Source organism: Coturnix japonica, chromosome 16 (genome assembly GCF_054131305.1).
Source record: "Coturnix japonica strain WE chromosome 16, WE-NBRP24, whole genome shotgun sequence".
In the NCBI taxonomy this organism is placed as follows: Eukaryota; Metazoa; Chordata; class Aves; order Galliformes; family Phasianidae; genus Coturnix; species Coturnix japonica.
Genome location: NC_140678.1, coordinates 134,529 through 205,317, shown reverse-complemented (window position 1 = coordinate 205,317; position 70,789 = coordinate 134,529). Strand labels below are relative to the sequence as shown.

General features: G+C 43.2%; 2 protein-coding genes and 1 long non-coding RNA gene across 25 annotated transcripts in view; 1 reads left to right on the top strand and 2 right to left on the bottom strand.

Annotated features, from left to right (window-relative positions):
• Positions 1-5,773, bottom strand: part of LOC107325586 (fibrillin-2) — a 61,735-nt gene extending 55,962 nt beyond the window's left edge. Inside the window, exons 1-2 of the mRNA XM_015886618.3 lie at positions 5,594-5,773; positions 3,059-3,359 (exon numbers count right to left, since the gene is read on the bottom strand). Coding sequence (XP_015742104.3) covers positions 3,059-3,228 — 170 coding nt within the window. The 5' untranslated portion in view covers positions 3,229-3,359; positions 5,594-5,773. The remainder of the gene's footprint in view (positions 1-3,058; positions 3,360-5,593) is intronic.
• A 3,265-nt stretch (positions 5,774-9,038) lies between these two features.
• LOC107325365 (uncharacterized) lies at positions 9,039-11,603 on the bottom strand. Its single transcript, XR_001559668.3, has 3 exons — positions 11,144-11,603; positions 9,948-10,112; positions 9,039-9,181 (listed from the first exon to the last, which is right to left on the bottom strand). It is a non-coding gene; the product is annotated as an uncharacterized LOC107325365 (long non-coding RNA).
• Positions 11,604-35,509: 23,906 nt separating this feature from the next.
• On the top strand, positions 35,510-61,042 carry CERS4 (ceramide synthase 4). 23 transcript variants are annotated; one of them, XR_014934919.1, is made up of 12 exons: positions 36,573-36,699; positions 47,268-47,441; positions 51,677-51,794; positions 52,813-52,931; positions 54,908-54,965; positions 55,746-55,796; positions 57,100-57,192; positions 57,768-57,896; positions 58,160-58,266; positions 58,671-58,827; positions 60,302-60,457; positions 60,609-61,042. XR_014934919.1 is itself a non-coding variant. In XM_085517308.1 (11 exons), exons 2-11 carry the CDS (start codon positions 47,269-47,271, stop codon positions 60,798-60,800), a joined length of 1,197 nt encoding a protein of 398 aa, XP_085373434.1. In that variant the 5' UTR covers positions 35,510-35,635; position 47,268; the 3' UTR covers positions 60,801-61,042. The 23 variants fall into 23 exon arrangements, 21 of the variants coding, with proteins under 21 accessions (XP_085373434.1, XP_015742203.1, XP_085373438.1 ...); XM_085517308.1 differs by lacking the exons at positions 36,573-36,699; positions 60,302-60,457 and adding an exon at positions 35,510-35,635; XM_015886717.2 differs by lacking the exon at positions 60,302-60,457.
• Positions 61,043-70,789: the final 9,747 nt, after the last annotated feature.

Sequence of the window (70,789 nt, the reverse complement as noted above, 5' to 3'; positions counted from 1 at the left end):
GCAGCTCTTGTTCATCACTGGTGAAAATGCACAGCTAATGGTGCTGACTACACTGAAAAAAACAGCATTTTGTAGCTGAGAATTTGCTCTGTCAAGTAGTGTTTTTGTGCTCTCTGTATCTTGTTTCGATGGAAATAAATGGGAGGCATTACTTTTGAAGTGACCTACATACTAATTGACTATGGCTTCATATAAAGCCTCTGGGCACCAAAGCAGAGTAGATATGCAGCGTTGTTTGGATTTACGCAAGGTTTTCCTGGGAAACCCATGGGGAATTACTCATACAGTAGGTATGTGTGTTACATGCAGCAGTAGGAAGGAACACCAAAGACATGCTTGCATATTTGATTCCTCTAGAGCTGCTAAACATTTCCCCGTATGGCAAGCTGGAAAGAAGTGGAAGACACCTGGGTCACATTTCTTTGTCCAGTTCAGGAGAGATCCTAATTTCCTGCCCAAATTTAAATCAAACAAAATGTTTGAGGTGTCGATTTGTAGGATAGATGATTCCAGAAGTCAAGATATGCCACCTACATACCTACAATATAAAATAATATCAAACTAAGATTTAAAAAAAGAAAAGAAAAAAAAAAAAGAGAAAAACTACCATTTCCAGTAATAAAATGTAATGTTCATTCATTTATTTTGCTACTACAGCATTAGCCTGCGAGTAAACCAAACCTTAGATTATGACTTCTCTGACTGTCCCAAAGAAGGGTAATAAATGTGGTTAGACAGATCAGGGAAGATGCTCAAACATTTGTTTCTAGACAGAACTGGATCAGGGAATCTACAAAAGCAACGAGTCTGTAAGTCTATAGGGGATGACTTTCACTGGTTGACAGCCCCACCTATACCAGCACAGTTGGTGACATCTGTTGCTGTATTCTCAGACCAGGAGAACACTACTTGAAACATCATTCTTCAATAGATTTCTCATCTCAGGTTGTTTGTATGATTGTAAAAAAAAAAGGAGACTTTAAACAGATAGATAACTGATGGGCTGGAAATCCTGAAGGAGAGATTTGGACACAGAACACGGGAGACTTTCAGGGTCACTTGGCACAGAGCATGGCAAGTGCCTAAGGCACAAGCCCAGCCACTGTGCTCTGGCAGTGCTCCCTGCATTGCCCACCATCATTCTCTCCCTAACAACAGACTGCCCTCCCAGGAGCCAAGAAACAATGAATCTTCAGCTACCTTAATTTATATTTGCTGAGATGTCTTTAAAAAGATCTTGCACATATCCCAGTGGAGCTTTTTCTCTTCCTACAGCAATTGCTTCAGAGGGCATTAGGAAAGCAGAGGAAAAACCAAAGAGCCAGTGGTGTGGTCCTTAACTCTCAGCAGGGGATTTGGAGCCAGACACTTCGGACCTGGTCCTGATCCTGCCTCAAACTTACTGTGTGGCCTTCGGTTGCTTACATAACAGATAATTTAGTATTGCTTTACTGCAGTGTTGGCCAACCAATGTCTGAGGCTTCAGAGAAAAGTTTTCAGAAGTCACTTATAACTTGGGACCTCAGGCTCTATTTTTTAATGTGTATGGCATTTGAATGCTTCAGGCCCACCAAAAATCAGGAAAATTTAAGCTCTAAGTCATTTTTGAAAACAGTGTCTGGTTTCCTAAGTCCCTGAGTTTCATAAGATCACTGGTGTCTAGTGACCTTCCCTCAGATGGAAATACCATTTCTATGCTTTGCCCTTCCTTCTTCTTCACAGGGCTACATAAGACAGGATAATCAATGAACACATGAACTAACTCCATTTCTTTCTATCTGCATTACGAAAATTGTGATCAATCTCCTCTAGCCCTGGGCAGCCACAGCATCTGGTCTGGCAGACTGTCATGCTATCTTTTGCAAGAAATGTCCTTCAGCCCTTTAATCATGAAGATTTAGAATATTTTATCTGAATGCACTCAAAGATACCTGAAAGGATCACAGTATAATTCCTTTTAGATTTTATTGGAAGATACGCAGGGTAGCCCTTCTCTGTGAGTGAGCTAATGACCACTTTAGGTAGCTGGTTTTGAGAAGACCAAACCCCTAGGACAGCTGTTGTCCATCATTTCCAAATCCACCATAACAGAAACAAGCAGCTACACACTTTTGAATTCCATGAGCAAATGTTGCAAGCACTGTGACCCTGCCTGCTGCAGCTCTACTGCCAAGCTCTGGGTCCCAGCCTTAGCCCAAACATGCACATTTGACTGTCTGGACTGAGAGCATGGCACTTCATCCCATTCAAGAAGCATTCCCGAGCAAGTTCTGGAGGACTCTGGCACACTCCAAACTTCGCGCGTGTATCACGTTCTGCTCAGTTTCTGCCCACTAACATAGGAACACTTTCCAAGAACTACAGCCAGGCAGACTTAAAATAACCCAGAATCAATTCTAGGCCAGGAACCATCTTGAGAGCTCCAGCACAAGCTTCAGTATTCTTTAACTGAGCCCTGTCTCCCTGCTCAAGTAGAAAATCCTCACTGATTCAGCTCTCATACCAATTTTTCTACAGATGAGGCCACAAGCCCCAGCTTTACTTCACAACAGATGACTTAGCGTGTACACTCACCCATTAGCAATAGCAGAGAGAACAACTATCAGTGTAAAAGCAGCCAACAGCATAAGCCACAACATCAACTGGCAGCATGACAGAGGGTGACTCCTGGGTTGCAACCCCAGTCAACAACATCCTCACTGATGATGGAAAGACCAGCCAGAGACATCCTTCAAGTAGATGCCCAGAATTCCTTCCACCTGCAGGCAAGATGTTGATGACTCCTCACAGTACTCTTGCATGAGCCCCAAATTGCTGTGATCCACTGATCAAAGCAGAGTAGCTCAGTGCACAGCACTCTGTTCACATAGCAGTCTGGGTTCTTTGCCTGCTTTGCTGTTCCCCTTGGCAAGAGCTGTCCTCCTACCTTATGTCTGCAAAGCAGATTCCCTCCCAAGCTCAAGGAAAAGGCAGAAAGCACTTCTGTAGGCATGTTACTATGTGCTATAATAATAAACCAAATTCTGCTTTATAAAATAGAAATGAACATTAAACATACCCTCGTAAAGTGTCTTGGCCTCTTCTTCTCACTCTGTGTGCTGGCTGTCTTTCCTCATAGCCTGCAAATCTGTCTGTCTGCAAGTCCCCTTCATATTGACCCCGGGCTTGTTTCAAATACAAAATTGCTGTACATCCCAGTATGAACCTGGCCAGCCACAATACCCCCATGATGGCACAGATTCCACGATTCCTGGCTGCTCTGAAATCTTCTTCCAGCTGGAGGGTCCCTGCTGCCTTGGTGGAAGATGGATTTTCACAATAGCCCTTAAATGCCAAGGTGTCTTCCTGCTGTTTTCTTTCTAGAAGAAAAGACAGAAGAAAGAGAAACAAAAAAGTATTCTCAAGGGCTTTCACATTTTTAAAATTACTGTCTACCCCAGGCTGCCTCTCCCCAGAGTTAATACAGTGAGGTCATACAGTCATACTGAGTGTGGCTCCTTGTACCTGCAGAAAACATGCTCACAATGTCATTCCCCACCGTATCATTGCCGAAGTCCTCCTTTCCCAAGAGCTAGGAACCAAATGGTCTCCAAGATTCAAGATTCTGGATTAAGCTAAGCCTGATTTCCATGATGGTGAAGGGACAGAGAAAAAAGTGGAGGGCTGGGCATGATGGGAGGTATGTAGGAGCAGAGCCTGCAGCTGCCAACACACCTTGGGGTGAACACAGCCGGGCCAGCTGTCATGGGCTACATGCCTGCACCTGAGCATACACATCAAGGAGAGCCCACCATCAGGGTTTTGCCCTGAATCACACCAAGGCAGCCCCAAGAGGTTTTCTGCCCCATACAAGCCTGTATAGACCAGTCCCAATGACGAGAGCCATGCTTCCTCCCCGGGGATGCAGAGATGTGGAGAGACACAGGGAGACACGAGGTCCTGCGAGCACGCTGAGGACTCTGCCCTGGACCAACAGGGCAGCTCTGCACAACCTGAGGGGTGGGTGTCACCTCCTGCCATGGAGCACTGAGATTATGAGGCACAACTGTCTCGGGAGAAGCTGTTTCAGTGTTTACCATCACCTGTGTAGGATGCAGCACTGAGAGCACAGGAGAAAGCCCTGGGGCACAACTCCCTGCTCCACCCAGCCCCAGGAGAAGCGCTTTCGGTCCTCGGGGCCGCGCCAGCACCGGGAGCACGACCCGGGACGAGGGTGCAAGGAGCGAGCAAAGAGAAGACCGGGGCTGTGCGGAACGCACCGCAGAGAGCCCCAGACTGCACCCCCCGATCCTACGCCTTCGTATTCCTCGGCCAGCCCGCGCTGCCCCTCCCATTCCCCACATCTCCCGGCCCCGCGCTGGCACGTCGAAATGAGCGCTCAGCTCTTCTGCTTCCCACCCCCGCGCTCCGGGGCAGGGGTCCCTTCCTTCCTCCTCCCAGCCGGGGGAGGGCCAGCAGGCAGCTCTCCCCTCCGAACTCCGACGAGTGCTCCTCCAGGGAGGGGTCCCACCGGCCTCCCCTCTCCACCCAGAGTGGAAATATCTGGGACAGACAGGGCCCCTCAACTACCCCTGCCCTTCCCCCCAGCTGTCCCACAGCAGCACGTTCCTGCTCTATCCCGGTCCCACAGCAATCAACCCAGACAAGGCAAAGAGCGAGCCTGAACCAAAACCAGACAAACAAAAGAACAACCAAAAAGAAACAAAGAAACAAAGCAACTAACAAAGGAACACCCAAAATAATGATAATAATAATATAATACGCCCTCCCTGCTTCAGAGCAGTGTCCTAGGTGGGAATCTCAGCTCTTGAGGGCATGCATTTTTCAGGCTTTTAATATATGAAACGCAGTGAATGAGAACGACGGAGTGGGAAGGAAAAGGCAGTGCAGGGAGCAAAGGCAGAGACAAAGAAACGGCCCTTCCTGCAGCAGCCCTGCTAGCTCTGCTGCTGCCTTGCTGCACATGCCTGTGCCGAAGCCTGGGATGTGATTATCTTCAGCAGGACAAAAGGGAGAGCATTTACTTTTCTCCCAGAGCTTCATAGGTGGCACACATAAGGAAAAGAAGTCATACTAAAATATATATACACATTATTTTTTACACTTCGAGAGGTTTCCAGGTTTCATGCAGAAACTTAAACTGAAGGAACTTCATTTCCTCACAGAGAACCGAGAAGCATGACAAATGATCAATGCAAAGACACATACTGTGAGAGCGTTAACACAGTTCTTACTGAGAGTAAGGAAAAGTCATTTTACACCATCGAAAGAGAATTTTAAGAAAGGCTCAAAAACTACTTCGAGCTCTGAGAAATTCCATCAAGCACCACTTGTAAGAATTACACTCACAAAGCAAAGAGAGAGTCAACCACTAAATCAAATTTAAAACTTAGCTGCAAGTTTGGAAGGAATCAGGAAAGACATCTCAAAAACCATGTCTCTGAGTGTGCAAATTAAATTAACACCCCCAAAAACGTGCAAAACACAACAAAATACAGTTAGGCAAACAAAGAATTGCAAAGTCAATTACAGATAGAAAGAAATCAGATCTTAGCTACGCAGGTCTGGATTTAGTCTGAAACTGTTTAAATACCTTTACGTCCTGGAACTGGTGATGTGCCCAGAGCTCCTTTGTTTAGTGGAGATCTGGGCAGAAAAGAAGGGAATAAAACCCTCACCCTTGAAGGAGTGAAGAAAAGGTACAGCCTAATCCAAATTGAGCAGGGGGAGGGCCTTGCGGCGGAGGAAGGGGTGCAGGAGGAGTGGGAGTAGCAGGAGGACAACCCTACCGCATTCTTGAGCCAAAAGTTTTTAACTTCAAGGAGGGGCTGAGGCGGGGAGGGGGGAGGTTGGATTTAGCTTTTGCATGCAGACGTGGTTATCACCTAGCCGTTCCTCGTGAGCGCAGGGCTCCTTGGCTCACTTAATTAGTGAGCACATTCAGTTCAGCTGGATGCAGTGACTCCTTGTCCCAAATTTAGGCTGGAGCTGCAGGAGGCAGAAGGGCATTAGTAACAGTGACTTCACATCAAAACGTTTGATAAAAAATAAATATATATATATATATAATAAATAGAATTAAAAAATCATTTTCAACTTGGAACTGATTCGTCATCACTTTTTTGAAAAGCAATCTTGTGCTGAGATGAGTAGAAAAAGGTTTCAAGTAAAACAATTTCCTTGCTGATCGTTCTCTTGTACGGTTAGTATAAAACAAGGCAAGACAGAGGACTTGAAGGGTAGATGACACAGCCTAGGACCTTCACACTCAAAATATACCATGGCTCCAAAAGAGAAATTCTTAGAAGTTACAAACACTTCCTCAAGGTTAATAAATAATAAATGTACAACAACCTTTGTTTGAATGTCAGATCTGAGTCTAATTCTGCTCTTTGGCTCTGTGCAGAGAACATTTCTCTTTCTCTTGCTTAGGAACCATTTCTGTTGTCTTTTCTTTATACAGAAAATACAATGCACATGTTACTCCTCCTCTTTGAACTGTCTCTGCTCTGTGCCGCTGCACACCATCAGAAGGAAGTACAATCCCCACGCGAGGATGGATGACATGCCAAAGTCTCCCTGGAAACCTCAAATCAAGCTGTTTGTCAGGTCAAAGGTGTTCAGATAAGTCTGCACCAAATGGACCCCAAAACACACAGCATGCACATGAGGATGCTTCCAAATTGTTCTGCCATGTGGCTCAGCTCAGTTACCTTTCTACAAGCAGCAGGTGAGGTCTCAAACACAGCTCATTTCACAGGGGTGCAGAAATTCCAAAGCAAACCCAAGCTGACAGGGAGTTTCATCTCTTCTCCTCACTGCCGTCTTTGTTCTTTTCAATTTTCCTAATCAACCCCCTGCTAGCTTTATAGAAGTCAGAATGATGCTCAGCCTAATTAACAACAAACTTGTGGAGACTAACAGTGAAAAGGCAGACTTCATTTTCACAAGCAGCCAATAATGGAGCATTTCAAGGAATGCGGCTCTACCACCAAGTCTGCAGCGTCTTGTAGAGATCAATAAGATACAAAAACTATTTCCTGGGCCTAATCCTATGATGCTTTCTCCTGTTAAAATAAATGTGAACTTTACCTGATTGAGCAGAGTGGAAGTGGGCCCTCAAACTGAGCAGCACAGCAGTGGGAACAAAAGAAAAGACATTTCTCTCACTAAAGGACAGCAAGATGGTGACAACTGCTGATGCAAAATATTCTTTTTGTCGTTCCAGTCTAGTCTAAGGCTTCCTAACTCCTGCATTGTCTTCATGACAATGTTTACATGAGTATTGGATATTTAAAGGTATTTTGGCACAAAAAGTACACACAGCGTCTTTTTTATATTCACAGAAGTTTCCAGAAATATATCTGTGACTTTTGACCATGGAATATTTTAAAAAGTAGGCTTTCAAGTGCCCAAAGCAGGAGATCCTAAGCTGGAGGAATTTTCTTATTTCTTTTGTAGATGAAAACTCAACCACAGATCTTTGTTTGTTTGTTTGTTTGTTGTTTGAAATGCATTTGTAATTCCAGTTAGGTTTTAGTTGGACGCACAGTCTAGCTTATCTGGGCTAGTGAGGACTGTTCTTTGTCCTTGGAATAGATGCTGTGTTGTGTTTCACCTCTGCCACGATCCTTCTCAATCCATTTCCTCTGTTAACTCAGATGTAACATGAATCTGAGTGAGCACATTTAATTAACATTTCCCAGGTTCATTTGCTCTCCTTTCTATCAAGTCTCTCTCTCAGGGTTGCAGCTGGACACAGCCCTGCAAATGACCGACATGCAAGGGAAATAAACTTTTTCTTTCTACATTCCACAATGAATGGTTAAGAAGCATTTTATCCATTCAGTGTGTTCAGATCCCTATGAACACGATGCTTTTAGCTCTGTCTCTGATTTTCTAGACTGAGGCTTTTCAGCACAGCTGCATCTGATTAAGACACAGCAAGTTCCAGGATTCAGACATAGCAGCAAGATCTCCTTCAAAGTCTCATTCAAGCCTCCAACAGTTCTTTATTTCCCTGCCATCAAATGGTTGTTGCTGGCCACATGAAGTTACAAACACTTGTGTATGTTTTGTCTGGCTCCCCATCAGTTTTCCCTCTGGGTAGCTGACTGTTTCTGCACAACAGTGTGTTCACCCAAACCATTCTTGGATCTACCTGGTCCAAGGCATAGCAAGTATCTAAGCATGTAATCTTCCTCTAGAGTTTGTGCCCAGTATAAATTTATAGCAAGCCTCAAGCTGGGGATGGGAGGGGAGACAGCACTGGAGGAATGTCATCTTTCAGTTAGGCAGCTTTGGGTTGTGTTCCAGCCCCCTGGGAAACAAGAGCTGGGGCTGTGGCCATGGTGAAACTGCTGGCTTTTCTCCACTGAATTGTTTCACGGTCCACTAAACTGCCAGGGAGAAACTGCAGTGTGAGGGGAAGTAAGATAGTAAAATGTACCCCCAACCAACCCACAGAAAGCTACTCTTAGCAATTAAACAAGAATCAGCTGTCCTGTGTAGTTTCAAACAGCCACATGGAGCATCTCTGTTTGAATGAAGATCAGCAGACAGATAAGTATCAATTGCATAGCATGTCTATCTGTAGCAATGTTTCTATAGGGTAAGTACAGAAGAAGCTGTTTTAACTACAGCTGTCTGCCTGACTAAAATAATTTAGATATCTATAATAATAATAATTTAGATATCTATAGATATATAGTTTGGCCTTTTTGATTTCCAAATCAAACCCACAGAAAACTTTTTTAATTAATTAAGTATTTTTAAGTATTTTTAAAGTATTAAGTATTTTTTAATACTTGACAGCTGTCTGGTGGCTCCTCCTCTGAGCAGTGCATGGCATTGGGATGTTAGGAATAAACATGTAATGAGAGGAAGGGAACTGGCTTTTTCTTTCTCTCACCAGTGTCAGTTCTGCTGTCACACATTATCACACTCCTTTCCTGTATTTCTGCATAAACATGCAGGAGATTATGTATTCAGTCATTATTAGTGGATGTCAAAAATACATAACATACAACAAGGCTGAGTTATGGGAGCTTTAACATTTTTTATTTCATGGAGGGTAATCTAAAATTAGTGTATGTTGCTTCTTGTACGATGACACAATTGCTGTCAGGATAGCAACTGCAGGTGCTGGAAGCAGTGAGAGAAGGTAGGAGAGGATTCAAACCTGTGGAGAAATATGCAGGACAGTAATGTCAGCCATCCACCTTACCATTACCCCACAGTTCCCACACAGCATTTGCAAAATCCTGCTGCAGTTCATGCAATTAAAAACAAAAACCAAAAGTGTTTTAATAGTTAAAGCAGTACTTTGTTTCACTGATTTCCAAAAGCAGGACGCGCACTTACTTTGCCTATTGGGTTACTGTATGGGAAATTGGTATTCACAGCCTGAACCTCTGATTAATCAGCTGAGGTGAGTGTCAGATCAGCTGTGGGAGCATAGGTGAGAGTAATTTAGCTGTGCTCCTGGAAGGAATGGAGCTTGAGATAGCCCTAGTGCAGCTGAGCTGTGACCCACCACATAAGTGCTAGCTATATGCATCCCTGGTTCTATCAGCGTTACAAGAGTTAAATTTGGATTAACTGTCTACCTGCAAACCTGAGACTTTTAGGTTCAAAGACATATGGATGGCGTTGGGTCAGGTTCAGGTTGTGATGGGGTTGCCATTGGCAGTCACAGGAATTTTAGAACTGACCGTGGAAGGGCTGAGAGATATTGGCAGTGGAGCTGGGGACGGAGTGGGCAAAAGACAGTCAGATCATTGCTGCTTTCTGCCTTTCCCAGGGCTGTACAAATATTCCTTAGTTTTGCATGAAGCATTATGTAACAGGACAGTGATGTTCCTGTGGAAATTAGGATGCATATTGATCTGAACAGACTCATCTACTTTGCTGGAGCCAACAGTAAGACTCAAATGAAAGGTACCCACCTGAGATAAGCCGCTATCAGCATTCTGCTCAGAGCACGGCTCCCATCTGTGTGTAAGATCTGCAGTCTTGGACCTTGTGATCACAGTTGCAACATTCCTTTTGTTTTCTAGGAATTTGACTCCACCAAGGAGAGAAACCACAGGGAAATTGTTTCAGTGTGCACTCTGGATTGAGAGAGAAGGGATGGGACTAAGGCATGATGTATCACACACAACTCAACAGCCAAGGTATTTTAGAAAAACACACTTTTATTTAAACCTAAGGAAAGTAACTTTTTTCTCTTTAGCTTGGCAGGCAGCAGCAGCCATGCTGAGCCTAGGCAAGTGTAGATCAAAGCCAGGCAAGTCTGCTGTGAAAAATCAAGCACTGGACATTTATTAAGGTTTTATTCATAAAAAGCCATGCAGTGAGTGCAGTGGGATTTCACTGTGGAACTTTTGACATGGGAGCTGCCTGATTTAGAATGAAAATTGCATCTTTCTCCTGCCAGGAGTAAGGTGATCCTTCCATTTCCTGTGAAATTCAAATTGGGGATACAGGCACCTTTCTTGTTGCCCTCAGGTGGGCTGGAGCCTGCATTCAGCCCCCACTTGTGGGGTGGGGGATTTGCAGACTTGGAGGGGTCATCTCTCCACACTCTCCTAGCGGATGTTTGAATGTAGAGACGTGTCCCCACTGCAGCTGTCTGTACTAGCCCCAAAGAGGCCCACCTTTCCCTTGTCTGAATTCCAAGTCCCTCGCTTTCAAACCTTTTCATTTGTAGTTCTTTTCTCTCTTTTGTGCAATCTGTAGCACAGAAGTTTAACTTGGCAACAGTATCAGAACAGATGGGGAACACTGGACCAACCCCCCAGATCAGAACAGATGGGGAACACTGGACCAACCCCCCAGATCCCAGGAACTACTGCTCAGTGCTGTATGAAGGATTTCCAGACACTCAGTACTTGAATCTGCCAGACAAAGCCTAAAAACAATTTTCAGATAAAGAAAGGGGGATTTTCTCTGGGACATCAGCAATCAGTGAGTCACTGCATGAGTGTACTTCCCCAGTGGTGCAGCCAACATCTGCACATTTCACATGAATTAATTTCAAGTGAAATAAAACCACAACGATAGTTTTAGGGAAACCTATTATATCTATTCATATGACTCACTTTATAGAAGTATCAATGTGATAAATCAATAGTTGGCTTACCTTGAAGATGAAGCAGAGCTCTGTGCTTGCCTCTCAAGCTCACTCACAGAGTTTTGAGCTGAGGCATAAGCAAAGCACAGTTTGGAGTCATTCCTCATGGGAGAGAACATCCTTTTATTTCCTTTCAGGAAAAAAGAAAAAGGGGGGGAAAAAAAGAGAGCAAAAAACATTCTCATTAACATTGTGCGCAGTCCAAGCCCAAAGTAGGCAGTTGGCTCAAGGAGACATAGCAAATGAATGAACCCACGGGGACTGGAGAGGTTCAGGAGGGGAACAGAGGGCAAGAGTTCCCACTTTCAATTGTAAGAGGGTTGAAGTACATGATGTATGAGGAGAGACTGAGTAAAATGAGTTTGTTCAGTGAGAAGAGTAGAAAGCAAAGGGAGGAGGATCACGTTACTGCCTACATCTGTCTAATAGGAGAATAACAGGTTTTCTCAGAGTTGCACAATGAAAGGCCAATATGCAATGGATGCAAGTAGAACAAGAGTGAAGACTTGGCATTTTTCCATAACCCTCCAATGAGGACTCAGTGATTAAGCAAAAATTGTGCTCAAGTGTCCATGCTTTCAAAGCCAGATGAATTGGTTTGGTATCTCATTGATTCAAGCAGGAAGGTGAACACTGAAACATTGTTATGGAAAGGCAAGAGGTTATGGACCCTGCATCTGAACAAAGTGCTAGCTTTTTAAGTAGGGAGTGAAATAGTAGTGATAGCTCAGGACATCAAACAATTCTGCAGTCCCAAAGACACCAAATTGTTGGAACTGGAATGGAGATAACCACAGACTCAGAAGGTATCTTGTGCATATCATGGGTATCCTATGTATATCATATCATCTCACATCTCATACCAATATTATTTATGTGAAGTTTTGGCCCTGGGCATTAGGAAAAAGGACAGTCTAGATTTTTATGTTAGAACTTATTGAGCCTTAAATAAAGAAAATAATAGGAAGTTGGTCTTTGTGATTGGAAAGAGTGGTGACAGCTAAGGGGTGGCAGAGATACCACAGACCTTTTGAATCTCCTGTGGGTCCAAACTCAGCAACAAGGTAATGTGCTTAAGCCATGCATATGTAGCCATGGAATCATACATAGCCTCACTGGATGAGTTGAAGATTGCTCCAGAATCACATGAGCCTTGGAGCACATCTCCAAGGAAGACTCTTAGTCCAGAACTTGAATTCTCTGTAATGAGACAGAGGACAATTTTCTCCTCTCTTTTTTACTGTGAAATCTTTTCTTTCACCATCCTCTTTCAGTCCAGTCTCTTGTGTTTCTTTGGCCTTTTCCATAGATACACCAGCATGGTCATTCTGAAGAATGGTCTCTTTTGCAGCTGCATATCACCCAGAGTGTACAGAGTTTCCTGGTCCTACTCACTGGAGACATGATTTCATTCAGACACCCTCTATATAATCATTAACAGGCACAGGGATGGAAAAAACCCCTCACACACCAGAGGAGAACATAAACATCAGTGTGATGTTCACAACCTTATGAAGACAGGACTGTGTGAAACACATGGTTCTATTTTAATAAATATTCTTACATTTCCAGTGCCTTTTTTTATGGCTTGTCACTGTGCTGTGAATAGCAATACTTGTTTTGTTGTTATTGTTGTATTTTATGAGGACAATACCATGTCCATAGCCACAGACATCATACATTTTGGTGGGGAAGATAAGCTTCCAGCAAGAGCTCTTGGCTCCTTTCCAGGTTTCCATAACTACTTTTGGGGTTGCTAGGGTTTTTACAGGCATGGATGGATGATGATGTAGCACTCAAAAAAAACCCATATGTTCTGAAATGTTTTGTCTCATCTTTCTCTTAAAAAAATTTCAGCCTCTATGGTTGGATTCCTCAAAGTCCTTCATGTATTCTCTGTGCTCACAGCCTGTTTGCTGACAGCCTTTGGTGCGCAGGGAAGAGGTCTGTCTGCCTTGCTGAGAAACAAGGCAGACATCTGGAGCATCTCCCTCACTGAAACAGGACTTGATCAAACATGGTCAAACAAGAGTGTTGGTAGGCGCGTTTGCTGACCTCCTCCATCACAGCAACATTGTTTTCAGTTCCAAAGCCCCACTAAATACAATCCAGCCTGCATGGGCCCTTGTCTGCAACAAAATGTAAACAGGGAGACCTCCTTCCAGGATAGGCAGACCCCCTGGAGAGGGCCAGGAGGACAACTTGTGAAGATATCCCAAGGATAAGGAATTCTGAAGGCTAAATCAACAATGGCTGGAGGGGTGGAACCCCGGAAGAGTCATGTTCTCAAAATGCTTCATGAATTGTTGCTGCTTTTAACATGGAAGGTGTGAAATGCTGTCCTTTGGGGTTACAGTTAGGCAAGAGTCTGCATGCAAAAACCTAACGGATAAAGCAGCTATATGCAGTGAAGTAAAACCATGGGTCAGTAGCTTTACAAAGGTAAAAAGGCAATCAGACAGACAAGTCACCAGTACAGCAGAAGAATGCATATGTAGGGGGCATAGGGCTTCACATATGCCTGTTAGATTATAGATTCAGAAATATCCCTCATTACAGATTCTTAGTTAGCAGCCAGCCTCTCCCTTTATGGCTGAGATTCCAGCTGCTTGGTGAAGTGGATGAGCATGGGCATTCAACAGGAAGAAAGAATGTAAAGAAGCAAAGGTAACAGCATTAGTTTAATCTTTCTGAAACCTGGACTAACATGGAGAGAAAATTCATTCATCCAAGCTATTCTTGGAGATTTCTGCTCTTGTATCTCCTGAAAAACCTTTCATCCTCACCATCCTCTATTTCTTCCTTTTTGTTTTATTCCTTCTACAGAATTAGGTTCATAAAGAGGGAAATGGCTCTGCTGTAATTGCTCATAGTTTCCCCATCACTACAATGAAATGTGGTGGAACAAGCACTGAATGAATGTTCAGCAATGACTGTATAGTTCAACTGCCCAAGTAAAAAGGGAGAGAATTCCCTCAACAAACACTCCTAATAATGCAGAAGCTAGGAAAGGACTCGAGTCCCATCCCAGCCCTGCTGGCTTATTCGGAGTTTTAGCACACTCTGGACCAGGATTGGCAGCCCTCTCCTACTGCACTCCTTTTACAACTGAGCCCCATGCTCTCCCCCTTCTTTCTTCCCTCTCACGTTGGACAGAACAGTGTTTATTTTGGTTGAAATGAGAAAAGTCTGTTTTCTGCTGGCTGAAGGGAAAGATTCTTGGTTGGATGGGAGAGAGGTGGATAAAGAGTGGAAAGCACACAGGTTAAACTGGAGAAAGTGGGGCTCCTAGCTCTCAACATCATCCAGACACCAAGGGCTGCTGTGACACACTGATGTTGTGTGAGACCACATGGACTCTCAGGGGAATATGGACTTCTCCAGCTTTTGCCAAAATCAGAAGGATTCTGCCCACTTCCTAGAACATTCCTGGAACTGAGTGCTTGCAAAGGTGCAGTTCTACAAAGCCATCATGTTCCATGTGGACAGATGCCATGGCGCTGAGCTCAGGGCTGCTCTGCACTCTGGAGCCTAGGACTGCTTCCAAGATCTTGGCCACTTCCTCACCCTGTTTGCTTGGATCTGACGGATCTCAGTGCTGGGGACAAAACACAGAGATGCTGCTTTTTGTTCAGTGCAGCACTGTGACATGGCAAAATGGCTTGCTAGTGATGAACTCACATCCCTTTGCAGCTCAGCTAAAGATCAGTCTATTGTGGCTGCAGGAGAAGCAGCTGCACGTATTGTGGCTTTGCATGATCTCTGCAGCAGTGTGTGCACAGCTTGGATGTCTGTCACTGATGCATCTTTAAAAATATCTTCAATAATTAGGAGAGAATAATAAGATAACATTTGGTTGCTTACACTGAAAATTTGAGAAATATGATGAACTATGAACTGCAGTCTGATGTGTTCTGAGTTTTAACTACAGTACAGTCTGTGAGTGAGTAGGCAGTACCCCTGAGGCTGGAAACTAGGCACAGAGGAAATAGGGAATTCATTTTCTTTCAGCATGGGGTACTCCAAAATGTTGTAAGCTGGGAAAGAAAGAAAGAAAAAAAAAGTTACAGGCCAAAACTCTGATTACCTTTGCCATTTCCAGATGTCTGTTATTACTCTTCCATATTTCAGCTTCTGATTGAGTAGGCCCTGGCAGGCAGTTCATGCTCAGCCTCTGCACTGTCTCCTTGGGGCAGAGCTATGTTGTCCTGGCAGCTCTTGTGCTGGGGGTGAGCCAGTCTGGCTGACAGCTTCCACACCTGCAGATACTGTGTGGCCGATCCACTGGGTCACTTACTGAACAGCTTTGCCAGGGTGTTAGCAAAGGGAAATTCAGCCTTTCCACCTTTTTTTTTTTTTTTTTTTGTAATGGTTTTAAATAATCTACCTTCCTCCCCATCCCCTCCCCACGTCAGCTGATAGAAAATTTCGAGTGTTGACTCTGGATAACTCTGCCATCCCTATCTATAACGCAATAACATTGTTCAACAGACATCTATGACTGCAGCTTGGGCAGGAGCAGAGTGTTACAGAAAATTTGATGACTGTATATCATAATGATGTAATAGGGGTCCATGAAGACCATCTCATCAAAGCAGATGAATTGCCCTGATTCCAAGCAAAAGCATAGAGGAGACAAAATACTTTGGGTGTCATATCTCTCCATGTTATTAGAACATTTGATATGGTTTGCAGTTTTGGAAATAAACCAGAGAAATGTCTAGCTACTGTAAGGTTGATACAAATGAAATTAAAGGAATGAACACAGAGCAATTGAGAATGGATTAGAGTGATGTAGGAGGAGGAGTCTGGACACCCACTGCTGGAGGAGTCGAGAGTTTCAGGTTCACAAGCAATAGAGCAACAAAATCCACTTGGGTTTAACGACTGCCTTGGAAATCTCCCAGGAGTCTCTGGTTTCCGGTGAGTTGGAAATAAAACAAACCATTCTCACGGTATTTCAACCTCTGTATTCAGACTAAACTAAGCAGCAAGGAAGCCTGAATTTACTATTTGCACAGCAAGTGAGCAGAAGTTTTCCACAGACCAAGAAGACGGCATTTCAAGTCAAGGCTTATGCCAGCTTTTGGACTCTTTCTCCTGATGCAAATTCCAGCTCCCATGGTAATAGACTCAGTTATTCCCCAGAAGGAAGGGCAAGAACCAAACACAGGCTGACCCATGGAGGAGGTACTGAGAACACAAGAAGAGCAACAATCAAACAAAAAAACAAATAAAAATACTGTACTCAGTACAGTTGGGGCATGCCAGAGAAATGTGAGAAGTTGAATCCAGAAAAGCTAGGCTGGTCATGACAACTGACCAGGAATATCCCTATGAAAACAAACCTGAAAGCAGCTGCTAGCCACATAGAATTGCCGGTTAACTGCAGTGTAGATAGATGGGAAATGAGGAACCTTGAAAGTTGGCTGAAAGTTGACTCTCTCCCTCTCTGACTCATGAGTACCTGCATTCCCACATCTCCTCTCCTCCAAGACTGATACCAGAAATGAGGTCTAGGAAGACTGAACCTGTGAAGATTCTAGGGAGGTCTCTGTGAGGAACAACCATCTCATTAACTACAAGGCACAGTCTCCCCAAATTTCAGCCCAAACCATAAGTTGGAGCATGATACAGTTCAAGTAAACATTCAGTGCAACTTGTCAGTCAATTAGAACAAAATGTGACACTGGGAGGTGTGAGCTACTCTGTCCAGCTTAAAATATGTCCAAATTGAATCTGAGCATGGAGAGTGCTGTAAACCATTTCTCTGCAGAGACATCTGTGTACCATGTGTTGTTTCACCCCTGCTGGTGCTAGACACCCATCTAACCTCGTGGAGCTGTCCATGTGTTGAGAAGACATCAACTGTGGACTCAGGTTCTTCTCAAACTATCACAACTAGGTTAAACAAACTGAATGTGACAACACCCATAGTCTTAACCCCATGAGACCTGCAGTTCTGCTGGTGCCCCAAGCAAGGGACTTGCTCCAGGTCTGACAAGCTCAGCTGCTATTGAAAACGCACGCCGCAACAATCTGAGCTGTGAGACTTTCTTTCTCCATTAAGCCTGGGGCAATGTCGGCTTTATGTTTCCATGTGCTGAGTTCACTTCAGAGAGGAAAGTATGCTACAAAAGACACAAAACCTTTATGCTTCTTTTGGGATTGAACCAAAAATGTACCTCCCCTCCCCCTGCATTTCCCCCTGACACACCTTTCCTTCCACTGGAACATAACCCCACATAAGATGTTGGCCTGACATTAAAGCAAAATGTATAAATATTTTTTAAAGGAGAAGAATTCCTGCCTCTCCAACAGTTTGCTCCAAGTAATAGGTTTCAGATGTCTCACATACTTCATTCATTCAGCTCCATTCAGTCTCCTAGGAGCCCCTGCTGTATTTATTAAACACAGCAATTGCGGAATGTTCAGCACTTACAGAATAAAACACACAATTTTTTGCACCTCCCCTTGCCCCCCCCCCAAAAAAAAAAAAAATTGTGATTATGATTAATTAGAAAATATTATGAGTAACTTAAACCTGTCTTTCTGATTGCAGTCTCAGTGCCACTCCAGCATTCTTCAGCTGTACTGGATGCTGTGCCACAGCTTAACCAGCTGTTGTGCCAGACCCCAAGAATACATTTGTTCATCCTTTGCAGGATTGCTTAGTGCCTTTCATTGAGCACCTACTCTTCACTGTGTTATTACAAAACATTTTGGATAACTGGCTCTCCAGTACGTCTTGTCTCTGCAGCCTCAGTAACTCTTCCCACTGCTAGATGCTAGAATCAAGCCTTGACATTTCTGCAGAATGCAGAGCTAATTTCAGCAGCAAAGAGCTGGAGAGCACGAGATCTTTCCTAGAGGTTCTCAAATGGAAGCAGACATAATAGAAAAGCAATTTTTCATTTCAATGCTGGCAGCAAGACCAGAGGAGGATGTCTGGGATAGAAGGACTGTAGAGAGGCAATAGATGGAGTTTGTTCCAGCGAAAGTAACCTGCCAGCCCTTTGTGACTGCTCGGGGCAGTTTGCTGGAGTCTGGCACTGTCTCAGTGCCTTCTCTGGGGAGACACGTTTGAAAAGCAGATTTTAATGGGGATGAGGCCCTGAGTCTGGCCTGGGAAGACCTGGCAGGAGACAGCAGCAGAGTAATGGACATTGTTGAAAGTCACATTTTATTGTGTATTACTGTGCATACATTCAGCTCAGCTCTGCCTGAGTTACGAACAAGGTGAGCATGTCTTCAGTTGTGTCACTGGTGTTCTGGATGGTGGGCTGACCTTGGCTGGGCCTTGGTTGGATGATGACTGCTTAGATCCCTGCCCCAGTGGCTGTGTCGTCCTCACCTGCCAGCCCTTTCTTCCTTAGGGATCAGCCTACTCTCTCCCTGGAAGTTTTGAGGCATAGAGCAAGCAGCCCAAACAGGCAGTTCATGTACCAGCCCTTGGAAAATCTGGGACTGAGCACAGCTGGGATGGAGTAGAGAACCTGTCTGAGACTCACTAAACTCAGGAAGGTGTCAGCAGTGACAAGGGATCTTCAGTCACTGCAGTAACACCATGGGAACAGATCGCAAACACATCATAGGGGGACTGACCTTTCCCAAAAGGTGTTATAATTCATTTTTCACCCTTTTTTGGTTGAAGAGCTTCACACCCATGCCCAGATGGGCACTTTACTTTGTGGGAGTGACACTGGTGTCACTGTTTCCGCATTACTGCCTGCTTCAAAGGCTGTGGAGCCCCAGACATATTCCCAAGGGAGTCATTGGTCTAGAGGCATGATCCTTGTTTATTAGTCCCATTGCAGAAGGTTATACAGGAATAATTTAATACTAATATGTTATAAAATGCTCCAAATGTTCTGAGAGTCACTGCGGAGAAATGCTGATGTTACTGCTTTGCTACAACATTCTCAACAGAGAGCACATCTGTCCCAGCTTTCTTGGGTGTCAGAATCTCTGGGTTCAGCAGAATCTAAGCCAGCAGCGTCATGAGTCTCAGAAGAAAGGCAGGATAATAGTGTTAGGGCTCAGCATGCTCAAGGCAGAGCAGGAGAGATGCAAAGGCCTTCTTATTTCAGCAGCCTCCCCAATTGCCCTGATGTAACAGCGGTGTGCAGGGAGAACTTGGATATGGCTTGTCAGGTAGTTGGTTCACTGATAGCTGGGATGCACAGACAGGACTTGGAGTAGACACCAGCTTCCTGCTATAGGCAGGGACACCTCCCCCTAGTCTGGGTTGCCGGCCCCATCCAGCCTGTGTTGTCACAGCCCCATCCAGCCTGGCCTTGAGTGCTTCCATAGTGGGAGCATCCCTGGGCAACCTGTGCCAGCATTTCACCACCATCACAGTAAAGAATTTCTTTCTAAAATCTAGCTTAAATCTATCTCATCCAATTTAAAGACAATTCCCCTTGTCCCGTTGCTACATGACCTCATAAAAAGTCCCTCTCCAGCTTTCCTGTAGGGCCCTTCAGGTAATTGAAAGCTGCTATGAAGTTGCCCTGGAGCCTTCTCTTTTGCAGTCTGAAGAGCCCCAGCTCCCTCAGCCTATCCTTATAGAGGAGGCACTTCAGCTTCTGCACTTGCAGAAGAAGAGAGCAGTGGCTCAGACATTCCTGGCCTGGTGTTTACTATGCGTGGGTTATAGCTGGCAACATGGTGGGAAAGGTGCTTTTGGACACCTGCTGGAAAAGACTTCTTTCATCCAACTTGAATTCTCCGTGCACCTGTATCTGTCCCTAACATAGACAATATAGCTAATGCCTGAAAGAGAGATAAGGTCCATCAAGACTAAACCCAGTGCTATGTCTATAAAGCATCAAATGACCATGCAGGTTTACTACATATTGACCCACTCATGAATGCACAGACTTATCCTTTCATCCGCAGAACTCCTAAAGGGAATTTCCAGCATGCTGGAGAAATTCCAAAAGCAATTTTTTCATTGAAGTTTCCATGTCAAAATTACTAGCTGTCTCAGGTGCAAGATAGCAAAGGATACCTCATTCCTGTTTTTCCACACAGGCTTCTTATCCCCACATCCCTGGCTGCTTTTAGGCAGGCTTTTGCCAGTCCTATCTAAAGAGAAGATTCCTTTGAAAACAAGATAAATTTGTGTATACCCCAAAATGGAACACAATCTCAGTTAATTAGAAAGTCAAAGTGGTACGAGCACAACTGGAAAATATGCTGCAGTGAAAGGCCAGTAAATTCCTTCTCTCTAATTACATGTGATTGCTTTTTGGCAAGCACTCAACCTGCCGGAGCAATGAGGTTTTACAAACATTCATATAGGCATTAGATCATTGTTTGAATGAGTTATTGTCAACCCAAATCTGAAGTAAAAACATAGTTTAAGGAAGACCATATTGAAGAGGGTGAAGCTGTCTGCTGTCATATCTCCTGATTGTCTCAGGACAACAAGATCCCCTCTAATTGCATTTCTTTCATAACACAAAGACATTCATGAGCAGAGATGTCACACTTCTGTGGTCTTCTAACACAAACTTGTAACTCCTACATACAACAGGACATAGAAGGATTCCTTTACATAATTGCAGACTGAAAGTGGTAAGTTTGAAATGGATATGGGAGGAGTTGAGAAAAGTCTGTGTACTCACTCAAAACTGGAGCTAGCTCATATCACAGGTGGCTGTGAGCAGAGAGTAGAAGCACACAGTAATGCAGATCAGCTCATATACACTTGCATTATACAAGTGGTAGAACCATAACTACAGTTAATCTTCTCCACAGCCTTCATCCATGTATCCACTGGAACAGTTTGAAAACAAAGGGTTCAAATATTTGAGCTCCAGATCCCTGTGCCATCTTCTCATAAAGCATTTGTGTAACAGCCTTGTGGTAATATTGGCTAGGACGAACTGAAGCGAACACAGAATCCCTGAGCTGTTGGGTCAATACCGATTCCTTGTGAAAGCCATCTAAGGCAAGAGGGTAGATGATCCACAGAGAAAAGAGACCACAGTGTCTGACACAGATCCAGTGGGCCAAACTGAGTAGGGTAAGCTGACACAGTACAAGAGTTTTGTAGCACAAGATTTTGGCTAGAGTCTTCCTGACTGCAGTGTGCAGCTCTTTTTGTTCCAGCACAAGTCTTTGCTGCTGGCTGCTGCCATCAGGAAGCCTTCAAACCACTCAGGAAGAAATAATGCATGCTGTAGATGCAAGCTGCCCTCCACAATGCTCAGGTGGTGTGGAGTTTGAGGAGAGCCTCTGGTACTTTGGCTGGCGAACTGGATTGTGAATAACAATACTCTGAGCTCTGGCAGCCAAGCAGCCTGCGGTATCGCCAGGTGCTGCTCCCACATCAGACACACTTGTAGGACAGACTTGCCTTACACGTGCTTCCTAAATTAGATCTCCTGAGACTGATGTCGGCTTTTTAAGAGGCAAGTGAGCTTGTTAGTAACCAAAGTTATCCATTAAACAGGAATCAGCAGATTTTATCAGACTTAGAGGTGCTGTAAAGGGAAATGAGGAAATGTACAACATCATGAGTCCATTCAGCAACGTAGACACTTTACCTGGCACAGAGGGTTTCTCAGTCTTGCATTCTTTCAGGTTATCGTAATTATTAGGTTACCTAGTGCTGCTTAGTTACAGCAAGCCCCAGACTAAACACAAGGAGCCTTGTGGAGGTGCAAGAAGAAAGAGACAAGGTTTATCAAGGGTAGCTTTCCAGTGGCTTCCTTCTCCTGAGGCTGAAGTGAAGGAAACTCAAGCTGGAACAGAATTATATGATGACTGCCAAGCTCTTCACCCAGGAAAGTCAGAGTATGTAGGATCCTTTCTCAACGAATCATAGTCTTAGTTACAAATGCCATTTGCCACCTGCTGTGTTTCTGGCATACAAAAACCACAGATAAAGCACATAATGACATAGCAGCACATGCACTTCCATAGTGATTGCAAGGCTTTCCCTTCATGCAGCTCCCTTCTAGAGCATGCTTGGAGATAATCAATACTCATTGTATTTTGCCCAAATTTTGGAAATGGTCATGAGCAGAGATCCCCAATCACTCTGGAGACCAAGCCTGTACCACCCTCCTTGGAAAAAGTGTTTTTCCTCATATCTAAGTGGAATCTCCCAAGACAAATCTGTGGCTAACAACAGCATTTTCTGTCATTTATGCTAGTTTTGATTTTGTGCTTTTTTGTGTTTTTGTTTTTTGCTTTGTTTTGTTTCCCTCCTACCCCAGTAAAGCTTGTAAAATAAGATACATTCCCATAATAAGATAGGACCAGAGAGCTGCCATTTCAGCTATGGAGATGCCATAACTGAGCAAACAGCTGTCACTGTCTGCTGCTTTGTTTTCAAAAAAAGTCAGATTCAACAAAGAAATAAATGTTGGCACAATTTTGTTACAGAGAAAAAATGCAGGAATAAAAATTGAATGTAAAAAAAATGATGAAATCTGTGAAAGTTTTGAGAGCTGCCAGGCAACAGTAATAAACTGCCCTGCCATGGATGTATTTCAATAATAATCCAAATTTAAAGTTTTCTTATTAAGGGAGAATGAAGAGAAAACAAACAAAAGCTCCACACAATGTTCAGATGACACGAACCACCCTGGAAAAGCTCTCAACCATTTGCTGTTGCATTTTGGAAAGAATGTGGAATTTATGCCCTGTTTTGAATTGATTTCAGAATGCAAACTTTGTGTTGCAAGCAATGCTTTATTAAGATCTAAGCCAACAAAAAGCTTCAGGGTTTTTTTGAATGTTAATTAATTCTACTCCAGAATCCAGTGAGATATTATCTTCATCCTAATAGTATGGAAATTTCACAGCAAAGCTGATGACCTCCCTCAGACGATACTCTGATGCAAGCGACAGAGACAGGAAGAAAAATAATCAGTTCTGTATTTTAAGCATTAAGCAACTCTGCCTCCCTGAAAAAAGTTATGCAAACAAATTGTTTTCTTGCTTAAGCAGCAGAATCCACAAAATGAAAATAAACTCAAAATGTGGATTTTTGTCCCCATATATGTAAAATCATTGCTACTGCAAGACATTTACAATATTCTGTCCTAAATCTGCATGTCACTGAGCCTTGAGTGCTTGCTTCAAGCTGAAGAGACTTCCCTTTGCAGAGACCTACTTTCACTTCATACACTTCAGTTTTAACTCAGAAGCTGTTTGGCTTATGGAATTGCACTAGCAAAGCCCAGGTGTCTGCAGTTTTTTTTTTTAAAATGGTTTGGATTGGTGAATGGGCACACAACGGCTGATTGTCAGTGTGTGGCCAAAGGAGCTGACACGTTCCCAGAGAATAATGTCTTTGCTTTGTGTTTGAAAGGTTACACAGCTGAAAGTCAGACACAGAAGGAGCAGAAACCCTGGAGGGATCATTCCCTTAAACACACGTGTTATGGAAGGAAGCTCTCCTGTAGATTGACATACCATTGACTCTTGCCAGTGGGAGCCCATTCCAATGGCTGGAAATCCTTTGCAACCTCAAACAGCTGGTTGCTTGTCCTGCAGATAACTCTTGTCTCATCTGTGACCTAGTGATTTGGCCTGGCTTGTATTTATTTTTTCATTTGATAAGAAACAGGCTCTTCTCTGAACTCACTGTTGGTAGGAATGCTGTAGCGAAGTAACACTGAGACCTGCATTATACAAAATCACATATTCAAGCAGGAGAACTGGAATTTTGTCCAATAGACATTTATCTTGTTTAGAAAATCTCTGCTCTGCCAGCTCCTAGGCATACCATCAGCTAGAGCTAGACAGAATTGCACTACATGAGCTGAATGAGGCCTTCTCCCAAATGTACTTTAAGGATCTTCTTTACCATCCTCATGATGGAAAATGATATTTATCAGAGAGGGTTAGGCTAGAAAACAAACATCTTTGATCTGCTACACTTACACTTGTTTCCTTATGTTTTTAAGTGCACCGAACTCTCACATAATAAACACAATTACAAAATAAGTCAATGAGATTTTATGGTTTGTCATAGAAACCCATAAGGGCAATCCACTGTCAAACTTAGAAATTATCCTCCACTTCCTTGTCACAACAGCTTACACATATTAAAAGCAGAGACCAGGAAAAAGGAGACCATGAAAAGGAGAAAAAATAGATAAGACTGAAGAAGATGGAACCTCAAATGAGAGATGAATGTCGGGAAAACATTGCATGTCACTGCTCTGTACTAAGATGTACAGCGGCTTCAGGCTTTAACAACATTTTCAGCAGGATCCAGAGATTTGGGAGGTGTTTTCCATTTGCAGCAGCTTTGTTTGTTTGTTGGTTTCCCTTGCTATAGCCATTCTTGTTTTCCACCCCATAAGCAGAGGTGGAAAGCCCTGGGGAGTGTGGGAATAACAGAGTAGAAGCAGTCGGAAAGGACAAGGATTCTAGCAATTCTTCTGAAAAACAGATTTACACTTGTGATTTGGCATCTGCTTGGAAAATTTTACTATTTTTGTCTTTGAAATGAGATGAGAGCAGCTTTGGCAAGGGCCATAGGAATGATACAGGCAGCGCTGGGAAATGAATGTTCACGACAGCATTGGCTCTGGTTATAGTGGAAAAAAAGGAAAAAAGAAGAGAGAAAGAGAGAGAGAGAAGGAGAGACAGAGGGAGAGAGAGAGGAAGAAAGAAAAAGAGCAAAGACTATGAAGGGTGAGGGATCTGAGGCCAGACCAAGTTGCTCACACACTGTGGGACTCCCTGGAGAGGCATATGGTTTCCTCTTGTTTGACTCAAGCCCAGCTGGGGACCTAGATAAACAATAGTTGGGCTCAGCAGTCCTGGGTAAATACAGAATGGAGACAGTTGTGGTTAAGCAAATAATTCAGAATGGCTTTATTATGGGCTCTCTACCAATCTCAACAAACCCCCTTCTGTTCCCCCCACCTCCTTAACTCTTGGTTACTGGGTTTCTCAGGCTGGGTGCAGCTGAGCATAAATGACTGATTCCACCAGTATCAGCAGAACAGAGGCACCACACTGAAGTGGTGTCTTCAGCCCTGGAAAAAAGAAACAGGAATATCAGTCTTGTTTGTGAGCAGGTGTGTAGTCATCCATGCAGGTGACTGCAATGTACTCTGCAAGACTTCAGAAGTATATGGATGTGTTATTGAACCTACTCCTTCACAACCTAAGGGTGATGAAGGGAAATTATAAGAGCTTCTGCAAAATGTGTAACCTCTGCAGACCAGGACATTCAGGTAATGAATCTGGAAGTGAAGATGCTTCCACTTAAGGCAGAAAACAAGAGCATAATCTCTTCTGCACTGTTGATTGCTGCAAGGATTGCAGTCTCCCAGTGGCTTCTTCTCCCTGAATGACCCTGTATCCCCTTCTCCAACCTCACAAAACCATAATCCAAACAACACCAGGAAAGTTCTGTGCAGGCTTTCAAATATACAGGCAGCCCAGGCTGTGACTTTCTCAAGGCTGATACATGTCTCAAAGCTGATGTTTATCTCCAGTGTAGAGGTTGTAACATTTGGCACTGGGAGTGGTTTCAGAGCCCCAGGCTTTTCCCCAGGTTTTATGAAAAAAAAATAAAAAATAAAAAAAATGGTGCACCCTAATGGATAGGAGAGATTCCCTCATGCTGAACATCATAAGAAAATGTTCTGCCAGAGAAATTAAGACATTTCTCTCTTCCATCTTTGATTTCAAATGTTGGTGGAGGTGATGAATTTTTGTTGACAAATATACTATTCATGGGAAATCTTTGCATATCTCTTTTAGCAAAAATTTCGGTCACTACTTCTCCCACAAGAACAGTAATTATTCTAATATCAGACTCTTAAATCCCGACCTATTTTTTTTCACTAATTGCTTTTCCTCATCTCTTTCATCAGAAAACCTTGGTTTTTTATTTTTATTATGGGTAGTTTTATTTTTATTCAAATCTGTGCTCATAATTTCCTAAAATAGTACCCAAGCTTTCCACTGATAATACACAAGCAAACTTAAGATGAAGGGTTATGTTAACTGCCACTTCAGCGTATGATCTGAAAACATTTTGCTTTTAAAATCAGACTTTCAATTGTTATCTGCTTGAAATCCTGGGAATCAGCCAGATTTCCAAGGAAATGAGCACTAACTGATGCAAGATGTTGTAAACATATGGAAAAAATAGTGCAGTGCAACATACACTTTCAAAAAAACTGACCTGGAGTTCAGAGCAGTCTCTAGGGTGAGGTCTAAAGGGCTAATAGTTTTCAAGATATGTACAGCTATACTTTCCTTCATCAGAACTCTCAAATAGCTGGCTGCTTTGATGTTACTTATGCATTTCAGTCCCTTGGCTTTCTCCTTTTGTTTTTACAAATGTACTTGCTGCATCTATAGAAAGGAGCCAGATCAACAGTGAGGCCAGTCTGGCGCAGAAGAGATTCACCCTTTCTACTCTACTCTTCTGCTTTTAGATAAAAAACTGCTTTCTTCCATGACATCATTTCTGGGGACTGGAGCCACCTGCTGTGTGATGCTCCGCTCTGTATCAGTCTGAATTAAGCTTTAGATAAACAGCAGAGAGACAGTTTATTTGTGTGCCAGGGAGACAAGTAGAGCAATGCAATCAGCTATGTTCAGTGATAATGAGTCTGTGTCTCCTTCTGAGATCACTCCAGTTGTTTTTCTGTGTTTGCTAACAACACATTGTATCCTATAAATCCTCATGGAGAAAGAGCTTCAGCTGCATTTAGCATGGAAAATGAGATACAGACAGAGGGTTGATATTTATTCCTTTATTGATTTGATACATATCTGGCCTCTGCTTTAGATATCCACAAAAAATTCCTGCAAAAGCACTGCAAGATAAGGGCAGCATTACAGCTCTTGTATCACTCATAAAAAAAAACAAAAACAAAAAAACAGACAGGTAGATTTTCTCTCCCCCAATCATATTGAACAAGACAGTACCTGAGGTGGTGTTAAAATTCTGCTTTGTTACTACATGGCTCTCCATGCTAATGGCCTTTCTAAATGCACACATGCACAAAAATCTCTTAAAACCAACACATTTAATCTTCTAATCCCCACTCCTAGTTCCTGTCATGAGAGAATAACACCAGGCTCTGAAATCTAGCCCAACTAGAGTGTGATAGAAAACAATCATCTTAATCAGAGAAAAGGCAGATCATTTCTCCAATGGCTGTTACTCCGAAGTGTGCTGGGGAGCCCACAGAGATCCCAAGATTGGGTGCAGCAAACCCATCCTGGCAACTGTACTTATCATCTTTTCCCAACCCTTCAATGACAGCCCAAGAAGTATTTCAGCTTGGACTTGATGGGGTCAGGATCCAAGCTGGTAGAGCTATAACCTCAGAAGGGACCTCTGAAGATCATCTTGCACATTTACCACTGCTCAGAGCAGGGTCAACATCTGGTCAGATTTTTACCAGGTGTGGAGGCTCCACAGCTTCTGCAGACAACCTGTTCCATATTTCATACACTCTCATGGTACAAAAAAAGGTTGCACCTCAAATGGGTTCAGTTTTGGGTCCCTCACTACAAGAAAGACATTGAGGCCCTGGAGTGTGTTCAAAGAAGGGCAATGAAACTGGTGCAGGGTCTGGAGCACAGGCCTTATGAGGAGCAGCTGAAAGAGCTGGGATTGTTCAGTCTGGAGAAGAGACTGCAGATATGCAAGCATGGATTATGAAAGTCATTAATTTTACTGTCAACATCGATTTATTTATGATCTCCCTTTTGGATCAGCTTCCAAGTCTAATTTTATGGAGCAGTAATAGAAAACTGAGCTGGAGCTTGTATTATACATAATTGGAGTCTTTCTGTAGTTTTAGGGATTCTGGATGTCCCAGTAGAAGAAAAATAGAATTTCTCTCTTTTTTAACCAGGAAGTAGAGCAAGAGCCAAGCCTCATCTGCTAACTTTAGGAAATATTAAAAACATTAACAGAACTATTAAAGAAACAAGAAAGCAGAAGAATTGAATGGAATGCTTCACATACTTAAGTACAATAATAATATCCATATCTTAGCTAATGCCACAGGGGCAAAGGTAGAGGATTTTCATAGGCCTAGGTCAGGATGAGAGATTCAAGTTTTGACTTCTAACAGAACTTGGATGCTTGACAGGGCTCTTATTTCCTAAAAAGTAAAAATTCCAGACATTCCTTTGAAGACGACATGTCTCTCCTTTGCCCCACATATGGTCTTTGATTGTCAGATCAGATTTGCTCCCCCACAGTGCTGAGATTTATTTACATTTTTATTCTTGTCACATTCTGGACAGAGGAACAAGTTTCTCCAGTCTGTCTCATAAAGGAATTCTGGGATGAGAAACAACACCTTATCAATGTCCCACCACTGTTCACAGAGCCATATGTTAGTGCCAATCCAACTTCAGGAAGATATTCCCAATTTTCCCAACAAATGGCTTATACTAGAAGAATGGATTTGTATCTGTGACAAAACAGTTTGAATCCATCTGGCACCAGAGATTCCTTTGCCAAAATCAAGGATCAAAGATAAGGACTTCTAGAATTTTTTTGGCGGAGATACAAAACCCTAGCATGATCACAGCATTGACCAAACAGTGAGGCCAGGTGCTATGGAGCACAGCATTGCAGAGCACTTCACCTTCATGAGGTTCACAAGAACCCCAAGGAAATTCAATTTAATTTCCCAAAATTTGGGTGAAGTTCTTGTACCACCTTCCACTACTTCTGCACTATCCATACTCAGCTGGCACACAATGTGCCTAAATCCCTTATTTTTCATGTCTGTTGCAGTCCACTCCATGCTCCCTCTTGCCCTGGCCACTAGTCCAGACCTGGCCATTATCACTCCATGACCTCTTTTGGTGTTTTGCCTATATCCTGTGTAATCCCTCTCTTCCCCCTAAAATTCCCCCTGCCTGTTACATTCTGTTCCTCCCCCACACCTCACTGCTGACAGCTGCTTCCCACTGCACTAGCACCAGACACCTCCTCTCTTAGTTGGTCCTTCATATGCACTGCTGCTAACACCAGCACAAGACTGAGTGTGCATGAGAGAAAGATATTTATACTGACAGAATACCCTTTTTCCCACGCCAGACTCCTTGTTCCAGCTGTGCTCATTTAATCTAATTGTTGTCCTGCCGTCATTAACTGTGGATTGCATATGTACAGCAAAACCACAGTGTGACAGCCCCTACAAGGAATGGTCAACAAGGCTTTAGCACTCCCTGTTTGAAGACACTGAGTATGTAATGGGAATGAAAGGCAGGGGAATGAAGTATCTCTCTAAGGGGCAGGTTTCTGAGCACATAAAGTACCAAACAAAGGATATCAGGGCACAGGCAGTATGTGCATGGGCTCCTGGACACAAACATCCTTAGAGGAAGTGTTCTTGAACAGACACCCCATGTAGGTGGGTGTCCTTGGGTGTAAATGTCATATGCTTCACAGAGCACGTTACAGAGGAGATAAAACTGAACTGTGCTTGTGGTGTCCTGGCTTATGGGGAGTAATGAATGGAGGAGGCTGCAAATCCTGTCATTACAGATCCATGCAAATGAAGGAGACAGTTTTCCTTGTGGCAAAGTAGCACTTGTGTCCCGTGACATCTAAATACCCATATGTTGGAAGGAGCAGGAAAACGGAAGACATTTCTGATGTAGAGGATTGTATTGGACTGCATTTTGTGTTATATGCTGTCCAGCACAGGAAGATACAAGGAAATGAAAGCCTGAATATGCAGTATGAAGTTATTCTGTCCTGACATAGCTGCCTCACCTTCCTGGTTTTGAGAGCTGGCTGGAGGAGGGGAGGTCTCAAACTGTACTCCTTTGCTAGCTTCTCTACACCATCCACTGTACAGCTTTCTCCCAGCTAAGCCCCAGGCTCTGGCTCATTCCTTCGAGACCCACTGTGCAGTTGTTGTACTGCACGTCTATTTGGAGGCCAGATGAACTGCAAAAGCCTGTTTCTAGGGGAGTTTGGGACATTATGTTTCCATAAATCCTAGCAGCTAGAGACAAGCTTCAAATCAGTCTCTCCTTTCATTTACAGCAATGTTAAGAGACCAGACAGGAAGTGATGTCATCTTTCTCCATCCACCCACACCTCCCTTGGCATATGACATCATTCTCACTATTTCCAACTCTGTCTGTATTTTTAAAGTAGTCCTCTAAAACTCTCATTCTAAAGTATATTCAGCTTTATCTACACAAGACACTTATTAGTATTTTCCAAAGAAATTTTTTTTGCTGAAAAGCTTGAGATCTTCCTATCTCAAGTTCATGGCACCAGCATTCCTGAGGTGCTGATTAATGAATGGCTCTATGCTGATGCAGGAAATGCAGCCAGCTGTTCTCTGGCACTAACAACTAGTTAAGGCAAACAGGGCTCTAGGAAACAATTAACACAATCCCACATGCTCCTATAGTATCAGCAAAAAATATTCTTTTCTTGCTTAGACCATACGAAAACAGGAACCTTCTAGTGCAGTGTAACTGTAGAGTGAAGTCACACACCCCAATCGTTGATTATAAGGGAAAGGCCCTAATGGGTAATTCAGTTCATTCTATCGCCACTTCACCTTTCTTCTCTGCAAATCAGATACAAGGGAAAAAAACAAAACAAAACAAAACCAAACCAAAAAAGCAACAAAAAAGCATGAAATTAGAATGGGATTGGATGGAATCAGAGCTGTCATAATGTCCAAATAGTAGCCAGGTTACAGTGCAGGAAAGAAAGCTTTCCAGCCTGCATATGCTCAGATAGAGTCTATATGTTGAGAGATTACAAAGTTAGAAGAAGTAAACTAATGAATAGTAGACATATCCCATCCCTGCAGAAGTGATTTTTTCACTCATGGTTGCTCTGGGCTCTGTACAAGAGAACTTAGGAAGAATTTTTAGCTATTTGAACTTATGGAGGCTGTTCTCTAGCTCTGGTTCATGTGCAAGCACAGAGGTGTAACAAGTGTTCCACCTATACAGTGTGAGACCAGATAATTTTTCGGATGAAATGGACTTGACTTGATATTGGAAAATTGCCTTTCTTCTTTCTCCTCTACCACCCAGTTAGAAGTTGCCATCATAGTTATCTAAGGCTTGTGTTAAAAAGAAACTTCACTCTGTGAAGCTCAGCCCTTTGTGGCTGGGAATAAACATATTTTTAAGAAGACATCTAGTCATGGTGTCAAGATCCTCTGGTTTATAAAGCTTATTCCATAGTTTCTCCTGTTTTATTTTGTCCCTCCACTGTGCAGTATTAGTAGAACTTACTTTCTAGGAAGTGGACTAGTTAGAAGCAGCCAAGAATATTTCCCAGCATGTGAACTTTACTTATCAGATGGAATTCTGCACTCTTTTTTTTTTTTTTTTTTTTTTTTTTTAAGCTGTATAATTCAGCAAAAATTAAGGCCAAATGAGGGTGCTTTAATCAGAGAAAGGTTTGGTTTTGTGAAAGAGCATCACAAGTTCACCCTCTGCTGGCCACTGCTGCTCCACAGTTCCACTATCTGCAACATGGCCAGAATGCTCCAGCAGCACTTAGAATATTGTGTGAAAATAGCAGGGATGAGAGGCTGCAGATTTGACAGTTCACTCCCAAAAGTAACAAGATGCTGCAAAGAGAGGACAATGTGCTCAGCTGGGAATATCAATATGGGTCTGTCTGTCTGTTCTTGCAGCACTAGGATCTTCCTAGTCAAAAGTGCAGGTTCAGCACAGCTCCTCCCTTGGACTCTCCTAATGCACAAAAGAGTTCTTTGTTTTGGAGCAGGGGATAACCTGGGAAGGAAAATTGCAAACAGTTCTTTTTTTGGAACAAGCCAGGAACGAAATCATATTAAGTTTTACCAAATAAAGCAGAGCTGGAAAACTCAGGCCTCCCTGTCTGCTTACAGGGCTGAGCAAAACAGGGACTCATTGTAATGTCGTGTGCCAGTGACATCTGCTCAGCTCTTCCAGTGACTGTTTGAGGTTTGAGGTGCTCTGATGAGCTGCCAGAAAATGTGCTCTTCTTCCCCACCCCACGTCTCCTCCATCTGATGGCTGCACATACTGCTGGTGGCCATGGCACTTTAGGATGGACATTCGCAGGTAGCAGAGGCATAGTGACTGCCATATCTCAATTGGGTATGGGTGATGGCCTCATTCTGTGCAGGGAGGAGGCAAAAGCTCTTACCTGTATGAAAAACCACAGGGGATGTGTTATCACTGCTACCTGAATGTGCAGCTTGGTCCAGATGTGCAAAACTGAGATTATGGGAGGGTTAAGGATAAACAATGCACTGGCTAGTGGGGGATAGAGATCTCCCAATTGCTCAGCCTGAACTCACAGAACCAGAACCACTCATTACACAATAAAGAGGTCTTATATGCACACAGAAATAGAGGAGTCTTAAAACTGTCAAGAGTCTAGCTGAGACCCTTAAGTATCTCTAAGATCTTGGCCTGAATTTTAACAAATGACCATGATCTGATATAACAAGGGCTGAGCAAGAAGTGTGGTGCCCACTCTATGGAAAACTGCAACAGAATGCTTGCACAGTGACTTTCAGTTCAGGTTTTCTGCTTAATGCTACTCACAGTGGTGGTTCTCCATTCAGCTGGGAACCATAAAGAAACAAAGGATTAAAATAAAATTCAGGAATTCTTCTTTACAAAGTAATTTGGAGTCATGCAAGAGTTAATGTCTCTAGCTCTTGCCTTGATGGAGTGCAGCCCAGCACTGTCTGAGCTGGCATGAACTACTGCTTATTGCTCTAAATGGTTTCAAGCACATTCCAGCCAGGCCCCCAGAGCAGGGCTGTGTCCTGGCCAGACCAAACATCACAGTCTGTTTAGCAACTGCAGTGCAAGGCACAGATCAAAGGCAACAGCCAGAATGCCTGCTGCATGCTCACTGACTTTTATCTCCCTGCCTGGGAAGCGCATCTTCCAGCTATGCCAAGAAGAGGGTAGAAGTTAAACACTCCTCTCAGTCTATTTCTTGCCCTAGTGACCACAAGTGCATTAGGAATTTGGGTTGTTGGTCTCACTCGTGTCTGAGAGGAAGAATTCCTAAGGTAAGCAAGATCTGATAAAGATCAACACTGCATCAGTGCCAGTGTTGGTGTAAGGAAAATGAGGACCATGAATCTTGGTGCAGGTATATAAGACACTGAGACAGACCAGTGTCATTTGCTGTTGCACTCATGTGTCCAGCTTAGCCAGTCCAAACAGCTAAAGTACAAGACAACTAACCCTGTAAAAAGGTCTTTCTTCAACTGTGTTAGTTAAAATTAATGAATACATAAGATTAATGATGGTTTTCTGGTTGTTTAGCTCCTCTTACTGGCCCATCGTAAGGTAGAGAGAATGGCAAAACTAGGCCTGAGGGAATGCAAATGGCTGGAAGAGTCAGGGCACCCTCTTTATGCAGTGGTTAGCGTTCAGGTAGCTGAGCTGTAATATAACTGCCCACTGAAGAAGCCAACGTGGAGTGTCTGAGATGGGATAACTCACAGCCATGATTCAGACCTCAGTCCTTTCCAGGTGCAGCAGCCCTGAGCTTTCTTCACAAGGGTGTATTCTCTCAGTCACAGTTTCAGTTTCAGAGAGACACAAAATAATATGACTTCTTCTGTCCTCCCTCCTGAAACATGACCTACCCACAGGCAGAGCAGGATGCAGAGGCAGTGGGTTCATGCGCTTCTCAAGCACCCTAAGAAGGGATTTTTCTGCTTTTCTGAAACAGGACAGAGTCAGGACCTTATCATCCAGCCCCGGTCTTCCTTAAAATGGGATTGAGGAGGAACAACTGCATCCATATCTACTGAGGGGAACAGGAGAAACTTCCCAGCAAGTACCCCACTGCGTGAGCAGTGTTTCACACCTTGGGTCACCTCTCACTACCCTGACTTCCATAGTACCACAGACATTATCAACACTTGAACTGCTGAAACAACCTCCCTCTTAGGTCTGTGAAAAGGTCATCGCAATGTGCAGTGAGGTAAACAGAGTGAAATGTAATAAAAGGCAAAAGAATTCAGTTTTGTTCCAAAGCAGTCTAACATCACTGCAAGCTGCGAAGTTTGGGTTCATTGCAGAAGATTATGGCACTTCTATTAGAGCATTTGGGAGTTGGCCATTATATGTGTATAAATTTATATGTGTATAAATGGAGTTTGGCCATACGAAGAGATGGGCGTGCATGTGCTTTGGTTTTCCAAAGATTATGGCACTTCTATTAGAGCATTTGGGAATTGGCCATTATATGTGTATAAATTTATATGTGTATAAATGGAGTTTGGCCATACGAAGAGATGGGCGTGCATGTGCTTTGGTTTTCCACACGAGGGTGCTGTCAACACTGACACAGACACATTCGGATTTTCCAGCACATCCTAACCAAAGTGATCGCAGGCAAAGTGACCTTTGGGTCTGTCAGAGCCTTAGGAGGATGTGTTGAACAGAATTTCAAAGGATGACTCTTTCAGAGACTGTAACTTCGGGAACATCCAACCCACACTGGGCTGTTGGTGGATAATTACATTCAAAATACCAGTTGATTTTAAGTCAAAGATATATAAGTAAAAACCTGGAATGAGTTCAGCAGCCTATGTTCTAAAGTTATTTTTGAGTACCTCAAACCCTAATTGTTTCATGAAACAAAGACACCTGATATTTAGAGATGGTGCTTGTTTCCTTGCATTAGACCCCTCCGGATGTCTCAACATACATCTCCCAAAAAGAACTGATACCTTTTAATGCTTTAAGGGACCGTTCTCTTCCATCTGAATGAGAGGCACTCATAGCCACAGTTCAAAGCTCACTGTGATTTATATAAACAAGATATGCATGGATCATGTCTCTGTGCTCTAGGTCAGGGCTCCTCGACGAGGCTTTGTGTCCTGAATTGCTTTGCTGCATGGAAATTTTCAGGTTTACGATGTGCTTTGCTGCTTCTGTGCTGGTTACTGTGGCGATTACGCAGAAACTGCTGCTCCTGATGGTATGACTCATATTACACCTCTGTAACTGAGAAAGTCGCCACTATCTGGGGGGGAGGGATGGTTGCAGGGGAGGAAACAGGCTGAGCAAAGCTCTTTCCTTTGCTCCAGTGGTTTTAGATACTTTTGTTTCTCACACTGCACACACTGAAACGAGCAGATTTATGCTCATGGAAGGCCCAGTCCATATTCATTCAAAGCCAGTGGGAGTTTTTCACTGACGTCAGTGGGCTTTGGATTAGATCCAGAGAAGTTGGATTTATAAATACAGACACTGCAGGATGAGCACTGTATTAAACTGGTTTTGGTGATGCCACATGTATGGGAAATCACAGCTGGAACCTCTGATTAATCAGCTGAGGCAAGTTTTGGGTCAGCTGTGGGAGCACAGGTGAGAGTAATGGAGCTGTGCTCCTGGAAGGGGTAGAGCTCGACTCCACCTCCTCTAAGACTTCATTTAAGGGCTGACCACCACTGAGGCAGCAACTCTTGGAGATTGCTTCCCAGTGGAGACTGCCTCAGCTTTTTGGTCAAGGCATTGACATTGGTGAGTTTTCCTTTGCTAATAACCTTTGACTATCTACCATCATCCTTGTTAACATCTTTATATTAGCCACCCTTACACCACACAATCAGCTACAGTAAAACTAATGCATATAAGAGCATTGGGGTTCCACCAAGGGAATATGATACAGCCAAAGATTCCTAAATTTGTTATAACTTTAGGGCTGTAACTCTTTGTGTAAATATTAACTAATATATTTGCCCAGATGCTAAAGCATTAATGGCAACCAGTTACTGCAGCTATTTTCAAGCCATTAGTCTGATACAAGCATGATTCTATCTTGTGTGATTGGAACTGAGCACGTGAAATACAGTGTGTAAGAGAAAAAACAGTAAGAAGTGATTATATTTGTTTTAAAATTGTTAACATTGCTATCAAGACAGGTATTTATAACTATGCTTATCATATCCATCCTGGCTATGGCTTCAGAAAAGCCTGGAAATAATGAGCTGATGGAAAGCATCTTAGTAAGATGAGGGAATAGTGCTAAGTGCTCCAAGAATGCATTATAGCACGCTGGCAAACAATAATAGTACACATGATCTGTACTCCCAAGACGTGAAAGCGAGAATGACAGGGAGGAATTTTTTTGCCTATGTAATACAGGAAGACAGAATAGATGATCCTTGCTTTTTTTTTCTTCTACTTTTTTTTTTTTTTTTTTCTTTTCTGGCCTTAAAATCTACACAGCTGTGCTGTAGTGATTCCAAAGCATTCCCCCTTGTCCTGTCACTATCAAACAGCATAAAAAGTAGCTCTTCCCCCTGTTCCTATGCTCTCTTTGGGCGCTAGAAGGTCACAGTGAGGTTTTCCCTGTTCTCAGTGGCCACCAAAGCCCTCCAGCCTGAAGGAGACTCTTCCTCAGCCCCGGGGTCCTCCCAGCAGCTCAGGGATCAGTGCCGGCCCCGCCCCTCCTCGCGGACACCGCCTCCTCATCACGCCCGGGGTGCGCGCAGCCCGGACGCCGAGCGGGTCTCCGAGGAGACCGGGTCGGCGACGCCCCTGGAGAGAAAGGGATTTGGGGCAGCGGCCCGGGGGAGGTGGAGGTGAGGGGCCGGGGGAGAGCGTGTGAGTGTTGTCGGGGACGAAGCGGAGATGCGCGGGGACGCGGCGGGCCGGGGGCTGCGCGGAGATATCGAGGTCGGGGAGTGGAGGGGCGGAGGCAGCGGGGAGGGAGGCGGTGCCCGTAGAGGGGCTGCGGGGTCCCGCCGGGCCGGGCCGGGCTGGGCTGTGGTGTGGAGCAGCCGGACGGTCCGCGTCCTACTTGCTGCCGCGCGATGGAGCGGGACCGGCAAAGGGGCGACCCGTCACACCGCTCTTCTGCACCGGCAGTTTTCCGCGCTTCTGATTGAGCGCGGCGAGACAGAATGAGATCAGTACAGAAGGAAGGGGTGACTTTGAGCTGCGTTTGTGGTGAAGGCAAAAGCCCTTCGGGTGGGCATCTGTGGCGCTACGCTCCAAGAGCTCAGCATGGAAGAAAAGTGAAATTAAGGAACCTTTCTTTGCTTTTTTTTTTTTTTCTTTTTTTTTTTTTTTTTAATTAATTATTATTATTATTAAATTTTTCTTGCAAGCAATGAAATTGCTATATTGCAGTTTCCACTTCTGGAATTGTTTGAAGGTGTGGATTTTAGGAGGCATTGGCAATTGAATGAGAAAAAAAAGGTGCGTGAGGTGGACATTTTACAGATTAGGTATTGATGAAAAATATGAGTTTGGGCTTCTGAATTTTAGCTAGTGAGGTTTGAAAACGTTTGCTGAGTGACTTATACCACTAATCAGTATCTGAAGGTAAAACGTTCTCATTTTGCAAGCTGATGGTGAAGTTGTATTTGTAAGTTTTGTGAAAGTCAGATTGAAGATCTGTTTGAGGAGACAAACATAGGACTTTGGTCCTCCAGAGGAGCCAGGCTGCCTCTGACTGACCGGGGACAACTGCAGGATGCGAAAATGTGCTGATGACTCATCTGCCTGCAAGCTCAGGTTTATCAAGGTATTCAGGAGAGTTACAGAGCCTTGCCATCACAGAGGAGCCTTTTTTCCATGCTAGAAGATTACAGATGGAACAGGCAGTCAGGCGCTCATGCCAGTGAAGGAACTGGTAAAAGTGAACCATGCATCTGATATTAAGCCAGACTTTCTCAGTGTCTGAAATCAAGATGACTTGTTGAGGAATACTTGTTCAGAATGATTAACTGTTGCAAACTAGTGAAATTCATATGAAATGTTAATTTTATTAATCTAATGTGTTGATTGTAATGTAATTGAGGAGATAGAAGAGAGGGATTTGTCTGCTTGATTGTTGTTTCCAGGCAGGAAGGAGAGTAAACATATACAGTGAAAAGTGATTATTATGTTATTGCATTGTAGTCCTCCTAAGCCCACAGAAACTAGGTTTATTTTGGCAGTCTGTCAGCTTGGTAATTGAGAGGGACTCAGCTTCTCTGTTCACTTAAGTCAAGGACTGAGTTCCTGCTAAAAACTCCACAGGCTGTGATTGGGAAACTATTGCTATATTTTATCTCTAAGCAAAGTAAAAAAAAAAAAAAAAAAGTTTCTTCTGGGTGGATGCCCTTTCCCCTTCTCTTTAGAGAGTGTCTAAGGAGACTAACCCATGAAGAAATAAAGACAAATGGTGGTGCTTAGGGATATCTAAGCTATCCACTCTTTCTTCCCAAGTTTACCTGGGGACACTCACTAACGTGTCTGAACTGCTTCCTTACTGTGCATCTGTCTTTGTACATATGTAAAAGATAAACTAATTCTGGGGGATCTGAAAGATGATACATCAGATATAACATTTAATACTTTCAAAGAAAAGATAAGATTTCATCTGTTTAGAGATGATACTGAAGTGAAATGATAAATTCAGAATTCCTGAAATAGTGATTGTTACAGGAATTTTCTTGTAAAGTTGTTTTCCCCAGTAATGACATCGATTTGTGGTGAACTGAAGAAAGAAGAAAATGACCCTGAGGATCTGTGTTTTAAAAATAAACCCTGACCTCAGCCAGCATGGATTAGGGCAGTGCTCTGACAGCCGAAGACGTTTGCTCTGTGCAGGGAGGCCAGAATGTCTGTGGCTGTCACTCTGGCTGCTCCATTCACTTCTTCAGCTTCTGTATCTGGTACAGGTGTGATTGTCCCAGATCAGGCAGGGCTAAAGTGATGGCTACAGGGAAGGCAGATTGATATTTATTGTAGAGCGAATGCGGAGGGGAAGAAATGTGGCATCGGAGTCATCTATCACTGTCCCATCACATCTGAAATGTAGTACAGGGACTACTAATTAGCAGAGCAGAGGCAGAAGCTGTTGCTTATGGAGGAACTGTTAATAATAGAGAGAAGGCCACAGAGGCTAAATAGTCTGAAAGTGCCTCTGTGTGCATTTGTTCGGATTTCTCATGAAAATGATCCCATCATACATCAGACTCAGAAAGCTGAAATTGCTGGATACATAGCGCAATGCAGCTGCAACATGAAGTAATGTAAATAATTGACTGGCCCATAATGATATTTTGATGTAGCAGGTAATGCACAATGGGGTGCAGGTTCTTGTGATGTTGGGTACTTTTCCAAAAAAAAAAAAAAGAAGGAGAATCACGGTTGAAAGAACTTGAGAGTTTTACATTCTGCAATTGGGTTGTCACTGCACTGATAGATATTCAAATATATATACATATTTTTAATAGGCATCATCACATGGTAGATTGCATTACCAATTAAGAAGTGTTCACAGAACGATCACTGGGAATGTGAGCATTGTTCTCAGATAAGATTGCAAGTTTTGTGTTTTGAAATTTAAAAAAAAAAAAAGGCATTAAAAGCTTATCAATTAAAGAATCTTAATTTTAGAGTAATTATGTGTCGTTCCTCTCTCTTCAGCTTTGAAGCTGCCTGGGGAGTTTGTGGGAACAAATAACCTGGGAAACTGATGGAACTGTTGATACTGAAATTCAGTCAGCTGGTAGAAAGTAATTAAAGCCTGTGTGTTCTCTGCATGAGGGAAGAGAATGAAGATTATGTGAAAAGTCATGATCTGCATCTGTAGATGTGCCAAGCTGTTATGTTGGATGCTTCCCTCAGCCTCATGCAAACAAACTCATCTAGTGTGGAATGATTGATAAACGCTTTTCTAGTCTATTTTGGCATTCAAGACAATCCAATTCCACCCTGATGTTTTATCTTCATTCCTTTGTCTTTCTATTTTCTTATTTATAGCAACAGATTCTCTCATTTTGACCTAAGATTAGCAGTTCAGGAGTTTGGTGGGCCCTCCTGGAACAGAACAGAAAGCCTTGCCGAGGGTGATTCCAAGAGGGGAAACTAGAAAGGGCTGTCAAACCTGAACCATATGACTAATAAGGCATATTTATGCTTTGAAAGGGCTGAAAATCAGGTGACACTGCAGAAGCACTGTGCTGTTACATGAGCTTATGTGAGAAAGACTTTATTGAGAGTTGCACAGTATTTTAATTCTGCCTTTCCCATCCTGACTTAGAAATAGTATTATAATTTCAGTTTGTACAGCAAGAACATTTCCTAGCAGTTATGATTGCATCATAAAGTTTGAAGATCTGATTTAAGTATGGAAGCTTGAACCTACCCCCCACAGGTTTATCACTTTACTAGTTGGAATTAAACATCTTGAGTCCCAGAAACAGTGATATTGATAATTGATGAGAAACAGCTGCAATATTTCGATTTCTAAATGTGCTTATAAGGATGACAAGCAGGGGTGAATGTGAAATTTTGATGGAGCTCAAACACAGAATGGAAGTATGAAGAAGGTGGAAATAGGGATGATTGGACAGGAGGAATAGAGAAGTACTGTCAAAGTTTGCAAGAATTGAGAAATCAGAAGCTGAACTTGAGTGAGGGATGTGAAGGCCTTCTGCAAGCAAATAGAATGCTCAGAATAATGTGAACCCACTATTCTAAGCACTCTTTACCAAAGACATGGAGAAACCAGAGGTACCTACTGCCTTTTCTGGCCTTGTTTCTTACCAGCATGATAAAAACTAGCACTAGTTTTTTACTGGGTAAAATCAAGGTATCTTACCCACCCCCTTTAGGAAGGAATAACAGAATGAGAAGAACTGTGTAATTTGCATTCTGACGTGGCTGTCTGATGGCAGCATGAATGCTGTGCTGTCGACCTGGCAGTCTACCTGGGAGTCAAGCAGTCAGAAGTCAGAGAAGCAGCCAAGAAGCTGGCAAGCAGACTACAAGGTATGGAAGTTAGTAATTTATGCTGGGTGAGGAAGAGAGTTGTTCCTTGAAGATTTAGGTAATCAAGTCTGTTGTTTTGCTAAGCTTTGATTTGTAGCTTCCAGCATTTCTTTGTGGTTTTTATGCTTTTTGGAGAACACTTGTAAGTGGATATTAAATAAACTTTTTTCTTTTGAACAGAGTAGCACATACCCAGCCCATGCTGAAGCATGGGACAGGGCTATGGTAGCATGGGACATGTCTAGGTGGCAAAGCAGCACAACCCAGCTCACAGTGGGCTGAAAAGAGATGTTTTCTTGGTTGTGGAGGCAAACTTTGTCATTCTGCTTTTAAAACGGAGTGAAGAATCAAGCTTCTGTTGGACTGGTAGTGGAAGTAAACAAATAGTCACATTTCATTGAAAGCAATGAATTGCAAAATGAATAATTATTGTATGAGGTGATTTAGTAGGAAATATCGACTGGTAGAAAGAAGCGAGAACATCTGGAAGCCAGGAAGTTGAGGATAAGCGATTTTTGGTGGAGAGGCAACACTGTATAAATAATTTCAAGTTCACAGTCAGCTTCCAAAGGACAGGTTGTGGAGAACAAAGTCTGCATGAGGAGGGTAAAGCTGGGAGAACTTAGTGCTGACAGGTACAGAATGGAAAAAGATGTTTTTTTTCATCACTTGTATGGGTTGAAAAACAGTCTTATCTCACAAAAAAAACCAAAACAAATGTTCTGCCAGAACCCGAGGACAGGAATTGCAGGAGAGGATGAGAAAGCTGGGGTACAAAGGAGAAATAAAACAGAATTAGCTGCAGAAAACTATTATCTGTGCTCAAGATTCATACCAGAATCCACTCATGTGATTGGAGGTTCTGTATTGGTTACAGCCAAAGTAAAAAGACTTATAATAACTCCAAGAGAAGTTGAAAGATGTGTACAGGGTGGTGGTTTTCTGAAGAAAATTACTTTGGCAAAATGAGGAGAAGGCAGGCCAAGAGAGTGAAGGCTAATAGTGGGCTGCTACTACAGTGACAGCTTTTGAATGTTTTTTTACTATCAAGGAATATTCTTAGAAAGGCATTTTTCTTAACTAATAAATTTCAGCTATGTTCCTTAGTCACTGACCATTTGTGGGTAAATTTGTGTGAAGGTTAAGAAAATCTTTCAGTTGAAATGAGGAAGAACTAACACAGGGATAAGAAAAGAGAGTGGTATCAGGCGAAGGAAATATTGATAAGGTGAGATCAGAAGGCAGATATGTCCCCAGGGATGAGGAAATAAAAATAACATGAAAGCTGGGATGAAATTTGGAAAGGTTAATGCATTCCTTTCCAGCAACTGGAATTGGATGATTTTTTATTTTATTTTTTTTTAAATTAAAACATGTAAGAAAGTCAGTAACAGCAACATAAAGCTAGTGGGATATTTGATGTTGCTTTTGTGAAAGTAATGCATTGGCTTGGGCCAGTGGAAGTGGCTGCAATGAGTGAGGTCTTGAGGTGTTTTTTAGAGATTTCTGATGAAGTTTTACTCTTCCTGTGCTTCATCTTGAAAACAGCTGCTCACAGATGTACATTCTTCCAAGAAGCAATTACATGAATAAGGCATATCTATGAAGGGAAGAATATTTCTCCCTGCTAGGAGAGGGCTTGTAAGAATCTGATAAAGAGACAAGATCAAATTTTGGCTTGTGACTCCATGCATTCCCTTTGAAAATTGGCAAGAAATGTATTTATGTCAACTGAAAACAGTCACAAATTACCCAGAAAATTGATGATTTCTTTAGACACTCTTGCACCTATCTCAGATTATCAAGATTTGAGAGACATTTTTTGTTTTTAGTTATTTCAGCCATAGCCTCATGCAAAAACAACAACAAAACAAAATACCACAAAACCCCAACAACAAATACCAACAAACATAAAGCAGTTTGAATTCAGAAGCAATGTAACTGCATCCATAATGGTGGAGTGACTCCACATTAGTTAATAATTTCCCCTGTGGCACTTCTGTACTGCTGGTGGTTAATTAAATCCTGGGAAAACTGGCTACACCAGGAAGTCTGCTGCAGGAATACCTGTGCTGGTGCTGGCAGTGAGGTAGTTAGCATGATGCTACACTTAAGCTGGTTAGACTTGGCAGACTTGTGCCTGGCCCAGAGGCACTTTGTGGATGTTTGTGTCTGTGACATTATACACCCACAGCTTGGCTAATCCATCTTCGGACAATGGACCATCTGTGGTATAATCAAGAACTGGAAGGCTTTCGTAGGCTAAGAGGAATCAGATGACATAAAGGGTAGGGTTGTGAATGTGGGGACTAATAGCATAAATTTTTATTAAAAATGGTGATGTTAAAGGTAGACACTTTCTCAGAAGTTTTGTTCACAGTGTAGTCGTGAACAGAAGAATGTGCAAAGAGAGATTTTCTGTTTCTTCAGCTGTGACTCATTATGTTAGGAGGTAATTAGAAGCCATACACTTAGTTAGCTGGGACAGATGAGGGATGAGAGAAAAATACTGCTTGTTTTCAAACAGTAAGAAGAGCTTTTTCATGGTAAACCCCTGTGCTGATACAAAAGCAAATGGCATTCACATTCTTGATTGTAGTTAGATTGTACCCACCAGAGGATGAAGTTTAGGAATGGTTTTCAATATGCACAATTGCTGCAAAAACCTCTGATATGGTACCCTTCAGTAAGAAGGTTGTTGCCCATCATAGCAAAAAGCTGAAAGTGGCTCAATTCAGGCTGGGATGTTCCTAAAATTAACTGCTTCCTCATGTGGAGGAGAAGAGGAAGCCGGTTGTTGAGTTGCATATTCAAACTTGGAAAGGTGTTGGAAGTTCTCTGCTATGAGGTAAGAATTCCAACAGCAGAGACCTAAATCACTGCCATGTCTGTGTTCCCAGTGAGTGCTGTGCAGACATTAAGGCAGAGGCAAAATGGTTGAGGGAGGGAATGCTGATGAGTCAAAAAGTAAATTAAAAACTCTGGTGTATTTTTTTATTAATTGTTATGGGTATTTATATTAATTATACATTGTAATTGCCCAGTTCTTTAAGAAGACTTGTCGTTTTTCTCTCTCACTCCTATTTCACATATGCAAAGTTATATGAATATTCATGTACTTGTGTATTAATGCTTAGTTTGGGAATAGATTCTGCAAATGAAGCAGCAGAATAACTCTTTGAAGATTTAAGCAACAGTGAAGCTTTCTGGGTAAACCTGCTTGGCTGTTTTGACTATGAGGCGAGGAGTAACCTTTCCAGCTAGATGCCGTGCTGCTTCTCCAACAGTTCTGCTTTGAAAGTGAAACTACAGAAATATGTCCCTGAGGGGTTCAGGCACAGCTGTGTTACTAAGCTCCAGCTCAGGTTTCATGGAGCCCTGTTGTGCTGTTCTCTGCTGCAGTGCTCAGATACTGCAGCACATTCTTTCTGCACAGTGGAGCCATTTCTGTGGTTTGGTGTAGCTCAGAAGATAGGTGTTTGTCAATCTGAGGGTTTGGATAGAAATCACAAGTTAAAAAGCAAAAAATCAAGAATAGCCAAATGTTGCAATGTCAGTGCACTGGTCGGAACAGTTGCTTTAGGTCATTTTGCATTGACTTCCAGGAGCCTTAACGGTGTACATATATAGTACCTTCCCACAGTATAGGCTCACTTACAGCCTAAGCCTTCCTTTATGCCCATTGGCATAACTGTGGCACTTCACTTTTCCTGATTTCATCTTCACATATATATTTTACTACAAACTTACTGCCATTCCTTCAGCATTTACCATCATATCACTGTCTGTGAAATCCAAATGCTGTTCTGTTGTGTGTCAAGTACGGGGGAGTGTTTGCAATGTTGTTTTTTCCTCTATTCCTGATGAACTCTTCTCTGTGAAAGCTCTTTTTGTTACTTTTTTACTAGACCTAGACTGCTCCATCCTGTGTATTGTTACAAGGTTACAACTAATAACACAGGATATTCTGAGAGTCCTAAAAACTTCTCAAAAAGAACTGGGCTGGTTTATGCTTTTCTGGGGATGCTACAAGAGCATTTTAGAAACACCATTGTCATCAGCTTTCCAGGTGCCTCAGCTTGAGAACTTGGCCTGTCTGAATTGCAAAAAGGGAAGTATGTTGCTTCATGCTGCACCCTTTTCTGTATTTGTGCTGTGTAAAGATAGCTACAGAGATAAATATTTCAGGAAGATGATCCAGACTGTGTTTTGCACATGAGAGTAGATTAGATAATGGCTGTTTACTTCCTTAGCACTTTGAATCTATATTCCCCCCCAAAGTAAATGGGAAGACTCATTTCATATGCTCCCTACAGAGATCTCTTGGCTGAGTTAGTTTCTGTCCTCCATCAGACCCATGCTGCTATCAGATACGTGGAGCTCTGGAGGGAGGATTTGTGGTTGTGTGATTGTTATTACAGCAACTTTCCCTAACAAATCTATTATCCTCACTGTGGAACAGCCCTGTAGCACTGAAGAAGTTTTTCTGGAGAGCTGTGACAGGAAGAAAGTCTAATTTCTCCTTACAGTTCTTTTAGGCATTCCTGGTGTTCTTTTCAGGGTTAGTGAAGTTGGGTGCTGGAGCAAGGATAGATATTATTTTTGTGGGCCATTTGCCTCCTACCTCCCTTCAGACATTTATAAACATTGATCAGATCCCCCCTCAGTCTTCTTTTCCTCAGGCTAAACAGCCCCAGATTACTCAGCCTTTTCTTATGCAGAGATGCTCCTGGTCCTTTATCCTGGTCCTTTGTGGCCCTCTGCTGGACTCCTTCTGGGAGACTCCCATCTTTTTAGAACTTGGGAGCCCAGAACTGGACACATTAGTCTAAATGTGGCCACCCCAGGGCAGAGCAAAGGGGAGGACCACCTCCCTTGCCCTGCTGACCACACTCCTTTTTATTGCACCCCAGGATACCAGGATCCCACTGGCCTTCTGCTGGCTCATGGCCAACCTGTTGTGCACCAGGATCCCCAGATCTCTGCAGAGCTTACCTCCATCAGGCCATCCCCTAGCCTGTACAGATGCATGTGGGTATTCCTCCCCAAGAGCAAGACTCTATGTTTTCTCATGTTAGGTGTAATCATGTTCCCCCCTGCTGAACTCTATAATAATAAATTCCAAATCAAGAAGAGAGTTTGATTCAGACAGTGTTTCTCAGACTCTGCAGAATTCTGGAATAAGCCTGATCTTCAGTTTAGCTAACAAAGCATCTATTCCCAAACTGAAGATATCTTGAAAGTTGAACTTATGATTCATCTTCAACCTGTTATGCGCTTCTCCTTGCAGAAAATGGGCCAGAGTTTGGCCCTCCTCTGGATCAGATGTTTTGTTATAATCAGGGCTAACACTCTAATTACATGTTTTTTCTGTTGGTTTTGTAACATTGCATTTCTTGTCTGTTCTTCAAATAATCTCTATGGGCATCTAATTCCCATGCCTTCCTTCTTTTTCTTTACCTATGCAGTTTGTTTGACACATTCAGAACTTGTGTTCTGGGTATTGTTACCAGTTAGAATGAGCAGCCTCTGTTGGAGGGCAGAACCACTCATATTTGTGAACGAGTTAAAATTATCTAGCAACAGTTTTTTCATGCTGAATGCTTCATTACACCCATTCTGCTGCCTTTTATGCTGTTAAACTCTCTGATCATATATGTAAATGACACTTTCAGTCATGGTCTTTAAAATTATGTTGAGAATCCAGTTTACCACAGAAATTCTTCCTTGGACATACTTTCCTTAATTATGTAAAGCACAAGATAATCTTCTTTTTTTCCCCTTCATCTTTATTTAAGGGCAAGCCTCAGAATAATAGTAATTACAGTGCACACACACACAGTGAAATTGCAGTATGTAAACAGAAGCAAATAAATACAAAAGATCAAAGGCTAGATGGTACAGATATGTGCATGTAGAGGAGAAGACTAAAAGGTAAGGATACGTAGATATAGAGGACTGCTGGTAGCCAGCCTGGGAGCAAGCTTGCCATATCTTTACCAACCTGTCATTCCTGTGGAAGGGACTCTGTTTGCCTGTAAACCTGCAGCATTAGATTTAAAATTTCCTGATAGATCTTGCTGAGAATTACACCAGTGTTCTGTTAAATTATGAGACAGTCTCCATTTTAGCTTTTTTTTTTTTTTTTTTTTTTTCCCTCCTCCTTCCTGTGCCAGGAATCTGCAATCACTGAGCATCTGATAAAAATCTGTGAGTAGTTTATCAGTTCCTTGGGCATTGACGTGTTCCACACCTCTTCTGCCTTCACAGCCAGATGCTACCTCAGCTAGTGTGTAATCCTTTCTCTGCCTCACATGCTTGTGCTGACAGGTTTGCTGTGTGCTAGACATCCACAGTTTACTCTGGTCTCTTTTCCTTCCAGGATGGCACACTCTTTGAATGAATGGCTATGGCAGCACAAGTTCTGGCTCCCCCCAGGAATTACATGGGAGGACATGAAGGAGTCTGAAGACATCCATTACCCTAAGCCTCGTGATCTCCTGCTCAGCATCCCTTTTGCCTTAATCCTGGTTGTCATTCGATGTGTCTTTGAAAGGTAAGTTCCTTAGTGATGTTTTTAGGGGATAACAGTGTCAATGTGGGTCCAAAAGCTGGCTCTGTTGTCTGAACCAGTACATGATTGAAGATGTCCACAGAAACATCAGATCATAAATTCTGTTGAGGCAGATGTTTCAGCTCTTGCTGTGTTTATTTACTGAAGAAGCATGTTGAATATAGAGCACAAATCCTACCTTTAAGGTTTATTTATAAGCAGTGTAACTTCCTACACTTATAACAGTTAAGCCCTAGTATTAGTCTTGTGCTTGTGCTTCAGAATGCAGACATGATGTTTCTGTTGTACGTTGCTTGCTGTTTCTGGGTCAAGTGAAGTAAAAATAATGTTTAGACTTCCTAAATACAGCTAGGTGCCCCCAATCTCAGAAAATGGGTGTCTGGGATATCTCACCAGATAGGGGAACATAAATAACATACATTAAGATAAGCTTGGACTTGTACCTTCAGAACCAGCACTACATTACCACATGAACATATGCATTTCTGAACTGACCAGAGTTCAGGATTCAGGAGTGTAATTTCTTGGGAGCACCATGCAGGGAGATTTGTGGCTGCTTTCTCCAGATCAGGGCCTGCTGAAGCCACTTGCAGTGCTGAGCTGCCAGAATCTCTCCTCCTCTTTCACTTTCACTGCCAGAACTGCTTTGTGGCTGCTTTCTGTAGTCTTCCAGTAACAGCACAAGAGTTGCTCTGGCTCTAGGATGTTTCTAGCCAGAGCCATTTGAAGATTTTACTCTTCAGCACAGAGAATTTGGGAATTATGGCAAAGGCACAGCTTGAAATCTCCCTGTGTTTGCAGTGTGGGTTTCATGAAGGTCCTCAACTGATGCTGTTGATACAGGCAGTTTAGCCATTGTTACTGTTGTTGTGATGTGATTTGTATGCAGATCAACTGAGAGTTACCATAGTGTCATCATCTGTCAGGGCTGCAGAATAAATTCACTTTCATGGTTTTGAAAATGATTTAAAATAGTCTTTGCTGGACTGAAGAATCACTGTTCCTACTTGCTGTCTGAAGAGGTGTTCTTTTTAAGTATGATGTCTGTTCCAAAAATGAAAACCGAATGCATGAATTATTGTTTAAGGAATCTTTTTATGATGATACTTTGAATTGTTTGTAAAGAATATGTTTAGGGTGCATTCCGTAAATTCTGTTGGTTTTATCTTCCACGTACCTGAGGGTATAGGTGTTTCAGTTATGTCCACTCATGTGCAAACCAAGGTGAGCAGGCAGCCTTAATGGTTGAAGTGAATTGTTTTTCTTCCTTGCTGACCTGTAGGACTTCTTTAGGTAGGTAATGTCAGTTGGTCTCTTAGACATGCTTGGAGCCTGAAGCTAGACATTAACCTCCACGTTCTGCATTGACCAGAACTGCCCCATTCTGGGCTCATCAGACATGAAGACAGAGGAACCAGACCCTGCTTAGTGATACCTCATGGCAGGTCAAGAGTAGGCACTGAACACAAACTGAAACACATGATATTCCATCTGAATATAAGAAAACACTTTCTTACAGTGAGGGTGGTCATATACTGGAACAAGTTGCCTGAGGAGGGAACGTTCTTCTCACACAACTGGACACTCAGCAGCCTGCTCTACCCACCTCAACCTGAGCAGCAGATTTGAGCTATGTGATATTCAGAGGCCCCTTCCAGCTGTAACAGTTTAGTGTTTTTTGACTTTTGTCCTTGTATTCCTCTTCCTTCTGCCACATTGGGCCTAGTCCGACTAAATATCTTTTCCATCTCCTTTAAGGTACTTCTGACCATGTAAGAAGATTTTCTTTTCTTTCCTGTGCAAACACTGCATCAGCCAGGAGTGTTTCTGTGGGCCTGGGCCTGCTCATGCATTTTAAAGCTGTTTTTATTTAATGAAGTTTGTGAATTAAAGCTTTTTGCCACACCCTTAAAAAGATAATATCTCAAGCCCATTTTACAGGTCCAGGAAACCTGTAATCATTCCACCATCTTACCTATGCAAATTACAAGCTACTGTTCTGAGCCATATTCTCATCTGTCCTAACTCTCTACAAGCATTTATTTCAGCAGGAAATTTTCATCCTCGTAATCATTATTGTTTCACATTCAATTCATCCTGGAAAAGAAAGCTTCCCTTAGTGTGAATCAAGATCTCTGTCTCTCTGTTATGCTGCACATAACATAGTGGGCTAGGATGGTTCAAATTCATTAGTAGAGTTTAAAGAAATGCAGGCTGAAAGGATGTGTATTATTTCTCATTTTTCATGCAGATGGCCCTGATTTTGTAGCTTTCCACATTCGTGGGTCAAAATGTGATTTTGAAGAACATAAATAAACTACGAGGTTGGTTTCAATGGCTTTCCCTTGGCCTTTGTCAATTTATTCTGCCCTTACATATGACCTGTAACTACACAGTTACAAAGTATTCCTTTAGTTCAGGTATGTTCTTTGTTTCTGGTGGTTCCTTTGATTTCAGCCATTCTGTTGCAGAGAGAGCTGAAAAAGTTCACTTCCTGAGTCCTTGTGACATTCCTTTTTTTTCAACAAAGCCTTGGAGTGGTAGGAGGAGGATTTGGCATCTAGTTTGCCTTTGAAGAAGGGAGCTTCCCCACTGTTGCACGTGATAAAGCCAAAAAATAAAAGCCTCTATCCTCTTGTGCAATAGAGGAAGGAGAACAAGCTTTGCAAGCTCTATAGCCATTTAGGACAAATTTTATTGGCCTAAATTTTGTATGAAGACTTAGGACCAACGTGTTAATTTACAGACGATCAAACACTAGGGAGTAAATGAAGAAATCTTAAACTGAAGATTGAAGATTTCATCCTCTTCTGGCTGAAGAGGAAACAGGTTTGGGTTAAGTCATATCACTGATTGTGTCTTGCCTTATGTAGTTATGGAAATCTGTCCAGTATAGTCTTCAGGCTTTCTTATTCCATATTTCAGAAAGCTGTTAAGATTCTGCTGATGGGACAATCCCTGCAATTGATACTATGAACCTGTGATGTTGAAATCAGTACAACCATCGTTCTCTTAGGGTTGTGCTTGGAACAAGATTCAACTAAAAAGTGAGTCAGAGCATACATCCAACATGTACAAACATCCCTTTGGAGGAATTTCAGAACATTATTTCCCAATAATGTTCATAAAAGTAGGATTGGCCCTATAATTCATGGTTAAATTCAGTACCTCAACAACAAAGTAATTGGAACACCCTGTCTTCTTCAGCTCAACTGGCTTGTTTTTGTTACCGTGAAATTTAATACTGTGACCACAACAAAACATCAAGAAAGAGAAAATAAGTATTAAACAAAATTAAGGAGTCAGTCAGGATAATTTAAATAGCTTTTCAAACTTGCTGACTGCCCTGACACCCATCAGAAACATTCTCTTTCCCTTTAATTTTTTGAGAAAATTTCAGGAAGTTGTTCAAGAAGAACCTTACTGCAACTTCCTATAGGTCCTCGTTGGAAACAGAATGGTCTGCATCTAGGCCTTGGGCCCCCAGCACAGGAAGGACATGGAGCTCTTGGAGCAGGTCCAGAGGAGGGCCACTAAGAAGATCAGAAGGCTGGAGCATCTCTCCTATGAGAGAAGATTGAGGGAAGTGGGATTGTTTAGCTTGGAGAAGAGAAGACTCCAGGGAGACCTCACTATTGCCTTCCAGTACTTGAAGGGAGCATATGAACAGGAGGGGGAACAGCTGTTTACAAGGGTGAACAGTGAAAGGACAAGGGGGAATGCTTTTAAATGGAGGCAGGGAAGGTTTAGGTTGGATATTAGGAGGAAGTTTTTTTACACAGAGGGTGGTGACGCACTGGAACAGGTTGCCCAATGAGGTTGTGGATGCCCCATGCCTGGAGGCATTCGAGGCCAGGCTGGATGTGGCTCTGGGCAGCCTGGTCTGGTGGTTGGCAACCCTGCACACAGCAGGGAGGTTAAAACTCAATGATCACTGTGGTCCTTTTCAACCTAGGCCATTATGTGATTCTATGATTTCCAAACTCGTTCAATGTTGAACAGAATTCAGGCTTGTAGAATACAAGTCTCAGTGTTTCTGCTGTGAGGTTTTATACTTGTCTTCCTCACTTGATTGACATGATACTTGTATTCTGACTTGGAATTGTAGGAGGCAACTGTAGGAGGAAGCTATTATGTACTACACAATCATTTACAGTGCTGTGGTATTAGAAATTACTGTTTTGTTTTGGGCTGATTCTTTATCTTTCCTCTTGCAGAGCCATAGCCCTGCCCATCAGTGCCAAGCTGGGTGTGAAAGACAAGCTAAGACCTAAAGCTCAGCCCATCTCCATTTTGGAAACATTCTATACTGTGAATTGTAAGAACCCTAAAGAGGTGAGTCCTTTTTTCCTTAGCTTCCCTCTAGATTTAGCCCCCGTCTACTTACATAAATGAAACCACAGTTGGAATCTTGTGTTTGGATGCTCAACAGACCCTAAGGAAGCACTGTAGCACTGGCCTCCTGACACCAGCCAACCTCTAGGATCATCCTGCAAATGCACATTGTAGTCATCAGTTCACACCTTTCCTCAAACAAACCCTTCGTCTCTACCACTCCACCTTCGTCGCTCTCTGCCACTGCTCCACATCGGTCCCTCTCATGGGTGCCATCCTTCCTCAACTGACCATGTGTAGCCTTCCACAGGCTGCAGCTTTCCAAGTATTGCTCCAACATGGGGCCCCATAGGTGGCAGCTCCCCCTAGCCCTCTGGCTGCACTGCAAACTGATCTCCACGGGTGGCAGCTCCAACCCAGAGCTGCTTCTGCCAGGTTCCATGGGCTTCAGCCTCCTCCAAGCCGCTGCTGCACGGTGAGCTCCTCCATGGCTGCATGTAGAGATCTGCTTTACACAGTGCCCATGGGCTGCAAGGGGACAGTGTGCTCCTCTGTGGGCCTATCCTGGGCTGCAGGGATCTTCTCCATGTTTCGAGCTCCTCCTGCTCTCCTTCTACACTTACCTTGGTGGCTACAGAGTTGCACTTCTCTCTGTTTCTCTCTTTCAGTAACAGTGCTTTTTCCCTTTCTTCAGTGTGTGTAACAAGCATCGCTCACAGGTGAGCTCTGGGAGTGGCAGGTCCCTTTTGAAGCAACTGGAACTGGATCTAATCTGACAAGGGGCAGCTGCTGGGCTCTGCTCACAGAGGCCGCTCCTGCTGACAAAACCTTGCTATATATATATCAGGTTTTAACATTTAGCATTAAATACCGTTTGCTTGCAAGCAGAAGTGAAAGATTTTCTGTTACCTGAAATTCCTATGCTAGGAATGGACAGCGGTGGCCCAGACCAGATGGCCCTGGAGCCTTCTGACCTTCAAGCATGAGTCTGAACCCCACTTCCTCACCTGTTTTCCAGGGTGAGCTGATCAGTTTAGCCAAACAGTGTGACCTGCCAGTAAGAAAGGTGGAGAGGTGGTTCCGGCGCCGGAGGAACACCGACCGACCAAGCCTGTCGAAGAAGTTCTGCGAGGCCTGGTGAGCTGTAAGGGCCACTCACTGGCTCTGAGCTTGGCAGGCATCTTGCTGCCACCAGCCTGAATGCAGTCATCCACAGAGAGCTTCCTGAGCCCTCGCTGCCCCACCTGATTCTTCTGTGGCTCTGCTGCTGCTTCCCTGTTCTTGTGTCATTCCTTGCTTCTCCCCTTTATTTTCACCACCAAGAATCATTTTACTCCTATCTGAATTTGTGCCTCATAGGATGCTTGTTTTTGACTTTGGAAGACTGACACTCTGCTTTGAAACACTATAATAACTGGGAAATTCAATATTGTTTTGCTTCCTGCTGCTTTGCTGCTGCTTCTGTGACTCCAGAGCAGCCTACTGATGCCTCTCTGTTTCCCTCCCATTTGCTTCACTGCAAGCTGATACAGGGAGAAGAGAAGGCCCTGGGGAGACCTCATTGTGGCCTTCCAGTTCCTGAAGGGAGCGTATAAACAGGAGGGAGAACGGCTTGTTTATGAAGGTGGATAGTGATAGGACAAGGGGGAATGGTTTTAAACTGAGACAGGGGAGGTTTAGGTTGGATATTAAGAGGAAGTTTTTCACCCAGAGGGTGGTGAAGCACTGGAACAGGTTGCCCAAGGAGGCTGTGGATGCCCCATCCATGGATGCATGAGGAATGCATCCATGGATGCTAGAGGAATGCCAAGAATGTTTTGGTAAAATATTAGAAATCAGCTCTCTTAGAAATGTTATCTTTGGCTCAGCTTTCCACAAAGAAGAACTCGCCTGAGCTTGGGTGAAATGCCAAACTGCTGAGTGCCTGCTTTTCTTCACTTGTGGAGAAGGAGGTTCTTCCAGGAAGGCCACAGAGATGAAGGAGAAAATAAGTATCTACAGTGACATTCATCTGACTAAAAGTTTGTATCTGTAGGGTAGGCATCACCTCTGGGCTGTTCACAATCCATTTAATATTCACCCTCTAATTCAAAGCTCTTACCTAACCCCCCTGATGGAGAAAACAAAACAAAAAGGGTGCATATTACTTATTTATAGCGTTCCAGATTATTACAGTTAGAAAGATTTTCTGAGCTGTGGACAAAGAGTTGTAAAACAAACATGCTTAATCTGCTTCAATCAAGATGAAATCCAAGCTCTCCCTGCACTCAGCTGCCTTGCAGTAAATAGTACCAGTAAACACTAAACAGTAAATAGGTTTCAAACTTAGCCCACTGACAGTAATGTCTTTCTGCCTGCCCTCTGTTGCCATTTGCAATCTACATAAAGAATGCCCTTCCAAAATGAAATAGTAGCTTATGTCATTCTTGGAGTCCTGTATGTTTCATTGAAAAATGAAGTTTTTCAAAACATAAAGCTGCTTCCAATTTGTTGCAGAGATATTTGGTAATTTAAGAACTGTCATAGGCAGTTTTACTCCTTTTCAGATTCTCAGTGTTTAGTCTATTAGCTGTTCATTTGTTCTACTGGGATAAAATTTCCCTCATTTCTTACTGTATGTGAAAATATACAGCATGGCAAGCCTCTTTCCACTGAAGTTCTGTTTTATACATACTTTTTATGTGCATCTCTGTGGGTTTAATGTGGGTAAGTCATTAGCAGCTCTCACTGAGACCAAACTCGACAGCAGTCATCTGCTTTACGTGATAATGAATTTAGCATACCTAATCTTGAAAAGCCTAAGGAGAATGGCACTGTTGGAGTTTTACACATGCATCTGGTTGGGCCGGGAAGGGTTGGGATGATTATTTGTGCAGTTTCCAGGTAATCATCCACAAAATGATTATCTGGAAAAGGATAGTCACCTAGATCATTATCTGGGTTCTGTTGAATGTGCTAACATTATGCAGAATCTGTTAGGATCTAGGCAAACCTTGAGCCTTGATGTTTTTGTTTGTTTTAATGGCATCGTTCTCTGAACGAGTGGGATTGATATACAGAATTGTACTTTCGTGGTTAATGGGTTACTGACATCTTTCTTTCTTTCTTTGTAGCTGGAGGTTTACATTTTACATAGTTTCATTCTTCACTGGGCTAGGTGTACTGTACGATGTGAGTATACAAGCAGTGCCACCTGCTGTCCTATCTGGGAAGTGCCTCAGGAATGGCAGATCTTGGTGCCGAACCTGTGCTTTCAAACCTCACAGAGATTTTCCCATCAGATGTGTCCTCTGCACAGCACACTTCTGAGCTCACAAGAATAAGGAACCATGCTTACCTTAAGAACTCTAAGGAAAAACGAGGAGATTTCATCTTCTTCTGACACAGCAGTAGATCATTGTGATTGTGAGACAGTTTTTGCAGCTGTAAAAATACAGTTTCCCAGGCTGCATACATTGGTGTAGAGGCAGTTAAGTTGAGCAGTTGGTCATGTAAACCTGGAGGATAAATCATTAATTACTTTGAAGTTTTTACCTTGAGTCTCCTCTTTGCCTTCATCATAAGATGCATCAGGTTGAGGGCCTCCACTAGCACCTTGTCCCGCTAACTGAGTTATGCCATCCCACACGTTGTGGGCAGGCTTGCCTGTCATCCTTTTCCCCCTTCAAGCCTAGTTTAAACTATAAGTTCTAAACTGCAGTTTTCTTTAAAGTGTAAACAGAGAGTATCTTTTCAGAAGTTCATTACTTATCAGCCTGCAGCACGCTCCTCGCCATTTGAAAGAAAAATCATGTTCCTGACAAGGGTGCTCAGCCTTTTTGCAATACTTAACAGCCCTGTTTGTAATAACATGCAGCAAATCTGTGCTAGCCAGGAAGTAAGAGATTTAGGTGGCTGATAAGAAAAGACTTTCTCTGACATCCTCCCATTCATGTTGCATTTTCTTTCCAGAAGCCTTGGCTTTGGGACCATAGAGAGTGCTGGACAGGATACCCACAACAGGTGAGTCATCCAGGAGTGAAAATGCTGTTATAAATTGTGTATTGTCTTTGTATATCTCTTTTCAACATCAGATTATATTGCAGATAAAAGAGAGAGCACTGAATAAAATTCGGACTGGTGAGCTTTAAGAATTCAAAACTAAGTCCTTGTCAGTAGATAACATCTTAATATCTGTCTTAATCTAAACACAATAGAGGAGAAGTCATTTGAACAGGAGACTTACAGGAGGAAAGGGAAAGTAAAAGTTTGGACCGGGTGAACATAGAACTGAAAAATAAGTATGCTCTGTGTTTATTTAATAGAGACTGAAGCTTAGAATACTCGGCAAAGGAGGAGAAAACTTCAGTGGAGAGCACGTAGAGCAGAGGACGTGCTCTGAGAGATGTAATCCTTCTACTATACCAAAGAATTGTGTCCACAATGCTCTCCATTAGCTTGTTTCCCAGAGGAACTGGTGCTATGGCCAGTAGCAATACAGCATCATTTCCTTTAATTTTGGAGGATGTTATTTTACAGTTCTACAATGTATATTCTGTGCTTTTTTTCTTCCCATGGCAGCGCTGTGAGAAGCTATTCAGAGGGCTGGAGAGTGTCAATTTCTTACCAGCTAAGGGATAACCACAAAAAACAAATATATTGTACAGTGGAAGTAATACAAGTATGGTATTTTACAGTTGGAATAGTACAAATATAAGTGGAAATGAATAGCTAGAGGGTAACTAAGGAAAAGCACTCACCAGCTCCGAGGCCTTCAAGATAGGTCAAGGCTTGCCACAAGAACTCCACAAAGGAGCAATCTCCTGAAAGATTTTTCAGATTAGACTGAAAAACCTGTGGCAGAATTCAAGAAATCTGAAGCGTCTCCCTGAATGCTATCAAAGGGAAGGATTTATTCAGGTCCTAATCTGCTCCACTGCAGTGAGTTTGCAAAGCTCTGCAGTGACAGCTCAGGAATTAACATGATGCTGAAGAGAACCTAAAGACATTCTGCATCTTCCCTCTCCACCAACATTCCCCAGTATTCACGATGGTAATGCAGAGTGTCCCCTGCTGCTCCTTTCTACCTCAGCACAGCTGATGTTTGTTTAGTGACTAGATTGTTTTGTTGATTTTTGTCTCCCTGATGCTGCAGGAACCAGATCTTTTCATGGTGGTGATCTGATGGGTTGGGTTTTTTGGGTTTTTGTTTGTTTGTTTGTTTTGTTTTATTTTGTTTTGTTTTGCAAAGAGAGGAGCTGTCATTTCCAGCTCTCTCTCTGCTTTATCTGATGGGTATATCACTGTCTCTCCCTTGGTGTTGCAGCCTCTCCAGCCCTCTCTGTTCTGGTACTACATGCTGGAGCTCTCCTTCTACTGTTCACTGGTCTTCACCTTGCCCTTTGATGTGAAGAGAAAGGTGAGTCACAACTCCAGGGAAGAGTCAAGCACAAACAGAATGCAAGCTTAATGCTCGAGACAGTGGTCTTCAAGAGTGTATAGTGTGTACAGTGCTAGTCTGATTTTTTGTGGCACTGTGGCCTTGCTCACTGCCAGGAATTTCCACTCCCAGTCACTCACTTGCCTTCCCTCTGGGAGGTGGGGAATGTCGTGAAAAGGTGTGAGCTACCTACCACATGGGATGTGATCAACACACCAGAGGGATGGGATGTGATTTAGAGGGACCCGGACAGACTTAAGCAGTGAGTGTAGGAGAACTTCATGAGGTTCAACAAAGCTAAGTCTTGCACCTGGGTCGAGGCAACTCCCACTACCAATAAAAACTGGGGGATGTAAAGATAGAGCACAGCCCTGCCAAAAAGTACCTGGGGGCTACTGGTGGATGGGAAGCTGGGCATGAGCCAGCAATGTGCCCAGAAAGCCAACCGTACCCTGGGCTGCATCAAAAGCAGCATGGTGATTTTAATGTTACATGTTCTAACCAAGAAAGAAGGTACACTGTGTTTTATTCTCTCCTGTTCCCTTTTCCTTCAGGACTTCAAGGAGCAGATAGTCCATCATGCTGCAACCATCTTCCTCATCAGTTTTTCGTACTGTGCCAATTACATCCGCATTGGGACACTGGTGATGGTGATTCATGATGCTTCCGATTGCTTCCTAGAGGTGAGCTCCACAGTTATTTGCTAGGCAAAACCTAGTTGTCAGCAATGCTCTTCAGCCAGCGTCTTTTGATCAAGTACAGTAAGGGCCACACATTATTTCACTGATAACTCATTGCTGACCTCTTGGCCTAGCTTAAGGTGCCCTGCAGAGGAGAGATGATTACCTGCATGTGGATTGTATTATATCTAGCTCATTAGCCTCTTAGAGCATGTGCAGATGCAGTGTCTTGGCCTGTTTTGTTTTATTGTTCTTTCTCCTTACAGCCAACTAAGATATTCAATTACATGAAGTGGAAGAAAACTTGTGACAGCCTCTTTATGATCTTCTCAGCTGTTTTCCTCATCAGCCGCCTGGTCATTTTCCCCTACACGTGAGTCTGCTGATGTCAAGGAAAATGAAAACCTGCCTTCTCAGAGGCAGGATAATTCAGCTGTGGGCTGAATCTTTTGCTACAGCCCCTGCTTTTCAATACTTGTGGTAATGTCTCTGACCTCTGCGTAGATTACAGTGCTGTATGGCTGTTACACCTGCCTTAGGGTAAACAAGGGTGGTCTGCTTTGGAGTTCATAGAGGAGTCATAAAGACCTGACGTATATTGCAGAAGAGTCCTTGGCTTTTGGCTCTGCTCTGCTTTATTCCAGTGGAGAACTCACATGTTATATAGAAGAAGGAAATGACTGACCTGAAACTTCCTCTGTGACCAAGGGCTTTTGAGGGCTTACAGCCCTGCTAAGAACACAAGTGACCTTCAGTGCAATTCTTTCTCTCTTGCAGAGTGCTCTATAACACCTACTACTACTCCATGGAGATATTCCAGCCCTTCTTTGGATACTACTTTGTGAATGCTCTCCTGATAACTCTGCAGTTGCTTCACATCTTCTGGTCCTGCCTCATTATTCATATGGTCTACAAGTTCATGCTCCAGGGCACGGTAGGAATCAACTTGTAGTTAATTGCACATCACATGGGGAGAGAGGGTGCCCTAAAGCTACTTGGGAGCACAGAAGTTTATTTGGGATTGATTCTTTCTTGTACTAATGTAATTATACACGTAGACTCCTATCCATCAGGTAAAAGTGGCACTCAATAAGCATAATCCATTCAAGACTGCAGCTAGGTTATTGCCTGTTTGTCTCTATCAGTCATAGAGCAACTTTCCATGCCTGAGATACAGCTGTGTAAACTTAAGTGAAATGCGTCCCATTCTTTCTGACTACAGCATGTGGCATCTGCTGTGAGACCAAGCTGCTGCTCAGCATGAAATTCTTCTCGAAATCAAAGATGTGACTTAGTGTCATCAGGTTGGCCATCTGTCAAGGACACAATCTAGGAGAAATAATTTCATGGGAGTTGACCTCATACCCTAGGATGAGTTGTTTTGTTACTCTCCGACTGGGGAATTTTGTCTTAGGGGAACTAAGAACAAGCATGAACAACTTATCTTCATCCATGTTGTCCAGAGCTTCAGTCTCAGAAAAACAAACAAAAAAGCCAAAACAACAACCAACCCACAATATCATAGTATCACACAGTATCACAGTCTTGTGTGAGTTGGAAGGGACCTTAGAGATCATCGAGTCCAACTCCCGGGATTCGAGCCTCCTGTGTAGCAGAGCGGCACTTCTACCACTTGCGCCACAGGGGGGATTCGAACCCGGGCCTCCAGTGTTGCAAAGTGGCGTCCTTAACCACTGCGCCACCGGAGGCACACAATATAGGCTATATAAGTGACCTGTTATATTTGATATGAAAATATAAAATTGAGAGTGTTACATATTACATATTGAGCCTTGAATAGCAAAGAAAAATTGCCATAAAGGGGTGTCTCAATGATGGTTTCAGACATACAGCTTAATTTTTATGTAGTCCTTACATTAATAACATTTAATAACATTAAATTGGACTAGCTGTCGACTCCCTCAAGGGCAGAGAGGCCTTGCAGAGACCTTGACACGTGGCGGGGCTGGGCAATCCCTAGCAGCATGAAGTCCAGCCAGAACAAGGGCTGAATCCTGCCCCTGGGTGTGCTACAGGCAGGGGATGAGAGGCTGGACAGCAGCCTGCAGAACAGGACCTGGAGGTTCTGGTCAACACCAAGTAGAGTCTGAGGCAGCAGCCTGCCCTGGAGCCCAAAGGCCCCACATCCCTGAGCTGCTGGAGCTCGGAGAGCATTGGGACAATGCTCTCAGCCGAAGTGTTTGGATTTGGGTAGTGCTGTGGGGCTAGGCGCTGGACTTGGGGATCCTATAGGTCCCTTCCAACTCAGGCTGTGCTGCGATCCTGTGATTTTGTATGCTCTCCATAGCAGAGTGCTTGACTTGCAGCACCCAGAAGCTATTTTCATGTCCCCTTTGGAAAATGTAAGATTTTGATTAGCTGCCTTCCCTCTTCCTTCTTCTGCACAGGGATGCCCAAAGCAGCAGTGTGGATCTCCTCGGTCTGACACGGCTATCCTCACTCCTAGGCAGCTGTGATCTGGGGCTGCTTCAACCTGTTTGTATAACATGTATCAGGATCACGGTTAAGATTTAATTGGGACAGAAATCAAACTGTTTGCAAAGGTGAACTAAAGCTAAAAGCACACTGCAGAAATGCATGCTGCAGGCAGGTGGCTGAAGGAGCAGTTTCAGCCTGTGGCTCAGCTAGCACTGCTTCTTGTGCACTTTGGCATTTGAACAGTTTCTCATTCGCTTTTTTTTTTTTTTTTTGTAGATGGAAAAGGACATGAGAAGTGAAACAGAAGAGAGTGATGTGGATGAAGAAAGAGAAAACATGATGGAAAAGGAGAAAAATGGGATTGCACATTTCAGCAACGTCACGAACAGAAATTACATCCAGAGGAATGGGTCTGAGCCACTGAACAACAGAGCCCATCTCACCAATGGCCATGTCAAAGAAAGATAGCTACTGTTCATGTCTGTCATGAATCCAGTCCATCCTCTAGAAGCAGTTTTGCTTGTTGTATAGATATAAAACATTGAAATTGCAGTATCATAACTGAATTCCTTTTTATTGTAAACAGAATTGTGTATAGTCAGTGATGTCTGAGGGGAGTTTTTGGTCTTTCTGCAACAAAAGCTTTCTATAGGTTGTAGCCTAGAGGCAAATAAAAGGGATCCAAGCGGTTTGGCTTGAATTAGACGGTATCACGGCACTGGCGTCCTAAAACTGGCGCATGCGTACTGGCGACCTAAACCTGGCGCGTGCGTACTGGCGTTTTAAAACTGGCGCATGCGCACTGCCGTCCTAAAACTGGCCCATATCTCCAAACATCACCCCCAACAGCACCCTATTGTCACCCCCCTAAAAAAAACACGGGTTTGCCCCCAAAATGGCGCCGCGTACCCTTATAGCCTCACTGTGGGGCTCTATGGGGCTCAGTGGGTCTCTATGGGGCGCCGGGTCCCTCTGGCTCCTCCCCCATCTCCTCGTGACTCCCGTTGTAATTAAAGCGGCCGGTTCCGGGTCCAACCGGGACCCCCCGAACCCCCCGCAGCCCCATGGCGGAAACACCGGAAACGGACAGCCGGAAACAGAGCTGCACCCCCCACAGCCGGAACCCAAAGTGAGAAGGCGGTCTCACTGATATCCCACAATCCCCTCCGCCGGAAAAGACGCCGTTGCTCGCGAACAAAATGGCGCCCACTCAATGAGGCGTTATATCCCGCAATGCACCTTGCCGGAAGTGACGCTATTGCGCATGATCAAAATGGCGACCGCTACTTGCCCCATTATATCCCACAATGCAAATTGCCGGAAGCGACCCTACTGCGCATGATCAAAATGGCGACCTCCAATTGTCTCGTTATGCCGCGTTATATCCCACAATCCACCTTGCCGGAAGTGATGCTACTGCGCATGATCAAAATGGCGACCTCCAATTGCCTCGTTATGCCACGTTATATCCCACAATGCCTCATACCGGAAGCGACTCTTCTGCGCATGATCAAAATGGCGACTTCCAATTGCCTCGTTATGCCGCGTTATATCCCACAATGCACCATACCGGAAACGACACTACTGCGCATGATCAAAATGGCGATCTCTAGATGCCTCGTTATGCCGCGTTATATCCCACAATGCACCATACCGGAAGCGACACTATTGCGCATGATCAAAATGGCGATCTCCAGATGCCTCGTTATGCCGCGTTATATCCCACAATGCACCATATCGGAAGCGACGCTACTGCGCATGATCAAAATGGCGATCTCCAGATGCCGCGTTTTGCCGCGTTATGCCGCCTTATATCCCACAATCCACCTTGCCGGAAGTGACGCTATTCCTCAGTATGAAAATGGCGCCCGCGACGTGCCGGGACGCTGTGGGGCTTTTTGGGGCACTGTGGGGCTTTATGGGGCTTCTATGGGGCACTGTGGGGCTTCTATCGGGCACTGTGGGGCTTCTATCGGGCACTGTGGGGCTCTATGGGGCTTCTATGGGACTCTGTAGGGCTTCTATGGGGCGCTATGTGTCTCTGTGTGGCTGTGTGTGGCTGTGTGGGGCCTCCACTGTCACCACCATCATTCCCTTCACACCACCCACATCACTGCCCCCCACCATTACCCCCATCAACCTCATCAACCCCATCAGCAACCCCATCAGCACCATTATCACCATCACCCCCATTACCCCCATCACCCCCATTACCCCCATCACCCCCATTACCCCCATCACGCCCATTATCACCATCACCCCCATTACCCCACCATTGTCCCCCCACTATCGCCCCCCACTGGAACCTCTCTCTCATTCATCACCGTTGTCCCCCACCATCCACTGCTGTCACACCCATCACCTCCCCTCCACGTCACCCCACTGCCTTCCTTCAACACCACTCCCTGATGTCACCCCCACTGATACCCCAACATCACCACAACATCCCTTCACAGCATCACCCCAACATTAACCAACACCTTCACTGCTCACAGCAGTGTCACCCCTTGATGTTACCCCCCAGTTCACTCCCCAGAATCCCATAAACAGGGAGCAGATCCTCCCAGCAGTTACTGTTACTGCCCGACACCCAATATCACCCCATAAGGAGCAGATCCTCCCAGCAGTTACTGTTATGTCTGATCCCCAATATCACCCCATCACCCCATAAGGAGCAGATCCTCTCAGCTGATACTGTTAATGTCTGATCCCAATATAACTCCTTACCACATCTTATTTTTCTTCCATTCCAACCCTGCTTTTCTTGGTTTTCTTCCACTATAACCCTGCTTTTCTTGTGTTTTTTTTGCACTCTAACCCTGCTTTTTTTGGTTTTCTTCCGCTCTATCCATGCTTTTCTTTGTTTTCTTTTGCTCTAACCCTGCTTTTCTTGCTTTTCTTCTGCTCTAACATGTTTTATCTTGATTTTCTTCCACTCTAACCCTGCTTTTCTTGTTTTTTTCCAACTCTAACCCTGCTTTTCTTGGTTTTCTTCCACTCTAACCCTGCTTTTCTTGGTTTTCATCTGGTCTAACCCGTATTTCTTGATTTTCTTTCGCTTTAACCCATTTTTTCTTGGTTTTCTTCCACTCTAACACTGCTTTTTTTTTTTTTCCTACCGCTCTAGCCCTGCTTTTCTTGGTTTCCTTGCACTCTAACCCATCTTCTCTTGATTTTCTTCCACTCTAACCCGTTTTTTCTTGGTTTTCTTCCACTCTAACCCTACTTTTCTTGGTTTACTTCCGCTCTAACTCTGCTTTTCTTGGTTTTCTTCTGCTCTAACACTGCTTTACTCGGTCTTCATCTGCTCCGACCCGTCTTTTCTTGGTTGCCTTGCACTCTAACCAATCTTTTCTTGGTTTTCTTTCCCCCTAACCAGACTTTTCTTGGTTTTCTTCCATTCTAAACTGACTTTTCTTGGTTTTCTTCCACTCTAAACCTGCTTTTCTTTGTTTTCTTTTAGTCTAACCCTGCTTTTCTTGGTTTTCTTCCGTTCTAACCCTGCTTTTCTTGGTTTTCCTCCACTCAAACCCTGCTTTTCTTGGTTTTCATCTGCTCCAACCCAACTTTTCTTGGTTTTCTTTCGCTCTAACCCCTCTTTCCTTGGTTTTCTTCCGTTCTAACGCTGCTTTTCTTGGTTTTCTTCCGCTCTAACCCTGCTTTTCTTGGTTTTCTTCCGCTCTAACCCTGTCTTTTCTTGGATTTCTCCACAATAACACTGCTTTTCTTGGTTTTCATCTGCTCCGACCTGTCTTTTCTTGGTTTTCTTCTGCTCTAACCCTGCTTTTCTTGTTTTTTTTCAGCTCTAACCCTGTTTTTCTTGGTTTTCTTCCGCTCTAACCCTGTTTTTCTGGGTTTTCTTCGGCTCTAACCCTGCTTTTTTTGGTTTTCTTCCGTTCTAACCCGGCTTTTCTTGGTTTTCTTCTGCTCTAACCCCGTTTTTCTTGTTTTCTTTCGGCTCTAACCCTGTTTTTCTTGGTTTTCTTCCGTTCTAACCCGGCTTATCTTGGTTTTCTTCCGTTCTTACCCGGCTTTTCTTGGTTTTCTTCTGTTCTAACCCTGTTTTTCTTGGTTTTTTTCGGATTTAAGCCTGCTTTTCTTGGTTTTCTTCCGCTCTAACCCTGCTTTTCTTGGTTTTCTTCCGTTCTAACCCTGCTTTTCTTGGTTTTCTTCGGCTGTAACCCTGCTTTTCTTGGTTTTCTTCCGCTCTAACCCTGCTTTTCTTGGTTTTCTTCCGCTCTAACCCTGTTTTTCTTGGTTTTCTTCCGCTCTAACCCTGCTTTTCTTGGTTTTCTTCTGTTCTAACCCTGTTTTTCTTGTTTTTTTTCGGATTTAAGCCTGCTTTTCTTGGTTTTCTTCCGCTCTAACCCTGCTTTTCTTGGTTTTCTTCTGCTCTAACCCTGTTTTTCTTGGTTTTCTTCCGTTCTTACCCGGCTTTTCTTGGTTTTCTTCCGCTCTAACCCTGTTTTTCTTGGTTTTCTTCCTTTCTAACCCTCCTTTTCTTGGTTTTCTTCTGCTCTAACCCTGTTTTTCTTGGTTTTCTTCCGTTCTTACCCGGCTTTTCTTGGTTTTCTTCTGCTCTAACCCTGTTTTTCTTGGTTTTTTTCAGCTCTAACCCTGTTTTTCTTGGTTTTCTTCCGCTCTAACCCTGTTTTTCTGGGTTTTCTTCGGCTCTAACCCTGCTTTTCTTGGTTTTCTTCTGTTCTAACCCTGTTTTTCTTGGCTTTTTTCGGATTTAAGCCTGCTTTTCTTGGTTTTCTTCCGTTCTAACCCTGCTTTTCTTGGTTTTCTTCCGTTCTAACCCTGCTTTTCTTGGTTTTCTTCGGATCTAACCCAGCTTTTCTTGGTTTTCTTCCGCTCTAACCCTGCTTTTCTTGGTTTTCTTCCGCTCTAACCCTGTTTTTCTTGGTTTTCTTCCGTTCTAACCCTGTTTTTCTTGGTTTTCTTCCGCTCTAACCCTGTTTTTCTTGGTTTTCGTCCGCTCTAACCCTGCTTTTCTTGGTTTTCTTCTGTTCTAACCCTGTTTTTCTTGTTTTTTTTCGGATTTAAGCCTGCTTTTCTTGGTTTTCTTCCGCTCTAACCCTGCTTTTCTTGGTTTTCTCCCTTTCTAACCCTGCTTTTCTTGGTTTTCTTCGGCTCTAACCCTGCTTTTCTTGGTTTTCTTCCGCTCTAACCCTGCTTTTCTTGGTTTTCTTCCGCTCTAACCCTTTTTTTCTTGGTTTTCTTCCATTCTAACCCTGTTTTTCTTGGTTTTCTTCTGCTCTAACCCTGTTTTTCTTGGTTTTCTTCCGTTCTTACCTGGCTTTTCTTGGTTTTCTTCTGCTCTAACCCTGTTTTTCTTGGTTTTTTTCGGATCTAACCCTGCTTTTCTTGGTTTTCTTCCGCTCTAACCATGTTTTTCTTGGTTTTCTTCGGCTATAACCCTGCTTTTCTTGGTTTTCTTCCGTTCTAACCCGGCTTTTCTTGGTTTTCTTCTGCTCTAACCCTGTTTTTCTTGGTTTTCTTCGGTTCTAACCCTGTTTTTCTTGGTTTTCTTCCGCTCTAACCCGGCTTTTCTTGGTTTTCTTCAGCTCTAACCCTGTTTTTCTTGGTTTTTTACGGCTCGAACCCTGTTTTTCTTGGTCTTTTTCGGCTCTAACCCTGCTTTTCTTGGTTTTCTTCAGCTCTAAACTTGTTTTTCTTGGTTTTCTTCAGTTCTAACCCGGCTTTTCTTGGTTTTCTTCCGCTCTAACCCTGTTTTTCTTGGTTTTCTTCCGTTCTAACCCAGGTTTTCTCGTTTTTTTTCGGCTCTAACCCTGTTTTTCTTGGTTTTTTTCGGCTCTAACCCTGCTTTCCTTGGTTTTTTCCGGCTCTAACCCTGTTTTTCTTGGTTTTTTTCGGCTCTAACCCTGTTTTTCTTGGTTTTCTTCGGCTCTAACCCTGTTTTTCTTGGTTTTCTTCCGCTCTAACCCCGTTTTTCTTGGTTTTCTTCCGTTCTAACCCGGCTTTTCTTGGTTTTCTTTGGCTCTAACCCTGTTTTTCTTGGTTTTTTTCGGCTCTAACCCTGTGTATCTTGGTTTTCTTTGGCTCTAACCCCGTTTTTCATGGTTTTCTTCCGTTCTAACCCTGTTTTTCTTGGTTTTTTTCGGCTCTAACCCTGTTTTTATTGGTTTTCTTCCGCTCTAACCCTGTTTTTCTTGGTTTTCTTCCGCTCTAACCCTGTTTTTCTTGGTTTTCTTCCGTTCTAACCCAGTTTTTCTTGGTTTTCTTCCGTTCTAACCCGGCTTTTCTTGGTTTTCTTCCGCTCTAACCCTGCTTTTCTTGGTTTTCTTCCGGTGCAACCCTGTTTCTCTTGGTTTTCTTCGGCTCTAACCCTGTTTTTCTTGGTTTTCTTCCTTTCTAACCCTGTTTTTCTTGGTTTTTTTCCGATCTAAGCCTGGTTTTCTTGGTTTTTTTCGGCTCTAACCCTGTTTTTCTTGGTTTTTTTTGGCTCTAACCCTGTTTTTCTTGGTTTTCTTCCGCTCCAACCCCGCTTTTCTCGGTTTTCTTCCGATCTAAACCTGTTTTTCTTGGTTTTCTTCGGATCTCACCCTGTTTTTCTTGGTTTTCTTCCGGTCTAACCCAGTTTTTCTTGGTATTCTTCCGTTCTAACCCGGCTTTTCTTGGTTTTCTTCTGCTCTAACCCTGTTTTTCTTGGTTTTCTTCCGTTCTAACCCAGCTTTTCTTGGTTTTCTTCCGTTCTAACTCGGATTTTCTTGGTTTTCTTCCGCTCTAACCCTGCTTTTCTTGGTTTTCTTCCGCTCTAACCCTGTTTTTCTTGGTTTTCTTCTGTTCTAACCCTGCTTTTCTTGGTTTTCTTCCGTTCTAACCCTGCTTTTCTTGGTTTTCTTCCGGTCTAACCCTGTTTTTCTTGGTTTTCTTCCGTTCCAACCCAGCTTTTCTTGGTTTTTTTTGGCTCTAACTCTGTTTTTCTTGGTTTTTTTCAGCTCCAAGCCTGCTTTTCTTGGTTTTCTTCTGCTCTAACCCTGCTTTTCTTGGTTTTCTTCCGTTCTAACCCGGATTTTCTTGGTTTTCTTCCGCTCTAACCCTGTTTTTCTTGGTTTTCTTCCGTTCTAACCCGGCTTTTCTTGGTTTTCTTCCGCTCTAACCCTGCTTTTCTTGGTTTTCTTCCGGTGTAACCCTGTTTTTCTTGGTTTTCTTCCGTTCTAACTCGGCTTTTCTTGGTTTTCTTCCGTTCTAACTCGGCTTTTCTTGGATTTTTTCGTCTCTAACCCTGTCTTTCTTGGTTTTTTTCGGCTCTAACCCCGTTTTTCTTGTTTTTTTTCGGCTCTAACCCTGTTTTTCTTGGTTTTCTTCCGTTCTTATCCGGCTTTTCTTGGTTTTTTTCGGCTCTAACCCTGTTTTTCTTGGTTTTTTTCGGCTCTAACCTTGTTTTTCTTGGTTTTTTTTGGCTCTAACCCTGCTTTTCTTGGTTTTCTTCCGCTCCAACCCCGCTTTTCTTGGTTTTCTTCCGATCTAAACCTGTTTTTCTTGGTTTTTTTCGGCTCTAACCCTGTTTTTTTCGGTTTTTTTTCGGCTCTAACCCTGTTTTTCTTGGTTTTCTTCAGCTCTAACCCTGTTTTTCTTGGTTTTCTTCGGCTCTAACCCCGTTTTTCTTGGTTTTCTTCCGTTCTAACCCGGCTTTTCTTGGTTTTCTTCCTTTCTAACCCTGTTTTTCTTGGTTTTCTTTCGGTCTAACCCAGTTTTTCTTGGTTTTCTTCCGTTCTAACCCGGCTTTTCTTAATTTTCTTCCGCTCTAACCCTGCTTTTCTTGGTTTTCTTCCGTTCTAACCCGGCTTTTCTTGGTTTTCTCCCGCTCTAACCCTGCTTTTCTTGGTTTTCTTCCGCTCCAAACCCGCTTTTCTTGGTTTTCTTCCGATCTAAACCTGTTTTTCTTGGTTTTCTTCTGTTCTAACCCAGCTTTTCTTTGTTTTCTTCTGCTCTAACCCTGTTTTTCTTGGTTTTCTTCCGCTCTAACCCTGTTTTTCTTTGTTTTTTTCGGCTCTAACCCTGTTTTTCTTGGTTTTTTTCGGCTCTAACCCTGTTTTTCTTGGGTTTCTTCCGCTCTAACCCTGTTTTTCTTGGTTTTCTTCCGCTCTAACCCTGTTTCTCTTGGGTTTTTTTTGCACTAACCCTATTTTTCTTGGTTTTCTTCCTTTCTAACCCTGCTTTTCTTGGTTTTTTTCCGATCTGACCCTGTTTTTCTTGGTTTTCTTCCATTCTAACCCAGCTTTTCTTGGTTTTATTCGGCACTATCCCTGGTTTTCTTGGTTTTTTCCGGCTCTAAACCTGCTTTTCTTGGTTTCCTTCTGCTCTAACCCTGCTTTTCTTGGTTTTCTTCCAGTGTAACCCTGTTTTTCTTGGTTTTCTTCCGTTCTAACCCGGCTTTTCTTGGTTATCTTCCTTTCTAACCCTGTTTTTCTTGGTTTTCTTTGACTGTAACCCTTGTTTTCTTGGTTTTTTCCGGCTCTAACCCTGTTTTTCTTGGTTTTTTTCGGCTCTAACCCTGTTTTTCTTGGTTTTCTTCGGCTCTAACCCCGTTTTTCTTGGTTTTCTTCCGCTCTAACCCCGTTTTTCTTGGTTTTCTTCCGTTCTAACCCGGCTTTTCTTGGTTTTCTTCTGCTCTAACCCTGTTTTTCTTGGTTTTCTTCCGTTCTAACCCGGCTTTTCTTGGTTTTCTTCCGTTCTAACCCGGCTTTTCTTAGTTCTTTTCGTCTCTAACCTTGTTTTTCTTGGTTTTTTTCGGCTCTAACCCTGTTTTTCTTGTTTTTTTTCGGCTCTAACCCTGTTTTTCTTGGTTTTCTTCCGCTCTAACCCTGCTTTTACTCGTTTTCTTCCGCTCTAACCCTGTTTTTCTTGGTTTTTTTGGTCTCTAAACCTGCTTTTCTTGATTTTTTTCGGTTCTAACCCCGTTTTTCTTGGTTTACTTCCGTTCTAACCCGGCTTTTCTTGGTTTTTTTTGGCTCTAACCCTGTTTTTCTTGGTTTTCTTCCGTTCTAACCCGGCTTTTCTTGGTTTTCTTCGGCTCTAACCCGTTTTTCTTGGTTTTCTTCCGTTCTAAACCGGCTTTTCTTGGTTTTCTTCCTTTCTAACCCTGTTTTTCTTGGTTTTCTTCCGTTGTAACCCGGCTTTTCTTGGTTTTCTTCCGTTCTAACCCGGCTTTTCTTAGTTCTTTTCGTCTCTAACCTTGTTTTTCTTGGTTTTCTTCCGCTCTAACCCTGCTTTTACTGGTTTTCTTCCGCTCTAACCCAGTTTTTCTTGGTTTTTTTCGGCTCTAACCCTGTTTTTCTTGGTTTTTTTCGGCTCTAACCCTGTTTTTCTTGGTTTTCTTCGGTTCTAACCCCGTTTTTCTTGGTTTACTTCTGTTCTAACCCGGCTTTTCTTGGTTTTTTTTGGCTCTAACCCTGTTTTTCTTGGTTTTCTTCCGTTCTAACCCGGCTTTTCTTGTTTTTTTTCGGCTCTAACCCTGTTTTTATTGGTTTTCTTCCGTTCTAACCCGGCTTTTCTTGGTTTTCTTCTGCTCTAACCCTGTTTTTCTTGGTTTTCTTCCGTTCCAACCCGGCTTTTCTTGGTTTTCTTCCGTTCTAACCCGGCTTTTCTTAGTTCTTTTCGTCTCTAACCTTGTTTTTCTTGGTTTTTTTCGGCTCTAACCCTGTTTTTCTTGGTTTTTTTTGGCTCTAACCCTGTTTTTCTTGGTTTTCTTCCGCTCTAACCCTGCTTTTACTGGTTTTCTTCCGCTCTAACCCTGTTTTTCTTGGTTTTTTTCGTCTCTAAACCTGCTTTTCTTGATTTTTTTTGGCTCTAACCCTGTTTTTCTTGGTTTTCTTCCGCTCTAACCCTGTTTTTCTTGTTTTTTTTTCGGCTATAACCTTGTTTTTCTTGGTTTTATTGGTTAGGGTTAGGTTAGGGTTAGGGTTAGGGTTAGGGTTAGGGTTAGGGTAGGGTTAGGGTTAGGGTTAGGGGTAGGATTAGGGTTAGGGTTAGGGTTAGGGTTAGGGTTAGGTTTAGGGCTAGGGTTAGGGTTAGGGTTAGGGTTAGGGTTAGGGTTAGGGTTAGAGATAGGGTTAGGTTTAGGGTTAGGGTTAGGGTTAGGGTTAGGGTTAGGGTTAGGGTTAGGGTTAGGGCTAGAGTAGGTTTAGGTTTAGGGTTAGGGTTAGGGTTAGGGTTAAGATTAGGGTTAGGGTTAGGGTTAGGGTTATGGTTAGGGTTAGGGTTAGGGTTAGGGTTAGGTTTAGGGGTAGGGTTAGGGTTAGGGTTAGGGTTAGGGTTAGGGTTAGGGTTAGGGCTAGGGTTAGGGTTAGGGTTAGGGTTAGGGTTAGGGTTAGGGGTAGGGTTAGGGTTAGGGTTAGGGTTAGGGTTAGGGTTAGGGTTAGTGTTAGGGTTAGGGTTAGGGTTAGGGTTAGGGCTAGGGTTAGGGTTAGGGTTAGTGTTAGGGTAGG

Coding starts and splice junctions, on each gene's coding strand:
- CERS4 (XM_085517307.1), top strand. CDS start 45,609: ATGCTCCTGGTCCTTTATCCTGGTCCTTTGTGGCCCTCTGCTGGACTC. Junction 45,917..47,267: donor CCTAGCCTGTACAGATGCAT/GTGGGTATTCCT, acceptor TTTTCCTTCCAG/GATGGCACACTCTTTGAATG. Junction 58,828..60,608: donor AGTTCATGCTCCAGGGCACG/GTAGGAATCAAC, acceptor TTTTTTTTGTAG/ATGGAAAAGGACATGAGAAG.